General features: G+C 30.4%; 3 protein-coding genes across 4 annotated transcripts; 2 read left to right on the top strand and 1 right to left on the bottom strand.

Annotated features, from left to right (window-relative positions):
- Positions 1-6,854: 6,854 nt before the first annotated feature.
- ND-18 (NADH:ubiquinone oxidoreductase subunit 18) lies at positions 6,855-7,992 on the bottom strand. The gene is made up of 3 exons (XM_015319421.2): positions 7,788-7,992; positions 7,284-7,631; positions 6,855-7,188 (listed from the first exon to the last, which is right to left on the bottom strand). Exons 1-3 carry the CDS (start codon positions 7,847-7,849, stop codon positions 7,011-7,013), a joined length of 588 nt encoding a protein of 195 aa, XP_015174907.2. The 5' UTR covers positions 7,850-7,992; the 3' UTR covers positions 6,855-7,010.
- A 310-nt stretch (positions 7,993-8,302) lies between these two features.
- On the top strand, positions 8,303-12,409 carry LOC107065576 (uncharacterized). The gene is made up of 3 exons (XM_015319422.2): positions 8,303-8,512; positions 9,016-9,141; positions 9,502-12,409. The coding sequence occupies exons 1-3, from the start codon at positions 8,501-8,503 to the stop codon at positions 9,682-9,684; spliced, it is 321 nt and encodes a 106-aa protein (XP_015174908.1). The 5' UTR covers positions 8,303-8,500; the 3' UTR covers positions 9,685-12,409.
- Positions 12,078-22,903, top strand: LOC107065522 (peptidyl-alpha-hydroxyglycine alpha-amidating lyase 2). Of its 2 annotated transcripts, XM_089177546.1 has the most exons (8): positions 12,078-12,360; positions 12,501-12,696; positions 12,797-12,930; positions 13,823-14,021; positions 14,268-14,463; positions 14,864-15,046; positions 15,637-15,743; positions 15,903-22,903. In XM_089177546.1, exons 2-8 carry the CDS (start codon positions 12,550-12,552, stop codon positions 16,005-16,007), a joined length of 1,071 nt encoding a protein of 356 aa, XP_089033672.1. In that variant the 5' UTR covers positions 12,078-12,360; positions 12,501-12,549; the 3' UTR covers positions 16,008-22,903. The 2 variants fall into 2 exon arrangements, with proteins under 2 accessions (XP_089033672.1, XP_015174775.1); XM_015319289.2 differs by having other exon boundaries at positions 12,079-12,696.
- Positions 22,904-60,951: the final 38,048 nt, after the last annotated feature.

Raw genomic sequence — 60,951 nt, 5'->3', positions numbered from 1 at the left:
TCACAAAAATTCCTTCTTCTAATCCTAATTTTTAAAAGACACAAATAACCGCCCATAAAAAATCGCATAGACTTGAACGTTGCCAGTTGTTAGAGAGAAAAAGAGAGAAAAAAAGAGAGTTATCACGAATTCACGTCGACCTATAGTGCCTATTTAATTAGCTGACACTGAGAATAATATATATATATATATCGCCAGTGGAAGATATATGTATCGTATTAGTCACGTTTCCATTTTATTAAAAAAAAAAAAAATTTTTTTTAAATAATAATAAATAATAATAATAATAATAATAATAATAATAATAATAATAATAATAATAATAATAATAATAATAATAATAATAATAATAATAATAATAATAATAATAATAATAACAAGAAAACCATTTTTTCCATGCGTAAACGTGACGGATTGTGTATATAAGTATATATGTATATCTCAAATGAAGAAAAAGATGAAAAAATAAAAAAGAGAAATAAATAATTAAGAAGAAAGAAATAAAAACCATACTACAACAAGAAAACAGAAACAGAGAGAGAGAGAGAGATGGAAAAAAGAGAGAGAAAGAGAGAAAGAGAGAGAGTTATAAATTTTCAAATTCACAAAAGTATTAAATTGAAATGAAAAAGAATTTGTTATATTAAAAAGAATTGTTAAAAAAGAGAAATATATAATGGAGAAAAAATGAGAATGAAAAAAAAAATATAAAATGAAGCCGATTGTTAGATCGAATATTGAAAATAAGTCTAATAATGTAAATGTTTTTTGTGATTTGAATAAAATGTTATCGGTCGATAATGTTTTTCTCTCGTATAAATGTCTCGGTAGTGGTATAGGAAATGATATTATCGACGGGCACGCTTCGCGCGCAAAATGAGGGGACCGTTTAGTTCACATATACGCCGCGAGAGTGTTGGTTTTCGCGAGGCATATATAATAAAAGTTATATGTCAATTAAAAATTATATAAATATAGATACATAATACTTATGTATAAATACATATAAACATATATACATAATATATATAATAATAATAATAATAAATAATAATAATTTAATTAATAATATAAATATAGAAATATAAAAATCCAACAACGCGCACGATAGCAATTATATATAAATAAATAAATACATACATATATATAGTATGTATTAAAAGAATTTAAAAAAGAATATTAAAAAAGAAGAGTTAAGTTTTATTGCATAATTCCAAAGTAAATAAATTATTATAATATAAATAATTAAAGAAAAAAAAAACCAGAAATAATGGTGAACAAAGCAGAAAAAAAAATAATTAAAAATAAAATTGCGTACAATCATGCGTGGGATGACTATTTAGGTATCCTAGTGATCGTTTTAGAGATTCTAGATCGTAATAATAATAATAATAATAATAATAACAATAATAATAATAATAACAATAATAATAATAATAATAATAATAATAATAATAATTAATAACAATAATAATAATTTATCTAATTCGTGCGCGTTTGTATGTGTAGACGACTTATAATATTTAAAAAAAATGATGACGAACAAACGAGGCTAACAAGAAGAAAAAAGGGAAAGCAAAAAAAGAATGAAATTAAAAAAAAAATAAATAAATAAATAAAAATATGTTAAAAGAAAATAATAAACACACACAGCTGCACATACTCGTCCTCGCTGTTAATTGATTAAAATTTGAAATAAAATAATTAATGGTGTAAAAACCGTGCCGATGATTAAATTCATATGCAAATATGTATATTAATCGCAATAACGACAATCTTCGTTGTTGATTGTTATTTCACAAATGTTTATTATTATTGTCATTACTATTATTATTTAATTAGTTCATAAATAATTGACTCAATTGATTTATTCATTCATTCGAGATATGACCACTCACTCGTAGGACAAGTTAATTTAAAAAAAAAAAAAGAATGAGGATAGAAGTAAATAAAAATAATTCAATTTCAAATCGATTATTTCTGCGACCCTATCGATTATTATCTCTAATATACTCTCGCTTGAGATCGATTCTATTTCTAACGAACATATTTATTAATAATAATTATTAAAGGACAGAAAAAAGGAACGTGGCTGCAACATTTGAAAGATTTTATGTATCGTTGGAAACAAATGTTTACAAAGAAATTACGATAAAAATATGTTCATGATTTACATGTGTATGTAAGTATACGTGTATATACTTACTTACTTGTCGAGAGTTCATCGTCAGGATCGTTGTATTTCCCAAAAACTATTTTTTTGATAGTACGTGTAAAAATGGGGGAATACAATGATTTCTCAAGCGGGAGAAAGAGAAAATGAAAGACACAGAGTGAGAGAGAGAGAAAGAGAGAATGAAAGAGAGAGAGAGAGAACTATAAGATAGAAAATGAGCTTCAAACAAGTAGTAGAAAAATGTAGAATGAGAGACTGTTATCAATAGTGCATAATGTAAATTAAAGAACAAACAAAAAAAATTGATTGATAGATGACATCGAGAATTGTGTAAATGTGAAAATGTCTTGTAAGAAATATTCATATCAGTGAAGAAGAGAGGTAAAAACAATTATAAAAAAAAAAAAAATCTAAAGAAATAAACAAAACAAAAAAATAGAGAGAATGATTGTTTGTAAGAAAAACAACTATTGTTAAAGAAAATAGTAAAAAAATAGTCGACAATTTTGAACAATAGAAGAATGCGAAGAAATTTCGATACGTTGTTCGAATTTGAGCTACCGATTAAATAAAAAAAAAAATAAAAAAATTACGCGAAAACAGAAGTAACAAACAGAAGATAATAAAAAAAAAAAAAAAGGAAATAATATACAAGAAGCTTTCAAGTACTTTTTTATTATATCGTAAATCATCTCTTTTGTCGCAAATTTTATCGCGAAACAATTGTATTTGAATTTCTCGCTTCAATTGGAAATGTTGACGACGATATGATAACGATGGCTTGCTTTTTCAAAATTCGCTTGTGCATTTAAAATTAAAGATAAATAAATAAATGAATGAATGATAGAAAGTTAGAAAGAAAAAGAGAAAAAAATGTCTAACACACATTTAATAATATTATTGACAATATTAATTATCCACCACGAGATATCTAAAATAGAAATGTAAATTTAATGATCATTGTGCGGGTTGAATTATTTATCATTCTTCGTTAATTAAATAAAAAAATTAATTAATTAATTAAAAATAAAGAAGAATCAGAACGAAAGAAACGAAGAATACAAGCACACACATACAAACACGCTCATGCATACATGCATAAACATACCTATATATATATATTTGTATATATACAACGTGGTGGGCTATCAATCATTTTTTATTAAATAAAAAAACTTCTTAACTTGAATAAAAGTTTTGTAGGGGATTAAAAATATTGATTACTCTTTTTCGAAACCTTTTAGGCAAATTATTTTTGTTAAATTATAAAACTATGAGCTTAGCTTAGCTTAGCTTTTAACATTTACAACCCTTTTACACAATGATCCTAAAATCACAGGAAAAAAAGTAATTAATTATTAGAACACCTATGAACTTTTTTAACCCACCTTCTATACATAAAAAAAAAACAATATATACATGTATGTGTGTGTGTGTGTGTGTATGAAAATTTATATTACTCGTTGTTGATCGAAAATAAAGAAAAAAGATCGAAAAAAAAAATCGAAATCGTTGATCATCCCGCACAATGTGATTGTCCATTAAAAGGCCTATCGTAAATAAAAATAAAAAAATAAAAATAATAAACCATGAATAATAAGGAATCGCGATGTTAATTAATAATTTTTCATAATAATGAATTATATTGTACTTAAAATGATTTCATTTAAACGTCTCTCATCGCGCGCGAAACGTTTGTCATCACTCTCTCCCCCCCCCCTCCTCCACACACATACACACACGTATAAATAAACATTTAATAATAAAAAATTATTTATCATATGAAAAACGAAGGTCTGACTTGTTCGATCGAAGCAAGAACATTCGATGAATAAAAAATGAAATGATTTATACAATTAAATATAAAAATTCAAATGTTATTATTATTAATTATTATTAATAATATTAATATTTGAATAAGAGTTAAATTAAACAAAAAATTATTATTACTTTATTATTATTATTATTATTATTATTATTATTATTATTATTATTATTATTATTATTATTATTATTTTCTCATTCGAGCATTGAAGTTTCATTCGCACTTGTTAGCTTTCGAATAAACCTTCTTGTTTAAATGGTACGTATGTAAAAAAGAAAATGATAGAGAGTGAGAGAGAAAGAAAGAAGGTAGAGAAAGAAAAAGAAAAAAAGAAGAAGAAGAAGAAGGTACAAGCGCGAATTTAATATTTAAATAAATAAATTCATATATATATATGTACGTATGTACGTATATACATATATACGTAGGGAAAAAGTTAATATTGTTAAAATGAAATAATTGAAGAAGATAGGACATTACGGAACATAAATAAAATATATAATTAATTAAAAACAGCGAATCGATCGATACTCGTTTCAATAAAAAAAAAAAATTTAATCGACAAACAGCAACAACAAAAACGACGAAAATTGAATTTAAATATCACGTTCCTCGTTTTGTTCGAATGTGTTCGAACTATTTTAAAAAGTAAAGACATTATAATAAAAAAATAAAATAGAACGAGAACGAGAACGGGAACGAAAACGATTATACATGTATAAATATTAAATAATTTAGTACATAAAAATCTCTCGCAAAAAAAAAAAAACATTATAACAACAACAAGAATAAGAAAAAAAAAATTGTAAGTTATCGTAGTAAGTTCGAGAAATATCCGCCTTATTATAAATCATGAATATGAAAAAAAAAATCAAGGGATACTGCGAAGATGAGATGTTACGATGGTTGAAAGATTATTCACACGCGATTCCATTAAAAAAATAAAAAAAAAAAAAATAAACCCCTCCCCCCAAAAAAAAAAAAAATAAAATAAAATAATATAAAATATAAAAATAATAATGCAATTAAAGTAAAATATAAATAAAGTAAGAAAAAAAAAGTATCGCGCGTATCGTCGCTATGTAAATATATTATTACACAATGATTACAAGAAAAAAAAATAAATAATAAAAAAATAAATATAACAAACAAACAAAATGAAAAAAAAAAAAAAAGAAACAAGTTTCAAACGAGAAACGACGCGAAAGAAAAGAAATGAAAAGAATTGAGGAAAAATCTGGTGTTCGCGTTTAGCTTTATCGATATTCAACAAAAAATATTGTAAATATGTCCTAATTATATTATTATATTTTTGCTTGTGATAATCGATTAGAAATCCGAGAAAAACTAAATTTTACGGAAGAAGGGCCGTACATTACATCAAATTCGTTGCATTATATTTTTTTAATTTTTTTCTGTTTTTATTTATTCATTTCTTATAGAATCTTTTTTCCTTCTTTCTTTCTCTCTCTCTCTCTCTCTCTCTCCCACACTCTTTTTCTCTTTCTCTTTCTCTTTCGCGTGTTAAAATTACGCGCACGTTGTTTCTGCCGGATATAGCGTTTTGCTATTCTTCCGCAATCATTGTTAATTATTATATATATGTATATATATATATATGCATATATATAGTGCCGAGATAAAACTAAAGTTTGTTCTAATAACATTTTTACACTAGTAAATCTGTAAAAGAAAAAATCGGCCTGTTTATCCAATTTTGTTTGTTTTGTAAAATTTCACAATTATAAATTCTCAAGTATAGCATATAAATTTTAAATAATGAAGATTAAATTGGTCTATAAATGAAAAAAATATTTAAGAATGTATCTTTGAATAATTTAAAAAAAAAAAAAAACTAACTTTTAGAATACTATAAGAAAATTTAATATCTGCTAATTTTATTCAGCACTGTATATACATATATACAAAAATATATGTAGTGTATATATTTATACATATATTATAATATATATATATCAGGGATCGAATGCACGACCGAGTTCATCTGTGATTTAAGTGGAACTTCGATTCCCTTTTTATCAAAATCGTTTTATAAAAAGAGAGCACGTTAAATCTGAACCGATGAACCGTAGACATTTTATTTTCATTAATATTTAAATATGCCTCTCTTTCTCTCTTTCTTGTGGTATAATATCATCTTACTTATTCTTTATTTGATCTTTTTTCCTATTATTTGTTTGTTTTTATTTATATATTTTATTAACTATATTTTCTCGGCCGTGCTTCGAAAACGAGCCCTCTCGCACACATTAAAAAATATTGTAAAATTTAGCGAAAAAATATATTATATTATATTATATAAATAAATATATATATATACGAATCTTCGGTTCAGAGATAACATCACATACACATACACATATACACACATCCATACACATAAGCACACCTGACAAGTATTTGCAATATCATATGTGGCGAAGTATACATATAGTTATTTAGTATCAGATATTTTATTATATATTAGCAATAACTCAAATAACGTACTCGAGAGGAGAAAATTAAATAATAAAAAAAAAAAGAAGAAAAAACAAAAACAACAACAACAAAAACAGCAATCGATAAGAGATCAGTTAGATTTTATCATATAGGAATCTTTTTTGCTTGTTTTATCAATATTATGATATTATTATTATTATTATATATTATAAAGATATTATATATATATATATACATACACACATATATATATATAATTATTCCTAAATAATAAATATTGGAGTTTATTGCTAAATTATGCAGTAAATTTTATTACGGTTGTACAGGTTCCTTATCAGTCATTTTCTTTCCTATATATTTTATATGTTTTATTATTAATGGTAAATTTAGGAATACGTTGTATCAGTTTATTCAACCAAATCATACTATTTTTATACATAGGATTATATTATTATTTATTATTCTTATTATTCTTATTATTATTATTATAATTATTTACATATTTCAAAGACTAATTATATAGTAATTTCTATTGTTTATTACTTTACATCACTTTGTGGAGACACGGGTGCGTTTATTCCATGCAAAGTTAGATCCATATGTTCGTGGTTTTGGATCAACTTTGTTTGGCTTTTGAATATAATATTTCCAACCCATTCTTTCGCAATGCAAGATAGCAGCTTCTTTGGTAGCAAAATCAACTTTTACATTTGACAGTGGATCTCCCCTTAATAGAAATATTATTTGAATCCGATAACATTTTAACCATTGATTTAAATATGTTAAAAATCATTGAATACAATTATAATAACTATTACTTACGTTGAAGTCCATCCGATTAATGGATTTTCCCAACGCTCACGCGTTTCAAAATCTATTTGCCAGTAGTTTATGTTGTTGGTTCCAGATTGCATAGCATTCTTAGGTGGTTGATAAATACGTACCATTCGAGTCTTAATATGTTCTTCAGGTACTCCTGACACTGCACCAATGTCTTCTGTAACTGGCACAGTAATATTTTTGTCTATACTTTCTTTAGTTCCTGGTAAGTATGGATTATTCACTACGTGTGAACTCAATGCTCCCACAGAATACATTTTAGTTTTATTTTCTTTGGATCCATCTTCTTTTTTCAATTGTATGCTACTCGTTGAAAATAATTTCATAAATCTGCAAAAATGTTTAAGAATAATGTACAAAAAGAGGTTCATAAAAAAAGGATAACAATATCTTATTATCAGAGTTATGTAAAAGTATGAGGTTATGATTATTAGATCATGTCAAAAATTAATGATACAAATTAAATGTTATTTCATTTTAATTTACCGTTCGTTCCCATTGTCACTTAATCCATTCGTGCATCTTCGTAATAACGCACGATAAGCCATTTTTTGTGGGTTAGTTTAAACTATTTTTCGATCAGCGAAACAACATACGTGAATAAATACATTGATCAATCTCGAATTTAGTAAGAACTCGAACTGAAGTTAGACGCTTACGACTCATATCAGATTTTACGCGCGAAATTCAAATTTCCTTTTCGTGCTCGGTGTTACCTTAACAAGAATTATACTCATAAAAATTAATATAAAAAAAATCTATATTCGTATATTTCATTAATTGTTATTAAACCTAATTAATGTTAAGTAAAAAATATAAACGAAACGAGAAAATAAAAATAAAATTAATAAAATGTTTTTACTCGCAAAGTGTATTGAATTATTGAGATGATATTTTAAATATGAAAAGGACGATTTGTAAAATAAAAAAATAATAATAATTGACTTACTAAATGATAAAAAGATGATTAAATAAATTGGGTCCATCAGTTATACGTCATGAAATACGCATGCTCGGTATACTTTTTACTCCCACCCCTTTAACGAACTGCATCATGCAATGGATCATGCTTCTTGGGCGCAACCATTACGAAGAAATGCACTTGGTCTAAAAGTGATACATTGCCAAATCTAAGAATCTCTGTTAGTTTTAATTAATCGTGTCTCATAAACGTTCGTGCAAAAGGAAATAGAGTGAGGATGCAGGGTAAAGTAAGTCGATTGTTATCAATTTCGAGGGTTGAAATAATCGAATAGATAGTCTCGATTATTATCGAAGTATTAGTACTTTGTTCCGCGTCCTCTCGGACGTATCGATCAGAGCTTGGGAACTGTTGCTAACAGCTGTTGCTTTAATTCCATGGCACGAGATCTTTTCTACTCGACAATTACAACCCTTTTTATTATTATTTATTAGATTTTATAATAAAAATCAATTTAAAATAAATAATACAAATATGTATACATAAATGATATATGAAAAATATTAAAAGAACATATTTAACAAATATTACTTTTGCAAGCAAGATTACTTAATCTAAATATATATTTTTTCATTTGAATTATTCGTTTTTCTCTGGGTCTAATTTATTTTATTCAATTAAAATCAATCAATGACACGATTGAAGAGAATTCATCTTTTTAATAGAATTTGTATATATTTTGATTGAAATAAACATTTTTATGTTAACAGTAAACGTTTTAATGTTTAACAGGACAAAACGGCATTCTTTTTATCAGCGATATTAATTTTATGCATTGGCGTTTATTATACCAATGCGAGGCACATTATATCGAAACGAAATTACAGTGATCAGAGTGTCAGAGGATACTTGGCAGAGGTAGGCCAATTAGACGATTAAAAATATTTAAAAAATATCAATGCTGCATCAATTAAACATATTGACTTTTAACAAACGAATTAAAGAGTTTTCGTAAGATTTGTTTTAAAAATGATAGCAACCAATGTTTGTTTTTTAAAAGAGGGTATGCACCCCCTTCCTTTCTTTTTGCTTGCTTGCCAAAACTGATGCAACTAGTTTTATCTTAAATATTATTTAAGTTGATTAAATATTGATCGACAAAATAATCTTATGATGTTTAAGATAAATAACAAAATATCTAAGATTATAAATATATGAGTAGAAAATGATAAAAAAAAAAAAGAAAACAATAGTTGATAATAACGTTGGATATTATAGAGGACCTGTTGGTGGAACGAAGTATGTAAAGAAGAATTTCATAGTAAATTTCGTTGTCGGTGTCCAAGATGGTCTTATTGTCGTTCTCCTGGAAGATATTACGATGCACATTGCAGCATGACGCGCACCGGTTATATTTGGACTCAGCCGGAAACCTCGCTAACTCTGGAAATCGATAAGTAACCGGGACAACATATACATATGTATGTATTGAATATTTAGTTCTGTTTACGATATGCCAGATATCGTTTTTAATCGAATCCAATCTTCTTCTACTACTATTACCACCATCCACCTCTACCACTACTACTTTCACATGATTTTTAATCTACATTGTTATTGTACGATTCGATAAACGAATTTAATACGATTAGAATTTAACGAAATGAAATCAAATGAAATGAAATCAAATGAAACGAAGTGAAATTAAATGAAAATGAAATTTTAGAAATCTTTTGAACATTTTTATGTAGCATCATAGATAAGATGATACGATTAGTATGTTGACTAAATCTATTATAATAATTATTCAATTGATAATATTCGCACAAGTTATTCATGCGGCACCATGTTGTTATTAATCTAATAATAAGATAATATTCGTGATATTTGAATATTTTTTAATAAATTAATTCTCATTATTAATTAACGTTCGATTTAAAAGAAACAAAAAAATGTTCAAGCGTGATATTCGATCTTGTATTACACACGTATTACATACTATACACGCGTTATTGTTATTAAAAATAAGGCACATACACATGCGATTCTTCATTACTGCCATAAATTTCTAATAGAAAATGCTAACAGAAAAATTAATTTTATTCCTATGGAATAATATTAATAATAATAATAAGAATTATTATAATAATAATAATAATTATTATATTAATGTATTAATTTCATCGCAAATAATATCGAATTTTTCGAAAAAAGTAAAATATATATATAAATATCTTGCACTAAGTTTTATTTACGTCTTCCAAATTGACGACGATGTTCGTAAAAAATAAAATAAAAAAAAAAGAAGTGTTAACAAATTTATGTGCAAAATTTGATGAGCTAATCAAACGTTTCGATTGTATAAATATTTCGCATAAATTATTGAATAGTTCGATTTCTAGTATTTATTAATGCCTAACTTTATTGTAAGCCTCAAAATTATTAAACATTTTAATAAAAAATATTCATGACGTCATTTAGAATCATCTTCTTGTGTTTCAATTCAGTAATTATTTATTTTATGACATCATTCATTTGAAATAAAAATCAAAGTGAGCATTGTATTATCGATGCTAAGTATTGCACAATATTGCAAGACATAGCTGAGAAATTGAATTTATTATATTTAAATTTGACAATTAACGATCATATAAAATCTTTTGAATTCTAAATATAAAACAGATCATTTTTGATCTATCATCTATAAAATACAATTAATTTTCAAACGATTTAATATATTATTATATATAAACAAAATATATTTATATATCACTGCCACACACTTGCTATTTAATATAATATTATTATAATTAATATATATATATATAATCTCTTTGAAATGAAATGAAAATCAAAATCTTTGAAAGTTGCTTTACTTTATCACGATTTCTTAACGATTATATTATTATAGAGATAATAGATTAGAACACTAAGGATCGATTAGACCAAAACTAGATAACGTTGATAAAGGAGATGCAATTTTTGTGATACTATTCTAATAAAGTTACAAAAAAAAAAAAAAATAGAAAAAAATAAAAATCAATCAAAATTGTACTTTATCTTATGTATATCAATATCTTAAAACATGTTATAATAAAAATATCTAAATAATAAAACGAAATATTATCATTTATTGTATTACACATATATATGCAATATTACAAATTTAATTTTTCAAATTAATTCGAATAATATCGCGTTCGCATGAAAAATATTCCTTCATTAAAGAGAATGCACGATCGAAATTATCTAACTTTATCTCATTTTTATCTACCACAGTATTTTTATATACAATTTATCACAGATTATATTGCAACATATTAAGCACCAAATAAAAATACTTAAAATTCAAAAGAATATTTTTACAAATAATTAAAATAATAAAATTATATATTGAACTTTATTTAATTTTTATTTACCACAGAGTATATTTGAAATATATTTTAAATTATAACCAAAATAAATAAAAATAAAAGTAAAAGTTTTTATTTTAAATTAAAATTATCTTGTTGTATAAATTATTGAAATAAAAATGAGTTTTTTAATTTTGAAGAAAGGAATAATAAATGAAAACGCGACGTGACGTTGAAAGGATCAACGAAATGTAGTTTCCAAGATCAAGGCTAATAAGATACGAATAGTACATAGCACGTATTACGTAAGAGTGACTTTGTCAAGGTCAAGAGGATCTCGTCCAGGAAAAATACGTAGTACATAATAAACTATCTGCGCAATTTGGCCGGGATCGTGATATCAGTTTTAGATGCGCGCGCATATCGATTGGCCCACTTGTTCGAGTGGTATGATGAGCAGGTCCTGCCGCCGGATCCTGGACCAAGTGCAGTTGGTTTTAAACGATCGAAACGAGAGCACGTTTACCAGCTGCCAAACTAAAAATCACTTTAACGTTCAATTATTTTCTTTAGTTCAGTTATATTAATTCTTCTCAAAATTATAAAGTTCAATTGTGTTAACATTTTTATTAATTTTTTGCAACACGGACCTTTCAATTATTTCTTTATCTTACATTGCATATAAGTTTGTTATCGTTTCTCTCTTATTTGCAATATCTCGTTCGATAATTGTTGATAAAAGTATTGTTTGAAATAATAAAAGAAATAAACAAGGAAGAAAAGGGTAATAAGTGTTTCGATCGTTTAATCTTTAAATTTTGTTCGAATTTGTATTTATTTTGAATTTGTATTATTACGTTATATTATTTCTCATATCATTTTGCAATTTGCGCATGCGTATGCGCGAATTATTGATTTTAAAAGGAAAAGTTTGGAGTAAATCAGTCATACGTGAGAATCGAACGTCAGTTCAATGCCGAGAAAAGTCACCGGTCAAATACTTTTAGTTTTTTTAAGTTTATTTCTTTTCAATGACGTCAGCTCGGGATCATTCGATGATGGGAGTGATCTCCTAATAAAACCAGTGAGGTTAACGGAGTATTGGGATGAATATGCTTCTGTAAGTTTAACACAATTATTTTTTATTATTTCTTTTGTTAATTAATTTGTTCCCTTTTTACAAAAGTTCTTCTCATTGTAATTGTTATTCATTTTTGTAGCAAAGAGAATTGACACCGATAAAAAATGTCTTTTGGCAAGGACCGACACATCTTGGTCAGATATCTGGAGTCTCGGTGGATCCTTCAGGATATCCTGTGATCTTCCATCGTGCCGATCGAATCTGGGAATTCTCGTAGGCATTTCATTTTTTATATTTTAAATATATTCTTTTATAACATATATAAAATCTTTAATGCAAACGTTATGGCAATGAAATTAGTTTTAATACTTTTATATATAAATATATATATATATATATATATGATATATAATATATATAATATATATAATATATATAAAAAAGAGATATGATTGGTACGAAGTAAAAAAAAAGCAAAAAGAATATATGTAATAATATTAATATTATTATAAATTATATAATTATTGTAAATATAATAATATTAATATAATATATATTTATATTTTTTTTATGTATTAAATTAATAATTTAAAATAATAATATAATAATGATAAATATTTAAAATAATAACATAATGTATATATATATATTAGGATGGGTCAAAAAAATGACTTATTTTTTTTTTCAAGTGCCACGGAAAAATGGGTTGCTAGACACCTTAAAACAATTCTCACCAAATATGAGCTCTTAATTTTAATAGGAAGATCCTCCGCATCGCAGTTTTTTATTTTTTTTTCAGTCTAATAGATTAAAATTCATACCATTCATACCATTCATACCATTTATACCATTATATATATATATATATATATATATATATAATAAATATTTAAAATATATTATTATTTTATATTATATTATATTATTATTGTAAATATTTATTATTATATATATATTTACAATTAGCGTAGAAATAATGAGAGACAAAATTTCGTATGTTGAGATAGTGAGAATAAATTTTGACATATTTTTTTATATGTATAATAAGAAAAAAATGGAAGTATATGTAAATATATGTATTGATAAGTAAAAAAATGAATTATAGATAACGACTGCGTTTAGATGATGATAGTTATTTATATAAAATGTACAAATTTGATTAAAGTACCTTCACAAAAGAAAATGTTTACACGGAAAGAGACAAAGGACCGATCACTGAAGATACCGTACTAACGTTAGATCCAGGCAGTGGGAATATTTTACGTGGTTGGGGAAGAAACATGTTCTATTTGCCGCACGGTATACATGTTGATAATTTTGGAAACGTGTGGTTGACCGATATTGCTCTTCATCAGGTTTTTAAGGTAAGTTTCTTTTAATTACTCTTTGTATTCAAAACTAAAATTCGTTAAACAAATTTGCGTGCTATAGTTATTAGGATTATTTGCAAATCATTAAATTACACTAAAAAAAAAAAAGTAATTGTAACTAATTAATTATTAGAATTTAAATACCAATTGAAAACCAATAAGAATGATAAGAAAGAAATGATTTGTACGAGTTAATTCTTGCTTGTTTTTAATTTTATTTTCTATTTCGATTTCAAATAGTTTAATAGTTCTGGAAGACTGAAGTTAATACTCGGGAAACGTTTCAAGCCAGGAAATGATCTCAATCATTTTTGTCAACCAACATCTGTCGCTGTGGCCCCATTGAACGGCAATGTTTTCATCGCTGATGGATACTGTAATAACAGGATTGTTCTTTATGATTCTATGGGAAATTCAATAAGGAGCATTGATGAACGTACGTTTTTGTCTTAATGTTGTTACAAAATTCATTCATCAATAATTAACATCATCGTTTTAATTTTTTCTGTTCTACACTCTTCAATCTTTTTCTCTTTATTTTTTCTTATCCTTTTATTGTATTGTTGTCCCTTGTTTTATCAGGTCCTCAGTCCTTATTTAATTGTTTAAAAATACATTATATTCGACTAAGATATTTGTTTGTTCGTTATTAATTAAAATATGGTCTTGAAATTGTTTTTATATTAAATTATAAAAATGACTTTTTTCGAATGAGTTATTATTTTCGTAATATGTATATGATTCTATTCAATTTGATTTGTCATAGATCATTGACAAATTTTAGTCAGTCAAGATAGAATAATTAATATTAATCAAATGAATGTATATTTGTATAGATCCGCTTGTTTTAAACATACCACATTCATTAACGATATTGTCAAACGGAGATCTCTGTGTTGCTGATCGAGAAAATGGCAGAGTCATTTGTACACTTGGACTTGCTGGACTTAGAACTAAATACATTGGAAGAAAATATTCTATTCCAGTTCGTGGCCGAATTTTTGGTGTTGCTTCTTACAGTAAGTTTTTTTTATTATAATTGTTCATTATTATTATTATTATTATATATTGTTTTTAAACATAGAGTAAAGGGTCAAAAGTTTTGATTTAAAATTATTTATTTCAATATTATTCAAAGATTAAAAAACTTTTACGAGTATTTTATTTAATATAAATAATTAAAATAATTAAATATTCAAATTTTTTTTTTTAACAATTGTCATGATAAAAATTAATAAGATTTCTAGTATTTATATATATATATATATTTAATAACGAATATATAAATAATTATTATAAAATGTTATATATAAGAATATGTAATTATACGAATATATATTTAATAATGAATATATATATATATATTCATTTTTTATATATTTTTTTATATATTTTATATATTTTTATACATTTTTATATTTTATTATATTTTATATTTTATATTTATTTATTTAATATTATTTATATATATATATCTAACGAATAATAACGAATCGTTAGAAACTCTAAAAAAATTGTTGAACAAAAAAATTAATAATTTTTTCAACAAAAGTTTACTTAATAAAAAAAAAAAACAAATAATGACGTTAACAATAATTTAATCAAACAGATAATACAATTTACGCCGTGGGCACTGTGAGATGTGGGGGGACTTGTGCAATGGGCTACACGATAGATACATACTTTCTAGTCTTCAATGTGTGGCCAACCGCATTTGTAAGTTAATCATTCATCCAACATCATTATTTTTCATATTATATTACATTATTATCAAATGACAAGAGAAGAATGATAAGAACATTTTTCTCAAGTTAATTTGATTATTTTTCTTTAAACACACGTACATACAATTTTGATCATTTTCCCTTTATTCAGAATTTCCAAAATCCACATGACATCGCAATAGATCAGAGAAGTAAGTCATTGTACGTCAGTGAGATTGGTCCTAATCGAATAGAAAAGTTTGATTTGTTACCTTGAAAGGGACAAAGATAATGCGATAAAAGAAATGATTCGGAGGCTTATAAAAAATAAGCAAGTCCGGAAGAATAAAATTGACAAATTAAGAACACAAAAAAAATAGAAAAAAAAAAACTACAGAAGGAAAAAACGACGCACGTCAGTTAAAAACAATTATGAAAAAAAGATAAAAAAAAATTAAAAAAAGAAACTATAAATGCCCCCACTCCAAAAAATTCAAAAAAAAAAGGAAAACATATAAAAAAATTAAAAAAAAAATAAAAAAGAAAAAAGAGAGAGAGAGAGAGAGAGAAAGTGAAAGAGAAAATGAGAGAGAAAGGAAGAGAGAGGGAGTTGGAGAGAGAAGAAAGATAAAAAGAAAGAAAATCAAATACCAAAGAATTAAATGCCTAAAATTCATACGAAAAAATATGAAAAAAAAAAGAAAAAAAAACAGATCCGTACATAAAAATATATATATACGATATTACGTTATAATTAAAAATTATATTTAATTATATTTGTTCGGCGAGAAAAAAAATTGTAGAACGGTGATGGCAATGCATACCAAGGCCAATTAAATTGACGACAAAAATTGTCATAAAGGTAGTAAATGAGTAAGGATAAAAATTGAAAAAAAAAAAAAAATGAAAATAAATCAAAAACTATTCCGCGTGATCGTTGTAAATGATGTTAGATAATCGCCATTGCATGAGATAAACGTAAATTCTAATTATAACGTACGCGTATATAATAAGCGCATTATAAGTAAAATTAAATAAAAAAAAGTAAAAATAAAAAGAAAAACAAAAAAAAAATAAAAAAAAATAAAAGGAAAAATCTCAAAAAAAAAGAAAAAAAATTATTAAGAAAAAAAAACAGCAGAAAAGAAAAACGGAAGAAGCTAAAAATTAACATATAACAACAAAAACAACAAAACAACAACAACAACAATAATAATAATAATATTAAAAATAATAATAATAATAAAATTAATAATAAAAATAATGATAATAATATAATAATAATAATAATAATTAATAATACACGTGAGAGAGTGTGTATGTAACTTGCGACATTCGATCGTCTCTGTGGAACCTAAACTACCTCCTTCTATTTGAACTCCAATTACGTATGTACGTACATATAGATGAGAGGGTACACGAGTATGTAAATGTGTATAAATACGTACGTATGCGTGTTACATATGTGTTTGAGCATGTGTTCGTATTCGTATACGTTTGACATACGAGTTGCACACATTCTGCAGGTTAATTTACACGCGTAGACTAGTAACGTGTGTATGTAAACGTGCAGATATTCGTGTGTACTCACGTGTTACGTATACGTATTTCTGTACACACTCACATACACATGGTACACGCATCGATACAAATTTATCGTACACGTATGTATGTATTTTTGATCTCGAATGTTTTCCAAACGAGTCCTTTCCGCGAGTTCGTCTCTAATTTAATTATAACATTTGTTCTTTGCTTTTTTCCCCCTTTTTTTCTGGTATAAGTGAATGTACGCGTATGCTTACGTGTGTGTATGTGTGTTTTGTGGGATTTTTTTTGAGAAAGTTCGCACGCGCGCGTGCATGCATGAATCGTGTAAATCCTACGTGAGAATGTTTTTGTTTTTTGTGAATTGAAACATAAAAAATACTCGAGCAACGACTTGTTCTTTCTTATTGGATAAACAAATATAATTAAAAATAATAATAATTTTTTACTGATACACTGTCCGTCGTCCGGCCCGCTTCCTGCACTCCTCCAGCGCGACCCGGAACGCCGCACACCTCCCGGAACCCGAGAGATGGGCCGCGTCCGTGCGTCCTGCCTCGGCGCACAGAGAGCAGTTCAGTCTGTTCCTGCAGTCCGTCGCGTAGTGTCCGGTCTCATCGCATTTCCTGCAGCTTTTCGTTCTGTCTGGTCCTTTGCAGCTCGTCTTTGTGTGTCCAAAGCCCAGGTATTTGTAGCACTTCGTTACCGTGAGTCGTTTCCGTACGCGACATTGGACCCATCTTATCCCGATCCGCCCGCGTCCGAGCAGCCTCTCGGCTTCCCGCGATTCAAGATCGCAGACCGCCATGTACTGCTCGGCCCGGTTCGGGCCAAAGATATGGGTACCAAAGTCCCCGTCCCGTTCTGTCTTCCGTCGTAGTGCCTGTATTACGTCTTCTCTCGTCACAACGCAGTCCAGGTCTCCACTTGTGTCCGGGAGATCATGGCTTTTACGCTGCCGTCATTGCCGACAGCGTTCTGGAGCACGCGACGAAAGTCGTCTCGTCCTTCAGTGGTCGTCTGCATCTTAATGGAGGCACAGTCCGTCTCTCGTCTTTCTTACAGTCTTGACCGTCACGTTGTTCTTGGTCGGGTCTACCGTCTCTCGTATTTTCCGTACTATGTCTGAGTACGTCTTATGTTTCCTGGGCTTGACCAGTACGGTCAGTCTCGGTTACTTGGTGATCGGTCTGTGCCTTTCAAGCCGGGCGTGTCTCGTTCGTTTCGTCCGTCTTTTTCCGTTTTTTCGTCTTCGATTTCTTTTTCACTACCGTCTGCCAGGCGACGGCCGATTAAACTCGCGGGATCCTTTCCTGTGCGGACTCCGGAGTGGTCCCAAACGTCTCCCGTTTCCGTTTTGTTCGTGGTGTCTCTTATTTGTTCATCTCTGTTTCTGTCTCCGTGGTTGTGTCGTCGTCGTCGTTAGTCCGCCACCTCGAAACCGTCGTGGTACACTTGTTAAGCGTGACGTCGGCGGCTTCGAGGATCGTCTTGATGCCTGTCTTGACGGTTGTGTTCATGTTCTTTTGGATATGCGCTGCATCTGCCATCCTTGTTGCTGTCGTTTGTATGATCGTCAGCAGTTCCATCAAGTCTCATTTTTGTAGCGCTGTAACGTTCAGTCTTGGTTTTCTTTCCTGTACCGTTTTTGATTTCGCCTGTCTGTCGTCGTTGTCGGTGATAGAGGTAATAGATGCGCTACCCACGCTCGATACGCTCACCGTTCTGTCCCGATTCTGCGAGTCTAGGAAAATCTGCCCCGTTGTTTTATCTTTTTTATCCGTTTTTTGTTTCGCTTATTTCGGCGTCGAATTTTTGCACTTACTGCGGCCCTCAGAATCCTCGCCGCTGCCATGGGCTACCGGATCTTTCTTCCGGTCGGAACCCAGGGTGGATTGTCCCTGTGTAGGGTATACCACCTAAAGGTATATCTATGTTTTGTTTGTGCATATCATCGATTTTTTGTTGTTTCATGTTGCGTCGGGTTCCTCGGGGTCGCGGTTCCCGTGTCGGGGCCTTGGTGAGGCCACTGGTGTCCGCGGCGCGGCGGTTTGTGGCGGAGGCAAGGCGACGGGGAGGTTCTTGTATCCCATCCCCCAAAAATAAAATCAAATATTATTCGATGTCTGTGTATGTTAAGGGTTAACCTTTCGAGTAGAAGTAATTATTTTATTTCGAAATAATTGGTATGGGGTTTTAGGGATGAATATTGTTGTTGGGTATTTAAAAAATGTTTGAAAATAGGTTTAAATAACAATGCTAAATATGAAGAGATTAATATAAATAAATTATAACGTTACTCGATAATTTCGAGTTTTATGGGAAATGGGATCTAGTAGGGTTAAATTCTGATTGAAATATTTTCAGATAAAAATTGGAAATTAAGATGGAAAGATATTGTAGCAAGATGATTGAACAAAATTAATTGGAATTTATATTGAAAAAAATAAAGAAGAAAAATAAAAACAAATATTTGTAACTAAAATGTTTCATTTTGTTTCATGTACAAATAAAAAATGAACGATACAATTAATTTCTTGCTACATGTTCTTTCGTGTAAACTATTGTGAAATGCAAGAACGCTTGTGCTATTCGAAAGGGTAATAAAAATAATAATTAATTAGAGAGACTGTATAAAAGTTCTCATACGTTTGACTGTAAACGTTTTCGTGGCACATTGGTACTTAATTGTAATGATTTTATTAAGTTACTATAACACACATTATTACAATTATATTATAAAACAAATGGAAGAAAGAGACGAAAGCGACGAACCTGCGTTAAAGATAATCATACGAACATAACATTTATCTATAGACGTGAGAGAAGATAATTATTTGAAAATTACGATTATAAAATTAAATGGTGTTTTTAAACACGACGAAACGTTTTGATTGGATCAAAAATGGTTGGACGATTATTTATAACTCAATTATTTATATTTATTACAATATTTCTTTTTATTCTTCTGTATATAAATATTTGTATTAAAAAAAAAGGATTTTTATATTTTTTATATAAATATCGTCCTGCCACAATGAACATAATTAATAACGAACACTCGAGGTGTATCTTTTTCATCAAAAAGATTTACAAATTGATTTCTTCTATCCCCGTAAAATAAAAAAAACGAAGAACAGAAACAAGGGGAGTGAAAAATAAAAGAAGAAAATGAAAATGAAAAAGAAAATGGAAATCCAGTTAAGGAATCGTTCAAAAGAATGATCAAATATTAAGCGTTAGAAAATCCTAATGGCTAGTTACAAATCAATGAGAAAACCATAATGGTCACGATAAATCGGCTACTTTAAATCAACATTCGTCGCAACGAGATTGATCTTGAATTATGTAATAATAACATCTGAACATATGTTGTACTGTATGTATGTATGAATGTATGTAAGTATGTATGATGTATGTATGTAGGTATGTATGTATGTGTATGTGTGTATGTACGTATTTACATGGATATGTATAAACGTCATCGAAAGTTTAACAACAAACTATTAATCCTAAATTGTTTTTCGAGCACGAAACTTCGATTATCGTCGTCGATTATTCGAAAATAAAGAAGAAGAAGAAGAAGAAAGGAAAAAACAAAAATACTGAAAATGATAACAAAAAGATAAACAAAAAAACAATAAAAAAAAAGAACATTTTAAAATATATTACATTCAATATTTTTTTTTCTTATTTTTTTGATTGATTGAAACAGATCGTTTTTTTTTTAATTAGTTCGAAGAATTTCGAAACATCATATTACAAAGAAAGATTTATTTATATATATATTTTTTTTAATTTTTATCCTGAAAATAAAAATTATGCAGGTCGTGTTAAAAATATATTCGCGTATATTTAATAAAAATCGAAGTTCTCCGAACGAGCCACAAAAAATGAAGAATACAAATTCGCGCGAATAAGAACGATCGATCGTGCACGGTTAACGTTCGATGACTAAATAAAAAAAAAAAAAAAAAAAAAAAACAAAGAAAAATAAAAAGATCTCGTATTTTTCAAACACAAAGTTAAAAAATTGATCAACCGAGAGTTTATCATTCGTTTGATAAATTTCATCGATCGATCGATTACGAACAACCGTCGAATTTCAGATCGTCCTCGCGCGAATTTTATTTGAATAAAAAATGAAAAAACGCACACGTTCGACGCGCATTGGCGCGTTTATGCGAGTACAATTAAAAAAAAAAAACAGAAAAAAAAGAAAAAATAAAAAAAAATAAATAAAAAAAAGAAAAAACCCCCAAAAAAAATAAAACGAAAGTAAACAACAAATAAATTGTCTGATTCTCCTTTCGTCGTAATCAGCGACGAGAAGGATGAATAAAAGAATGAATCATTGAAGAAAGACATTAAAAAAAAGGAAAAAGAAAAATTATACGAAACAAGAATGTTGGGTTTGTTGAAAAAATATAAACAAATGAAGAAATAAACGACGCTAATGAGAAATAAAATATGAAATAATATAATAATAATAATAATAATAATAATAATAATAATAATAATAATAATAATAATAATAATAATATGAATAATATGAATCATAATAATAATGATAATAATAATAATAATAATAATAATATAATTTAATAATAATAATTACTACGAGAGATTAGAAAATATCGTCTTCCTATCGATAATACAAGAAACGAACAATGAACGGTTAACGAGGAAAGTAAAACAAACTAAAAATATATATTAAAATAATGAAACAATTAATCTTTTTTGTGATCTAAGCTAGAAAACTCGATCATCAATTTCGAAAAAAAATGCAAATCTACGCACAAATTTTCAAATATTGAACAATTTCAATCATAAATTCGAAAATGTATGTAAAACGAATTTGTTTATAAGTTGATAAAAGTTTGTCAAAGTTGAACAAATATAATTAAAAAGAAAATAAAAATATAAACAACCGCAAATACAGACAAACGATTTTGCAAAATTCGGATTTTTTGTCTATCTTAATTTGTTGTTAATAAAAAAAAAGAAACAATAATAATAATGATTGCAGATTTAAAATATTACGAGACGAGATGAACGATCGAGTTTGCTGGCAAATTAGAAGAACAAATTAAACAAATAAATGATCACGATCCTACTATTACATTGTAATAAGAAAAAAATGAAAAACAAATCAACTAAAGAAAGAAAAACCAACAAAATAATTAAATAAAATAAGATAAAAAAAAATTTATTCGCTTACAAAATTGATTCGTTCAAAGAAGTCAGCTTACTTAAAACATCGATAGATAAATAATTAAAATATAAAAAGAACAAAAATATTGACACTTTTTTTCTTTTCTTTCTCGACATCTTTTATCTTTATACTTTCAGTATAAATAAAAAAAAAAAAAAATAAGAAAAAGATAAGATAAAGAAATAGAGAAAAATATTTCAAACGATCTCAATATACTACAATGTGCCTGATCCAATTTGTTCATAAGCTGACGTCTTTTAACGAACAATAAAAAACACGAAAGAATACAAAAACACACGTAAACACAAGTTCGTTTAGATTTAAAACTTAAATCGTTAATTCAAACAAAAAATATTTCTCTTAATTCTATTTAAAACGTAAACGAAGATGATGTGTAAAAACAATGGGGGGGGGGGGAAATAAAATTAAACGTTTTCGACGATCGCGGGGCATCGTTCGTTCAACGAAATATTTGGGGATGAAAAAGAAAAATACAAAACAAAGAGATGAACTAAATAACGATAATTAACGATGATGAAGTAATGTGAAAAATTGAGAGAAATGAAATCAGAAGAAGACAAAAAGGCAGAGTTGAGAGATATAAAAAAAAAAAAAAAAAATAAATAAAAATTACGAGAAAAAGTGAAAATTGCTAAAGGAAAAATAAAACAAGGGTAAAAAAGCCGTTAAATTAATAAAAAATAATAGTAATGATAATGATTTTAAAAGACGAATCGAGGAAAAAACCAGGAAATAAAAAAGAAAAATTAATAAATATAAATAATAAATAAAAATGAAAATAAAGTAAAAGATAATTATAATGAAAAAAACAAAAAACAAAAAAAAAAAAATGCGAAAATCGCTGTGAAAAGAAGAATTCAGAGAGTTTTGGATAAAGTTAACAACAATGACGATGTTGTAACGAAAAAAGAGGGTAAAGAAAGAAAAATCAAAATATAAAAAAGGAGAAGAAGAAAAAAACTAAAAAAATAATCACAAAAAAATTTAAAAAAAGAATAAAATAAAAAATAATGATAACAATGGGCGATAAGATTCGCTGTAGAAAATGAAAAAAAAGGGTAAAAAATAAAAAAGGTAAACAAACAAAAAAAAGAAAAAAGAAGAAGAAAAAGAAGCCGAAGTCCCTAAACCGAAGGATGGCAAATAAAAAAAAACAAAAAAAAAATAAATATTATAAAAACTACATACTATACAATGGCTTTATTTTCAAACTTGTCATTGTAAATTATTTTGGATTTTAAATAATTTTGAATGTTCAGAATAGAAAACACTTTGATTTAGATATCAAACGCGAGGGATTTTTAAAATCAATTTTAAACAAATTTTCAATTCCATTTGTTCAGTCCCAGCTACTTTTTTCTAACATTTTAAATAACATTCCTAAATTTTTGATGTCATTTAAAAGATAAATAAAAAATCAAAGATTAAACAAATTGAATTTTATTAAAAAATAACAAAATAATGTAAAAAAGTATTTATTCTTAATATTATAAAATTTGTAAGAGGAAATTTATTCAATCAATTGCTACACAAAATGTGTTTTGTTATTAGTCAAACAATAATACAATTTGTATTAGATGTAAAAATGAATAATCGAAAATTTAGTGAAGCAATGAAAAAGTTAATGTTAACAATTTTCCAGTTCTTTTCTATCTCTTTTCCAATTGTATTGCACTAATAACTTTATTAATTAATAACAATTAATTTAACTTATTGTGAAACTAAATTCGATAATTCAAAATAGGACAAAACCGAAGAACGTAAGTAAATATTTCATAAAACTTATCGTTTAGTCCCTCAAAAATTGAAATATATTGTATAATAATAATATAATTATATTGTTTAACTAATAACAGAGCACATTTAATATTGCCTACAAAAATAAATTTCTTTACAAAATGAATTACTATCATTAAAACATGCAATTGTGTTTTCATTTTATCTTAAAAATCAAAATGGTTATATACTCGTGAAATATCGTAGAATATTCGTTTTCAAGATGAACAGTGGAAAATACAAAATAATATTTAAATAATAAAACAATTTAATGATATTTAAAATGATATATCACGAGTTAAGGGTCATTCTTGAAAATTTACAAATGGTGGTAGCTGAGTTTGAAGAGGGGAAACTTACAATTGAATTAATTTATTTCTTTTGACATCCAAATCGAAGTGTTTAAATTTACACAAATAAAAAAAAATTATTACAAATCTACAGTTATTCAAAATACCGAGTTAAAAAATGAAGGCATTGTATATATATATGTATATATAAAACCAAAAAAAAAAAAAAAACGAAAAAGAAATAAAACAAAACGACGCAATGGACCAACCAATGTTCGCGTCTATTCAATCTCAGGTATATGAACATGTACGGCACTAAATAATGTCTCGCGAACTTTCTGCACTCTGACACAAAATGATATCCTACATTAAAAGAAGATTGAAATTATCTATGAATTATTAAATCTCGTCATTTCGATCATGCAAGACCATAAACGCATATAAAGTACTCAGACTTCACATCTTCCTACAAAGATACTATAGAAAAGTATGTAAAAGTAACTAATTCAAGGGTAAATGATTATTATTGTATAAAAAAAAAAATGAAAAAACACAACAAATAAATCAGAAAAAAAGATTTAATAATTATTAACATAAGATTATATTGTGAATTAATGAAAAATAGAAATATCAGTCTCACAAAAATAAAAATTTTCTTCCAAGGAAATCGGCAAACTCTAAATATTATAATTAACGTCAGAGTGCACGAAAAAAAATCCTGTTTAAAACTAAGAAAATAATAAATCAAAGATAAAAATTCATCATCTCGCATAAAAGTAAATGATCCTTCAGAAAACAAAATGGTGACTGTAATAATAAGATCTAATCGTGTTTTGTCGTTGCAAACTATTACAAAAGAGATGATTATTATGATTGTACTCGTAAATCTTGCAAAATTGAAGCAACGACAAGACTCAAATAAAATGGTGACTACTACTACACTACTACTACTATTACTAACTACACCATTACTATTACTACTAATAATAAAAATGTGTTAACGATAATAATAATAATATTAATGAGGCCAAACCTGACACAATAATAATAAAAGTAATATAAATAATACAAAATATAAATATAAAACAACAATAATAATTTAGGATTCGTGAAAAAAATTGGATTAAAGGCCACTAACAATTGTGTCATTGAAATTTAGCCCTTTGGCTTGTTACTTTTTCACGAATTTCTAATTATTTGAATAGAGATGTACAAAAATATAAATAAAAGAAAGCTAAACACTTTATATCTTCATTTTAAAGATAAAAAAGAAAAAAATCATTTTTAACATAAAAAATCTCGATTTATATTTCCATATCAATGTAATTATTACTTTAATAATATTATTCTAATTATTTATACTTTTTCTACTATTATTTCACCTAATTCATCCTCTATTGTCTTCACATTTTTCTGTTTACTTCTTTTAATTCTAATTTCATATTTTGCTATCCCCCTTCCCCTTGGACCACCCTGTATCATTGACTAATGTATTTTTGTACAATATTTGGACCACGATGATTTTCTAATCTTTCATTTTTCTTTCTCGTCTTCCATTCCTCTACCCTCGGTCCAATTTTCCTAAAAATATTTGTTTCATTATTTTTCTTATCCCTAATTTTATTCTACCTTCTTATATTTTTAATAATAAATGATAGTAAATAACATTAATAATAATAAAAAGAAGAAAAAGAGAAAATGTTAATAATATTGACGATTATTATAAATAATCGCGAAATACAACACATACAGAAAAATATGATCAGACACAATACGCGTACACAAACATGAATCACTTAACATTCATATCATGACATTAAATTTGATCGCAACAAATTTATGTTATACAAAAATAAGAAGCGAGCAGCAAAAAGGAAAAAAAAAACTAATAAGAAGAAAAAATAATCGAGAGAATGTTAAACTATAAAAAGAATAAAAATAATAATAAACAGCGACGACGATGATGATGATGATGATGATGATGATGATGATGATATGATGGTATTTATAAGAAAAAAAAATATATGAAAATAAGCCAAATTTGAGAATTATTATAATAATAATTATAATATTAATAATAATATTATTAATAATATTGATAATTCTATTAATAATAATATTAATAATAATAATAATAATAATAATAATAATAATAATAATTAGATAAAATTGATATCATTTACGAACGATCATCGGAAAATTAAGATATTTGATCTTACAATTAGTCAACAATTGGAAAAGTCATATTGAATTGTAAGAAATGTAAAATTGAATGCCTTTAAATGTCTTTTTTTTTTTTTTATGTAAATATTTTTTATCGCAATGATTAAACGAAGTTAGAGATTTCAAACAAATTTTCTACACCTCCCAAAAATTCAAACCGATAAAGAAAGGAACGTGGCAACGAGTTATCAATTTTATCAAAATAGATTATGAAAAATAGAAATTCAAGAAAAAGGTGAAAATAAGAAGAGTACTGAAATGCGAATATTTAAATCATATGAGATGATGTATGCGCGTATAAATTATATATTTTCAATGTTCTTGTGTTTTAAATATTTGTCTGATATAACAAAAGAAAAAAGAAATAATAATATAATGACATAAATTAAATATATATTATAAAAACAATAATAATAATAATAAAACAAGTATATTTCATTCTCAAATATGATGAGATATTTTTACAAGAGCGAATATTTTTTCGAATGAATTTTACTTTGAAACACGTGAAATATATAAGACGCAATTAATAATATTGGAAAATTAATTGTGCATAAGTCTCTCTCTCTCTCTCTCTCTCTCTTTCTCTCTCTATCTATCTCTCTCTTTCTATTTATCTCAGTTTTTCTCTCTCTTTTTATTCATATATATTTTGAACGATGCATTTTCAAAAAGTGGTATAAAAATCGTGAAGAAGACATAAAAATGTTTTAAAAAATATATTTAAGAAAGATGGAGATTTTGTTTTATTATATAAATTCTGCATTATATTTTGTAATGTTGTCTTACATGTGTCCGCTCTTGGAAAAAATGGAAAAAATAAACATATATACATATATACATGCATATAAAAATAAATAATATTTTAACTGCATAATTGAAAAAGTCAACCATTCTTGTATTCTGCTCATTTTTCAAGGAGGACTTCTCTTCTTTTCCTCCTCGAAGGATTAACTAAATCAATAAATGGTGTTTTTTTTGTCTGCATTTGTTCTATTTAATGCCAGTTCTATTCTTTCCTTAAATTTTTATTTGTCCTTATAAAAAAAAAAAAATCCTCACACATATTTTTTACTATAAAATTTTATTTGTTATAAAATTATTTTGTAGAATATCAAAGATTTTCATTCATAGTTTGGATTAAAATTTAATTATCAAAGTAAAAATTAAAATTAGTTTGAAATAATGTCGAATAATATTAATCGATGTATATAGATCGATACTAATATATTATTTAAAAATTTTATTTTTGTTATTTTAACGAGTTTTATTTGCGAAATAACAAGCTTGAAGTTAAATTAATAATTTTAATTGACATATCAATCAATATTAGTTTTAGATTTAAAAAATTAGAGGATTATTGTACTGACAAAAAGAAAGAAGATTTTTATTAAAATTTTTATTAGAAAATTATTCAATATAATTAAGTTAATCAAGTGAGTAAAGAAAAATAAAAGTTCGAAAGTTTTCCATTTGTAGGACGCCATCTTTGTAAGGAAAATATTGGATCCATAATAATTTCGTAATCGCTTATTATTGGTCGATAATCAGTAAAGCTTGTTTTTCATTGGTCAGATTGATGGTAGGAATACACCATTTGAGAAGAAGTTATCAAATTAGTCTCCTGTTACAAGAATTCGTCGTTGGATGGCGCCAGGATCAACGTTCAATTGAGAATTTTGAATATCCCGCCCCCTACTCTCGATCTTTCTTACAAACTCGAGATCGAGTTCATTTTACATCGAAATAAATGATTATTCTAAGCTTTTTATTTACTTTTAAACAATTTATTGAATTAAAGAAAACTAAGTATGATTTTGAACAGTTAAATAATAAAATTGATTACAAAATAATTTCAAAGTAAATATAAATAAAAGTTTGATAGAAATCATAGTGTAATTATTATAAACATAAGTATTTTACAGTAAAAGCAATTTTTATGATTTTAATTTGTTGTATCTAATTTAATTTAATAATTTATTTTATCATATTTCAATGTACATATTTGATAAAATTGAAAATTTTCTAAAAGAACTTTTCATCAAAAGGACGCCATATTGATAAGAAAAATATCATAGTATTTAAATCCTTACATTATACTTATTTAAATATGTAATTAGTTTATATATAATAGTTTAATTTAATCGTAAATACTTTACATAATATTATGAATTTGATCTACTATTTTCTTTTTATATTTAATGCATCATTTAAATTAAAAATAATATTGGATTAACTTATATGAATATTAATTTTATACAAATATCACATTTTTACAATTTATATAAATGAATAATATTTAAAGATACTTTATGCTTAATAATATATAAAAAATTTTTATTTATATAAATAAATAAAGGAATAATAAATATATATATATTTTTATGAAGTATACATTAAGTATAATGATTAAATAAAAATTTGTTACATTCACATTGTAATTTATCGTAATCGTTTTTTAATAGAGACAACAAAAGACAGCAACGAAAAATTAATAGAAAAATAAAAAAATAAAAATAATAAAAATAGAAAAAGAGAATAATCGAGAATAGAAAGTTAATAAAAATCATCTTGGAAGTTGCGTACTGCGATTATGTTCGTATGTGCGGGTGTTGGCCCACGCATGGTAGAAAACCCACGCGTCTCGTTTTAAGACGCGTCAGCTGCGTAAAGAGCCTAAGGCTAGATATTACAAACACACACATATTTATACATATATATATATTTTCACATAATCTATGCGTATGTAGGGATGGAAAGAAATAAAGAAAGAAAAAGAGAGATAGATAGATAGAAGGAAGAATAGTCTTCGTATACTTCCGTAGTCTTTGTCCAGCCATGATAATTGTCCAAGTGGTTTTAACATCGACACACAATATCATTTCTCTTCTACATTGCCACACCTTCTGTTCATTCGAAATCAATCCATCTTTAACCGATTCTATCTCTATACATATATTTCTATCTCTCTTTCACTCATTCCGAATAAAATCCTACATACGTTTATTTAACGTATTAAAAAAAAAATGATTAAAGTTATGGTACAGACTCGACTAGGTGAAATATTTCATTAAACGAAAGTTTTACTTTTACATATTATACAATATGATTTGTTTAGATTTTTCTATTGTAAGATAATAATCTATACTAACTTCTAGTATGATTATTATTAAATATGATCATAAACGTAGGCGATGCTATTGGGTTTATTAGATTTTTGTTATTATTATTATTCATCGCCCACATTTCGATCTGATAATTTCCAAGTGGAATACTTCCGTTTTATTGGAAACGGATGTTTGCATTCATACCGCTAGAAAATTAATGATGACCTTGATTTATATCTATTTTTAAATTATACGCGTTATTAAATGATTTTCCGAACAACTGTTCGAAATAGTCATCTTTGGTTTTAATGCAAGCTTCTAAACGTTTGATCATAGATCTTGATTGGGTAAGTATTTTAAATTACTGTCAGTGTCAATAAATATATTAAAAAATATAATGTTTACATTTGAAACTATCAAAATGCCCATTCTATTTATTTAAATAATAAGTTTCTCTTTTTCTTTTTTTATTAATTCATACATATAAATAAATGTATGTATGTAAAATATAGTGAAATCTATGAAGTGTGAGAGCACGTAATTAATTTTTCCGTTCTAACCATGTAGAATATCATCCACGTAGGTACAAGTGCAAGCACGACAAGAACAACGACTAGGTCTGCGCTTGTTAAAAACACACACACACTTTATCGTATACAGTAATGCACTGTTAGATACATTCACATCTACGTATACACATATACAGTTAAAAAGCATGACATGGACGAGCAGCAGGGCAAGCTCGCGAGGGAAGCGTTTCATCGTATCGAGTGCACCGGAGAAACTCGAAATTGGAAAAGCGGCTGGTCCAGAAGCAAGCGAAATTAATTGAAGTCTGACGAGTAGAGGCTCGATTCAGAATGAGAGAGAAAGAAAAAGAGAAAAAGAAAGAAATAAAAAGAGAGAGAGAGAGAGAGAAAGGAAGGAAAAGGGCAAAGGCCGACACAGCATCGACGCGTGCGGACTACAGAAAACCTCAATCCAGAAGAATTGCAAGAGTTAGCACGTTCGAAGGATACCAGAAAAGGAAAAAAGAAAAATAAGGACAAATCATTCGAAGAGAATAGAGTTGAGAGGTTGGGGAAGGGGGGGGGAATGCACCACAAATTTCTTGCAATCCAATAGAAATCGAAATGGAAAAATAAGTTTGACTGTTATGAAAGAAATGTGTAAAGGTAATTAGAAAAGTAAGCTGATAAGTTTCAAAAAATTGGATAATATTTGTCTTTAAATTTAATATAAATAATTGTTATAATTATTGTAACCATGATTGGTATTGAAATAATAATAATCGACATGTAACGATATTATTGTTATTATTATTATTATTATTATTATTATTATTATTATTATTATTATCATTATTATTTTTCTACATGATTACTATGGTGTTACGAATATTGTAATAATTATAGTAATTTAATTAAACAGGTACGTAACCATATGTATATATCCATACAGATACGTTTGAAGAAGTAATCGTTTGAACGAACCGATTGGAATGGATAATAGCAGAGCACATCGATAAAATTGGCATATGCAATTCTTCATTAATATCTGCTTTTTCATCTACGAGTCTACTTATGTGTATAAGTGCATCCACACATATGCATTTAGGAATACATCAATTTGGTAAGTACGAAGGAAGGAATTAGCGGTTCTATATCTAAACGAACAAACGAACGAACGAACGAACGAACGAACGAACGAACGATCGAACGAACGAACGAAAGAACGAACGAACGAACGAACGAATGAACGAACGAACGAATGAACGAACGAACGATCGACAAATACCGATAGCCAATCCGCGAAGGATACGATAGAGGAAGTGGAGAATCGTAAGTTCGTGTGTATGTGTATATATGTGTGTAAATATATGAGCATGTATTTATAGGTAGAGAGTATATAGGTAAACGTGTAGGTAACTAGCCAGCTAGGGATGTTTCTATTCGTCGACGAACTGCATTTCCTATAATCTGCGAGCAATCACTTCGTAATTGGATACACTCTGGCATGCGTGTATATGTGTAAGTATTTCTCTTCATCGTTTCAAATCGGTCCCTTTTCCTAGACAGATGGACGCCTTCCAATGAAAATTCTTCCATTCATTTCCATCAATTATGTCTTACGATTATAAGCTCCTATTTTGTTATACCCATATTTCTGTTTTCTTTTGTACAACCTGAATTATTGTTTTTTTTTTCTTTTCTTTGATTTATTGATTTTTTTTTATTCGAGCTATTTTTAGATCAGATGATAAGCAATCTTTGGAATTTTTAATATTTAAATTCTCAAATAATTGTAATTTCTTTTTTCTTTCATTTTTTCCTTAGAATGCAAATGAGTAGGAGTCTAAGAACTTTATATCATTTTTAACATCACTTAAAGAATTTTAGCTAAATTTTCAATAACTATTCAAATATTAATAAGGGCAACATAATAATATCATTATTATTATTATTATAATTATTTAATAATAATTTCTAGAATTAGGCTAAGAATACGTTTCTTTTTTTTATAATTTTGTAGATTTTATTGTTCATAATTAATATTTCTTAATTATCTTTTTGTTGATAAAAAAGTGTGCAAGGTATATTGGTAACTAATGTTGAAACTAATGAATTTGAAAATGGAATTAGAATATATTAGTAATATACGTGAGAATCATTTGTATTATACACGATAGACTATACACACTACTATTTGTCACAGGTTGAACGTGATCTCATACTCGTCCTAAATTCCACGAATCGAATCGTTTAATCAAATGTCGAGGCTTCGTCTTGCATCTCTCTTTCGAGTTGGAATGAGTTACAAGTCGTAACACAAATGAAAACGGATTGTCGATACTTACGATAACGACTTTATTGATGGCATCGATCGTTTCTTCTTTTTTCTTTTTCTCTTTTTCTACCTTTTGTTGGATAGGAACGATGCATATTTCCTATAATTGTTGATTCCCATTTGCATGGATTAAAATGATACAAATTTCTCAAGTATATTTATACATATGTATATGCATATTGTCTTTTTTTGTTTTTCATAAAGATTAAGTTTTTAGATCTAGTGATGTTAAACAAAAAACAATATTCAAAGTTAAAATACAAATTGTTACGATTTCGTAATAATTTTATTTAAAATTTGCATGAAATACAATAAAAAATTCATTTGTAAGCAAGTTGAGAAGTTTTAAATCTGGCACAGGATTAATTTGTTTGTTTCGCTTAAATTTACTTTTATTTTTTGACATAGTTGCCAAAATATTAAACTCACTCTTATATATATATATATATTTATTTATTTATTTATTTATAATATAGAAATATAGCGATAGTTATTTTGAAAAAATTACCCCCCCCCCCCCAAAAAAAATAGTAAAATTTTTGATAATAAATCCTATTTTAAATAGAATAGAGCAATCAAAAACAATGTTTGGAATTTTTTTGATAGTTTCGAGACTTTACATTTCCCCTAGAAAAAAAACGAGCAAAAAATATTCTCAAAAAGCTTGAAATCAGTAGAATTGTTTTCCCTATTTAACACGAGAGACTATTCTCTAGGTATATGCACTGTATGCACGTATACACAGACACACATATATACATATATTTATATATATATATACAGATATATCGGAACTTTGCAAAGTTTTCCCGTGTGGCGTTTATATGCTCGAATTTATTGCACTTTCTTCCACTTCTGATGCCAACAGAAAGGGAATTGTGCGCGCATTGTGTCGAGTGTAACAACCGGAGGGCGTTAAGAGAGGTATAGTGATGTTGGGGAACTAGGGGGTTTGTTAAGGGTGGTACTGAGGGGGGATAAGGGCTGGCGGTGGTGGTGGTGGTGGTAAGGGTGTGAGAATAGAGAGAGTTGAGGGGATGAGCTTTAAAACACGCATACGTATTTACACGTAGGATGACCCTGTGAGCGTTAAGCGTGTTCACGGTCGTGCAATCGTGTGCGAGATTAAATTGCTCCTATGTACCTCGGACAGAGTTTATTCTAGTAACACAGTTTCGGTTGTTCGTTGAACGAGTTTGTTTGGGTCCATCTCGCTTTAGAATCGGCCAGTCTTCGGTAGGACCGACTGGGGTAGGGCTGTTATCGTTAGAAGTACACCGGGGGTGGATGATAGTAGGAACATCACAACAACATCCCTCACTTAAAAACTTTCTTTCTATTTTATTTTCTCTTCTTCTTCTTCTTCTTTATTTCTTTATTTTGTTTTTTTGTCGAATGATTAAAACTCGGTTGTAATTGTTGCAAAAAATTATGGTTTTATTTCGATGGCTCAATCGTATATTGGTATTTGCATGTTTATTTGTTTTTTTATTGTAAATTTTTGTTTATATGTATAATGTTCGTCGATTAGAAATTACAGGAACGATTAGATAAGATAATAAAGTTGTTGGTTGTGTGTACAGTTAAGGGATGGTAAGAGAGACGTTGTTGTTGATTGTGATGATTGGTAGAGAAAATACAGAGAGTGCAAGTGGGGTTTAAGGGGAAAATAGGAAGAGCAGAGCGTAAGGAAGGAAAAGGGCATCGTCGCAATTAAATTCCCATGTAGCTCATAGCTTTGTATAACAGCCGGCAAGCAATTATATCTCGGTGCCTCTCTAAAGTTAGCTTTGTGCCATCATCATCAAGAGTGGTGGCCGAGTATTCTGGGAATACTCGACGTTTCTCCTAGAATACACCGTGTTGGTCCAAAGCGTGGGTGGCCACTTTCCTTCGAAAAGTTTGACAAGCATACTTGCGTCTTCTCTTATTATGTCAGTTACGTTTCAGACATTACGATTAATAAATCGAATTATTTTACTAATTGTTTTTTAATCCATCAGTTCTTATATTTGTATGCGTATGCTTGAGTGAACAGGGTGATCAGTTATATTATTATTACATTAATTTAATAGATTTTGTATTATTTATAAAAACAAATATTAATACTTATTGATTAATCTTATTTTTTATTATTTAAATTTATAAAAATTAAAATAATTTTATGAATTATTGATAAAATACACGTATGCCTAGAAACATTAATTACAATCTTTCTAAGATTAGAAATTTGTCAACAAATATTTGGTTATTTTTAGTATTAATTTTTTTTTTTTACATTTTGCTATTACATTATTTTTATATTAATGTATGTTGAAAAATGGAAATTGTTTGAATTTAATATAATACGTTGATTAGATACGACTGAAATATAGTAGAAAAAAAAATATTACTTAAGTTTCGTTCTCCTAATATTTTTCGGTATGTAATCGAAGGTTATTGCTATCTTAAATCCTCGATCGAATCTTTCGATCTTCGAATATGAGTGTACTTTCGTGAGATCGTTTCGTTCAGAGTTATTTACTCGAGTCGTCTACACACAGGGCACATCATAATCGTTCGTCGTTATTTTCTCGCGTATATCGTTCGAGCAAGATGATCACCAATTTTGTTTTCTCTCTCTCTCTCTCTCTCTCTCTCTTTTTGTCTGTTTCATTGTATTTTTTTTTTTTACTTTTTTTTTATATTCTTTTATAACAAACAAGTAAGAAAGGAGAAAGGATTCTACGTTGACCTAACTAAGCTCACAACTAAGCAAACAATGAGACTACTTTCGAGTACTACAACCGAAAGTTGCAATTAACGTATCAAATTGAGTTAATGAATGTTTTCTTCATCAAATATGGAAACACTATTATGAAAGGTGAGAATAAGTGTGCTGTGATGATTCTTGTTTTATAATAGGAGGGAAAAAAAATTAAAACAAAAGAAAATTGGTTCGTTAATCTGTTAGGTTCCTAATTTCAAATTACGGAATACTTAAATTAAACGATAAAGCATCTAATCTTTTAATTCGAATATTATTACAAGTTTTAAAATGACTACAATTAATTGTTATAAACCAAAGTCTGCGTGTGTGTGTGTGTTTTTTTTTATTAACTTTACCTTAATATAAATTATAAATTGTTTCTTAGAATTACAGAAATAATGAAACATTTTTCATTTGTATCACAAAAATAAAACAATCCAATCTGAATTGATTTTGAATTGGTAAACACATATGAAAACAAGAAAAGAGTAAAAAAATTAGAAAGACAAAAGTATGAAAGAGACAAATAAACAAATAAAATAAAGAAAGTAAAGAAAGAAAGATCGTCGGAATGATCGGTGAGACATTGTGCGTTTTTTAAGGACGAGTAGATCGTACATCGTTGCGCAGGGTAGAGAAAAGCGATGGGTTAGGATGGGGTGGGATTGGGTGTGGGTGGTTGTTGGGTAGTAAGTGTAGGATAGAGGGTCTTTGGTTGGTCGAGGGGGAGAGTGGGAGGTAGGTTAAGGGTCGAAAACGGAAGTGCGGCAAGACGGTGGAGGTAACGACGAACGATGTAGGGTAGGGGTGGGCCGAACGGTTAGGAAGGAAGGCCAGCCAGGCACAGGCAGGCAGGCAGGCAGGCAGGCAGGCAAGCAGGCAGGCAGGCAGGCAGGCAAGCAGGCAGGCAGGCAGGCAGTCAGAGATGCAAGCAAGCAAAGAACCAAGCAAGCAAGCAAGCTAGCAGTAACAGGCAGAGGTAGGAAGGTTGGAAGGTAGGCAGGCAGGCAGGCAGGCTCGTCGAGGGGGTTGAAACGCAGAGAACGAAGTTGGAGAGGGTGTAGGGTGTAGTGCGAACGGTTAAAAGAGAGAAAGAGAAAAGGAGAGAGAGATGAAGAGAGAGAGAGAGAGAGAGAGAGAAAGAGAAGGTTGAAAGCGACGAAGGCCGAGAGGCAGGGGGATGAAAAGGCAAGCAAGACCACCACCACCACCTCACCTCGCCTCTTTGCTACGCCACGCCTCGCCTCACAATGCACCGGATTAGCGATTGTATTGATCCGCCCTCGCGCTAGTCCCTAGAACCCTCCTCCCTCGTCCTCCGTCCTCAACGAGTACCGTCGTCGTCCTCTTCCTCCTCCTTCTCCACCTCTTTCTCCTCTTCATCCTCATCCTCTTCTTCCTAGTCGTCGTCCTACTCCTAGTCGTCCTCTCAGAAGGAGCCACATTTTGGACCCTGCATTCTGTCCACTCTCTTGGTATCTCTCTCTCTTACTTCCTACGTCCAACCTATTCCTTTATCATTCTCTCTCTCTCTCTCTCTCTTATTTTCTTTCTTTTTTACTCACACCAATATTACCATCAGCACTATTACTACCACTACTGTAGTTCTAATACTATTACCACTACTACTACTACTACTACTGCTACTACTACTATTATTATTACTACTACTATTACTATCACTACTACTAGGAAAGACGACTACTATGCGTACGTCGATGTTTGACGAGAGAGAGAAGAGCATCTGCCGGAAGAGCTTGCGATTGTCCGTCCGAGATGTTCCAACCTACCTCTTCCAACATTCGAACTCCCTTCCATGGAAATTCTTTTATCCCCACTCTCGTCCTTCTTCTTCTTCTTCTTCTTCTTCTTCTTCTTCTTCTACTTCCTCTTCTTTTTCCTTCTCTTTTTCCTCTTTACTACCCTTACCCTCTTTTTTCCAATCAAACGTCGGACTATGCCTTTTCTTTTTTTTTTCTTTATCTCTATCTTCCTTTCTTTTTGAATTTTTGTACCCCTTTTCTTCGCTTCTTTCTCTCCAATTTTTTGTTTTGTTATTTTGATGGATTTTTTTCAAAGGGAGATTCCACCTCCTCTTCCTCCTCCTTCTTCTTCTCTTCTTTTCTTTTCCATCGCTTTTTATTTTTTCTCATTCATTTTCAAACACACAGATTCTTGATCCCTAATTGAAAGTAGAAGAAATTTTCAAGAGATCGATTTTATAGTTAGAATATGAGAGAGAGAGAGAGAGAGAGAGAGAGAAGCGTGGTATGATTATGTAATAAGAAAAAAGGATTCGAAAATGATCTAAATAACGAACGATTTATTATTAATTAATCTTTCGTTTACAGATAATCAAGTAACTTCGATCACATTGTCCTCATTTATATAATTCATCTTCTTTGTTTTCTATTATTTTTCTCTACTCTTTCTCTCTCTCTCTCTCTTTCTCTCTTACACTCATTAGTTCATAAAACCTCGCTTCGCTCACGTTCCGATAGCCGCGCTAATTTTTCTCGATTTTGCCATTCCGCAAGGAGCAACTCTTTGTTCGGAATCTACAATTTGCGGACCGCTCTTTCCTGTTTCGTTGCACAAATATTGGACCGAGTTGGATTTGGTGAAAGGGAATTCTATGAGGATGTGGGTAAGTAGATGGGTGTTTATGAGAGAGAAAGAGAGAGAGAGAGAGAGAGAGAGAGAGTGAAAGGTAGACGGAAAAAGAGCGAACATACGAATAGAAAAAATAGAAAAAGAAAAAAGAAAGAAAGAAGGAAAATAGTGGGAGAAAGAACGAGCGATTACCAGGCGTTTCACATAAATATTCTTTTTTTTTTTCTTTCCCCACCCGTTTTCCCTCCCACCTTTCCTCTCGCCCCTTTCTCTCTCTTTTTTTCATTTTTTCTTTCATTTCTTCCTTCTTTTTTTCTTCTCTTTTTTTGCTTTCGCTTTACGCTCCCGTAATGTACCTACCTTGTTTGAGAGACGCGTGGGAGGTAAAACGTTTCGAAAAAAAAAAAGAATGAACGAGAGAGAGAGAGAGAGAAAGAGAGAGTGAGTGGGAAGGGAAATACTCGTGGCACGTTATGCGAAAGCGCAAAGTTCGCGCGAAAAGATTCCCGTGTGCGATGCGTGCCAGCTTTACCCAACCAACCCTGTCAACCCCCTCGCAGCCCCTCATCACCATTCGACACAACCCTATCTCCCCATTTGTGTCTGTATCTCTCACGTTTCTCGAATATTATTAATAAATATTGGTTTTTTTCTTTCTCTCTCTCTCTTTCTCTCTCTCTTTTGATATAATATATAGGTCGTGGCCTTTGACGACTTTGACGGCAACGATTAAATTGCTTGACTATAAAAAGGCTCAAATATCCTTGATATAGCTACGTTCTCTATCTTAAAAAAAAAAAAAAAAAAATAAAAAAGTATATAAAGAAAAATAAAGTGAGCACTAAACAACATTTTCTAGGATGATTTAAAGAGAAAAAAAAATTGGTTAAATATTTTAACGATTTGAAGAAAATCCGTGAGTTTTACATGAACTGATTGCTTGTGTTGGTTAAATGCACGTTAAAAATTACATCCTGTAAAATGTGTTTTACGTATTTTTGTCAACCCCATTTTTTGTACAACTATATGTGAATATATAAAAAGAAATATCTTTATACCAATAGAGAGAATTGGTTGAAAATAAGAAGAGAGTTACTTTATGAAAGATTTCAACGATAAAACGAAAGAAATGTCCAAAGATCCTTTTTCCTAAGGGTAGGAACATTTATCGGATTCAAAGGCAGGTGTATCCAGCGTCGAGGGTGGAAGTGGAATAACCGTAGCTTCGCGAAGTTTCGTGGCCACATGAGTTCTTTCGAGACTTGGCTTTGCCAAAGAAAGGGTGGTGGGGGATCGTAGGGTTGAGTGGTGAAGGACGAGGAGCGAGGATGGGAAAGAAGAGGAGGGAAAAAGGTATTGCTGCTTGGCCTAGGCTTGGAAAGAAGAGACGGTTGCTGACACTCGTTCGTCGCGCCAAGAAATCCGAAATTCCCACGGAAATTCCTTTTTCACAGCACGTACTGCTACCGGCAGCCCATCCAACCACTATGATGCCAGTAAGTCCTTGTCGTTGTCGTCACAGCAAAAGAAGGAGAAGGAAGATGAGAACGAGGGAGAAGGTTGAGGTTGTCCTATACTAGGAGAACGACGCCAACTATGGAAGTTTGGTGCTAAGAGAAACGAGGTCGCGCGAGAAACGGAACCTGCGGAATGAGAAAATCAGCAATTCGATTCCTGATATCTTCTCAAGCTTGCCAGACTGATAGCGTTCAAGTCATTCAAGTCGAATTTTTATATTTGCATTTACTACGATAAGAGTATCGAAAAAGTCGATAATTTTAATCGTTCTAGTTTTTCTTTTCATTTCTTAATTTTTTTCTTATTCTTTTTTGATAAAAAGTTAATTGAATATTACGTCGTTGTATTGTTTGTTTCGATTGTTATTGGGTGACTTCTATGATCGATCGACTTTCGTGATATCTTAAGACTCATTTTCTCACTCCAACGAAATTTATATTCTCTTCCTCGTGAAACAGATTCCCCCCTGTCTCCCTTCTCTCTCTCTCTTTCTCTGTGGCCTACTTAAGTTTTATTCTCAAATAAAGCCTTCCATTAGTGGCACGCGAAAGTAACATTTGCAATTTGCTAACGTCCAGAAGATTGTCGGTGAAATTTCCTTAGGTCTTTAATTTTTTTTTCCTTCTTCTTTACTCTCGAAAGGAACATTGAAACAAACGTTTCCGATCTAGATAGATATATAGATAAATAGATAGATAGATAGATACATACATAGATAAATAGATAGATAGATAGATAGATAAATAGATAGATAGATAGATAGAATACAATTCGATGGGGGTCATAACGCGGATTTCTCCGGAGGTTTCTCGAATTCGCGAAGTCTTACTAAATACTGAATCAGGGCGTATTCCAGTAAGTAAGAAAGAGAGCGACTGAGAGAGAGAGAGAGAGAGAGAGAGAGAGAGAGAGATAGACAGTTAGATAGAAAGTCAAGAACACTCAAGGGATTCTTGGAACGTCGTGAAAGACGGAAGATTCGCGTGGCCATTTTGCAGGAGAGATACTATGGCAGTATGATTGCCAATGGGGTTTGAGAGAGCAAGCTCGTGGGCGGTTGGAAGGGTCGTGCTGAGCTCGAGCTCGTTCGAGGTAGGACAACTCAGTCAGTGGCTGTGTGTTAGGGAAGGGGGATTGTGTGTGCAAGCAAGGGCTAGGAAGTAGCAGAAGAAGGGTTCCTTGTCGTCCTCGTCAATGTACTTAGAAGGAGAGGTGAAGAGACTTGTGTCAGGGTGGTGTGTTCATAGGACGCCCATGGGACTGACACTCTGTACTTTCCTACCTTCCTGATGCTACCGCATGACTTCGTGTCTCGTTTAGTCAACGTCGAAAACCACTAACTTATTATCTCTTACTTTCTTTTTTTCTTCTTTTTTATACTTCGAGCTCTATTTCTTCATTATTTCCATTTTTGTTTCTTCTTCATTTCTTTCGTCAAATGCAAAGGAAAGAAAAAGAGAGAGAGAGATAGAGAGAGAGAGAGAGAGAGAGAGAAAGGGAGGGAAAAAGGGATTTCGAAACGTAGTGGCGCCATCGTTCTGGCCTCGAAAAGTTTTTGCTGCTTCTGGCCAGAGAACCTGCTGATAAGTTGGCCTCGTTTATCATCTTCCGTGGTGGCTGGCTCGCTGGTTGGTATTAACGAGACACCGCACCACTCGACCCGCAGAATCCACTGGATTCGCATCGTGGGAGATGCTCCAAATATTTTCCTCAAATTTATGTATGTACACTGAGTCGTGGTAGTGTGTAGATATCTTGCCCCCAGGAGTAACAACATCACCGCCAGTATTTTTTTCTCTTTTTTACCGAAGAGTCCTCTTCACATTAAATGTTTATGATTTCGAAGATATCTACACATTTACTTGTTGCAATTCGATATATTATTATTATTATTATTATTATTGTTATTATAGGTAAAAAAAGAATGATCTTTTCATAATTTGTATTAAAGTATTCAAGTATTAAAAGATAAACCGGAGGACATTTGGCATATCATAAATCTTGATAAATTTAAACTGATAAGAAACGATATGATAAAGTCCGAATTAGAATCCTAGGAGAAATGTAATAGCAGGTATTGTACGTAATAATAAAAATGAAAACGTCTCATCCGTTCGTGAGTAAGTTTTAACTCTTAATGGGATAGTAAGGGAGGTCAGGTTCTCTCTTATCAATTTATAGTTAGCCACGTCTCGCGAGCCATTAATGGCTGTGAGGCGAGACAGCCACTGTCCCTGGGCCATTTCGCTTCGCTTTACTACCGTCTGGATCTGGTTTATGGTCGCAAAACTAAACTCTGTATTAATTCCATGAAAACACACCTAAAATCCTCCCATAAACTCCCTGGCTACCTAGCTCGCTTGAATTCCACTCGTGCGCTGCCGGTCTTGGAATTTCGAAAGATCGAAGCTCGAAGTTAACGAGCAGACGACGACGACGACGACGACTACGACGAATGTTGGAGAGAACCTGTGATGTCGTAACAACGTCAATTTAACATGAACGAAAAGAAAAGAAAATTAAAAAAAAAATAGAACAAGTAATAATGAAATAATGAAAGAATAAAAGAAAAACGATAGGAATAAGTATTTATCTTACTGTAGAAATTAAAGGGGACAAGCTCGGGTTGATTATCAAAGGAATCTCGAAATATTTTTGTTGAGGAACCTGATGGGATTGGTTAGAAGTTGGTGCTTGCCGTTGACGTTATGCCGTAAACGTCGACCGTAAACGTCGTCTAATTGCTCTCGAAAAGTTCGGTAACGGCGCGTTCTTGGCGTCGTCGACGACGTCATCGTCGTCGTCTGGAGAGTTTGCGTTCCGTTGGGTAGGTTGTTTGGTAGGTAGATAGAAAGATAGATAGATAGAAGAAGAACAAGAACAACAAGAAGGAAAACATGACCAAAAAAATCCTGTTGATTGCACTTCGAGAAAGAGAAAGACGAGATAATGGAGTACGAACATATATATATATCATAATATTATCATTTATATTACATATGATATATGTAATAAAATCTATATCATAATCACGTATATATTCATATATACATATATGTTATATAAAGGAGAAAATGGAAGGAGCGTTTAACTGCTGAAACCTCCGATAATTCTGAACGCGGAGTCGAACAATTTCGGTGAAACGAATTCGTGATCCTCTCGGTCTCTCCTCGGCACACCCCCAACTAGATTCCGTGGGTGGTGATAGTATTAGTGTTAGTGGTGATAGTGGTGGCGATGGTGGTGGTGGTTGGCTCGGTACCACTGTCGGTGCCGATGGAATTACGTCCTACCCCATAGCTCTTGGAGAAAGGTCGTATAGGCGCGCGGACGCACGCACATCGGCTACCCACCCTTGTTCACTAGACTCAGTTGTGCTCGCGCGCACATCTCCTACGTGCACGAGAAGATCCAACAACGGGAGGAAGGAAGAGAAAGACAGAGAGAAAGAGAGAGAAAGAGAGAGAGAGAGAGAAGAAGGTGGTAGAAGGGAGACTCTAGGAGGGTGGTGGATTCGCACATGTAGGAAAAGCGCACGTGCGCGGTTCGCACGGCGCCCACAAGTATACGTGTACGTAAATGTGTATGTGTTTGTGTATTCGTATCATCAACAACGAACGATAGTAGCGATGGCGTGCGTGCTTGTCAGACGGACGATGAGAAAGAGCTGCTGCATTCGTGGTATCCGTGCAAGCTCGAAGGGCAGTAGTTGAGGGAGGATGGCTCGGTGGTGGTGCTGTTGGTGGTGGTGGTAGTTGTGATGGTAGTGGTGGTAGGTCGGACGAGACCGGCTGGACGAAAGGGAAGGAGGAGAGGTGGAGGGTGTACAAGTCGCTCGGGGTGAGTCCAAGAGACAGATAGAAAGAGAGAGAGAGATAGATAGAGAGGGAGAGAAGAAGAAGAAGGATAGAAGGATAGTAGAGAGAGAGAAAGACAGAGAGAGATAGAGAGGGTGCAGGTTTACGACTTTGGTGTGTGCTAGTCTGGCCGAAGGGGGTGGAAGGTCGTATAAGCGGGTGGGCCACCCAGGGTGGCGGCGGCGGATGGCGGGACCACGGTACCGAGGTGGATGAGGAGGAAGAGGAGAAGGTGGAAGGAGGGAGAGTGGATAGCCTGGAGGCGGCTAGACTTCCGAAACAGTAAAACCGCGTCAGTGTGTGCGTTCCTCGTAACCACCATCCTACCACGGCCCATCCTACTGTATACCCTCCGTCGACCCTCCCTACTACCACCCTTCTTCCTCCTTTTCGTCGTCGTCGTCGTCGTAGTCGTCGTCGTCGTAGTCGTCGTCGTCGTCGTCGTCGTCGTCATCCTCCTCCTCCTCCTCCTCCTCTTCTTCTTCTTCCTCTTTCTCCTCTGCACACCGTACCTGCAGCAGCAACCCTATAAACCCTGCTCGTCCGTTGGCGCTAGCTCGTTCACTCGAGCGATGTATCCAGACGTAAGCGAAGGTCGTAATTTCGCGAATGTCTGCGTGCTACGCGCACTCTCCTATCTTTCTCTCTCTTTCTCTGTCCTTCCTAAAGCTCTCGAAGCGTCGTCGTTCTTGTAACCTACGACGGACGTGCGCACGAAGCTTTCCACATCTCTCTCTCTTCTTCTCTCTCACTCTTTCTATCTATGTATCTGTGCGAACGCGCTTACGCTTTTGCGAGGATGCACACGTACTCATGAAAGAGAAGAAGAAGAAGAAGCTAGAGGATGAAGAAGAGGTGGAATAAGGGTAGGAGGAGGAAGAGGAGGGTAAAACAGTGAATTCGGAGTTACGTTAAGAGAGTACGTGTCCGGGTGATATCCCCGATGACGGTACTTGATCAATCGATAGAGAATGAGAAAGAGAAAGAGAGGGATAGTCAAGAAGAAACTATCCTTGTTTCTCTTTTTAGTACACATTCGCTAGCAACGTATGGTTAGCAACGTACATAAAAGACTTATTCTTCTTCTTCTTTTTTTTTTTCTTCTTCTCTTTCATCCCTTGTCGACTGAACGTCCACGCAATTTTTTCTTTCCTTCTTTCTTTTTTTTTCTTTTTTTTTCTCTCTTCTCAAAGTGAGATTCGTTGTTTCAGTGGCGTCTCAAAGACTCGGGTCCTCCCACTATTCGGTTTTTCTTTACGACCTTCACGTTTCCCGTTTTATATCTCCCTTTCTCACAAATCCATCCAAGGGAAAAAGTATTACCCATACTTCTATCTTTTGATTTTTCGACATTTCAAAGTAAGAAATATTTCTGCGATATTTCTTGTTGTTTTCTTAACTTTAACCCTTTCAGCTTGTAAACACCGTCACCATCGATGTGACCAACAATAATGAATGAAATTATAATAATAAAAAATGACGATAGATCAAATTTATTTTTCTCAAATAAAAAACAGAACACCTAACACAAACACAACGTTGGACTAAATTTTTATTTTGTTTAAATATGACGTCATAAATAAAAGTCCATTCAGCTTTCTACAATGGATAGGTTTAAACATAGACATCATGAGGACCTAACTGAAAGTTTTATCCTTTTTGATCATCGTATCTATTTTTCTTTGTTTTTTTTTTGGTTTTTTCTTTTTGGTTCTAGTCTACCTTTCACTTTTTACTTTTTTTTTTTAGTACACAAAACATACTCTCTCTCTCTCTCTCTCTCTCTCTCTCTCTCTCTCTCTCATTCCATCTCACACAAACACATACGATTTTATAGTATATATCGTTCGATGAAAAAGGGACCAAACAGAGGAGAATGAGGAGAGTGCAGGGGGAGGGAGTGGTGGACTACTAGAGTCACAGAAGGGTGAAAAAGGGGGTGTAAAAGGGAGTTGGGGTAGTCGGCAGGTTCGCGATATTTCGCATATCAATAGCGGATGGCAGGGAACGGGCCGGTTCATTTGAATTTCAAAACCTTAAATACAAGGCTGTAGGTATAAGATAAAACAGGCGATATACGCTTTTAATAAAGCTCGAAGCTTTCTAGTGTGACCACGGTTCGCGCAAGTATTCCAAGTCCGAGCCTGCTACCTGGTTGCCTGTTTTCCTGCCACCCAACCAACCCGCGACCGGGCTCTTTTAGCTGGACGTAATCAGACCGACGTCCTCTACCTTGACGGTTGACAATAAAAAATTACTTCTACGTACGTTCTTCTATTCTCTTCCCTTGATATTTTGCTACCATGCGCTAAACTTTTACTTTATCTTCGTTTCTGTAACTGCATATACGTAGATGTATTTTTATGCATACGTGTGTTTGTTTATGCGTGATTGTATATACTATGTACAAATATTATATACAAGATAAACAATATTTAGAAATATTAATACGTTGATTGGTTGATAAGTTTTCAATCGAACACAGAAATCATTTATTTCGTTCAATTTTGTTGTAATTAAAAAAAAAAAAGAGTAAAGTATTTTATTTTTGTTGAAGTTTAAGAACAATGTTTTCAACCCATACTCGTATAAAATCATTCTGCTTTTTTGAACGTTCGTTTCATAATTATCTTGCATTTTTTAATTATTTTAAATTAGAATAATTAAATGAGTGATAAAAATCGGTAAATAAGTTGTTTTTCTTTTTAATTTCATTCGATTGACGGAGATATAAATTTATTTATTAAAAAAATCGAGCAATCCAATAATTAAATTTTTCCACGTAATTAAAATAATAATTCGAATTTACTATACGCAAACACAAACGCGTTACCTTAATCCTCTCATTACGAAATACGTTATCTCTTGAACCGCTTAAAAATGAAATGCACTTGTTTACTGTGTTCCCTTATACCATACCTTGCTTTTTCTACTTTTCCGTTTGTCATTTCCACGCATATATGTAATACACATTCTTACATGCATTTTATACATGTATATATTAATGTAATAAATTGTTCTCTTTTTTATGTAGATTACAAACGACCTCGTCTAAACAGCAAATGTTGTATACCTTTTTTTCCTTTCTTATGTACAAAGGAAAATAATCTGTAAGAACGATCCGATAAGACCTTTTCTTTTCTTAAATATATCATTCTAAGCATTGTTCTTTAAAAAAATAAAATTAAAAAAAGAAAAAAAGGGACACATTAAAAAACATATCAACAACAATTTTTGCAAATTAGGTATCAACGTTATTTCTTTGTACATAAAAATAAAATACTGTTTATTACTGACGAATATTTACGAATTTCGCAAAATATAGTAAACAACTGAATGATTCCAAATAAAAGAACTTAAATATTAAGTAAATAATTAAAATTTAAATATTAATAAAAAAACTAACTATTAACTTTAATAGTTAATATCATCACCGAATGAATAACATAAATTCCTATTTCATTTGGTAAATAAATTTATCAGATAAATGACTCAACAAATAAAACATTTATTAAAACCAAATATTATATTAAATAAATGAATAAATATTATATAAAAAAAAAATTATGAAAATATGTACGTTATGACGTTTAACCTTTAACATATGAAAACTTTTCTATCCGATCGTAAACGTTGAGAAAAGCAGGACGATCTACATTATAAAACTGACCTATCTCTGTGAGACGATAACTCTTTCTCTTTTTCTCTCTCTACCTGTTTTTCTCGCACACAGATATAAACACAGACACATACATAGATACAATTTCAAGCCCTCTTTCTCTGTCGGTCAAGCCGCGGAAAGTGGAAACCAGAATAAAAGCCTGGAAAGCTTTCATCCTCCAATCATCTCGCGCTAGCGTCGTTCTACGGGTCTCATCGTTCCACCATACCATATTACACCATAGCATAGTATGGCATAGCACAGCATAGCATAGCATAACATCGTTCTTCATTCCACTTGACTCAAAAACTTTTTAATCTGCTTTTCATTATGCTCGTTGAAAGAATCATGCTCGTTCTTCTTTTCTAACCCGTTCGCACAATTTTTCAACGTGTTCGTTCGTTTATGCTCGTACACCTAACATAAAGAAAAAAGAGAAGGAAAGAAAGAAAGAAAAATCGTCTTTGGATCCTAGTCAGAGTTTACGGCCCGTATCTTTACACGTTTACGTGTAGGTACGTGCTTGTGAGTACGTGGCACGGCATTAACGACAACACACAAAAAGAAACAGAGCGAGAGAAAGAGAGAGAGAAAGAGAGATAGGATAAAATGGTAAATAGAGAAGGATAGAAACAGAAAGAGGGTAGTAAATTGAAACGCGTGTGAGTGAGTTAGAATGGCCACGGATATGTGTCGGTGAGAAACGTTGCTTTGGTGAGAAACGCGTATACCACTGAGTTAGTGAGTGAGTGAGTGAGAGAGGAAGAGAGAGATAGGGTGGGTGTACAATAGAGAGGGTGAGTGCGTCTAGACTGGGGAGAGACCGCGTCGCTACCCTGGCCCGGTATCGTGGGGGTGTTCGCTAGGGGGAAAGGAGTGAGGAAGGGACTAGAGAAAGAGAGGGTGGTTCTGTTTAACGGCGGACTATCAAGGGATGGGAATTTACCTGACGATCCCTCTCGCTACTTCACGTTTCAGCATTCCTTTATCACCCTCTCTCTCTCTCTCTCTCTCTCCCTCTCTCTTTCTCTCTCTCTCTCTGTTGTTTATCCCTCGTTTCTAACTGCAGCAAGCGGTGCAGTGTTAACTGCCTCGTTGTCTGCATCCCCTTTCTGCTCTTGCTATTGGGCCGATAGTAAGTGTCCTGGAAAGAAGCATTTTCGAATTTGGTTATATTCTGGAATAAAGATTTTTTTTATTTTTTTTTTTTTATGTAAAGATTATGGATATTAAATGTAATATTAAAGAATGTGTTGAGAATCAATATTAGATTTTGATTTGATATTATTATTTAAAATGAATTATTATATATTACTGTTGTAATTTATTGATCGTTTCGATGTTTTATTATTGGTAATCGATTGAATTGATTCATTTTTTAGTTGGTAGTCTCGATTAATCTTTTTTTTTATGATTTCTTTTATGATTGTTATTGTTAACAAAGTACATATTGGATTTGTAAATATTAGAAGTAATATTGAAATTTTTAATATTTTATATTTAATTAAATATTAGTAGTCTTTGGTTTTATTGAAAATTTATGTATTATTTATTTGCCAATTTGAAAATTATTTTTTTAAATTTACTTTTCGTCTATTATTTGATACGAATTGGTGCTCTCATTTTTATTAAATAAATTAGTAGAATGTAGGTTGTAGTTATTTTTTACTTTTATATTTGAATAAACTCGAATACTTTCGATATTATTTATTAGGCAATTAGTTAATATTATATGCAATAATGTATAACCAATACGAACAATTATTTTCTAAAAATCTCGAAAAATATTTTTCTTCTTTATATTTTTTCACATTCGACAATACCATTTAATTCGAACTAATTTAACAAAACGATGATGATCGGTACGAAATTCGTGATTAAAACAGCGTAACGAGAGTTGTGAGTGGCGATTCATGTTTTTCAGCGGGAAAATTAAAAAAGATATTACCTTCAGTATGTATTCGTATATATCGTTGAGTAAAAGAGAAAGAGAGAGAGAGAGAGAAAGAGTGAGAGAATGAGAGAGCAAGGTAAGGGGATGAGTAAGGTAAAGTACATTGGATGCTTTAACATCTCGTTTATTATTTTATCGTTTTCGAGTTGAAAATATTGATTGATTTCAAAAAACAAATCATAAGAATCTTTTTCATAAATTTTAATACAGTTAATTCTCAACTATCTTTTGATAAGAGTTGCTTAGATAATGTTTGAAAAATTTAGAAAAATTGTATATTAAAAATATAAATTAATATTATTTATTAATTTCATATGTAAATAAATATAAAAAAAGATTTGCAAATACCATGAAAGTTTTTGCTACATTACAAAAAAAAAATATAGTGATACGTATATTATAAATATACATATAATTATATGTATCTTATAATATAAATATAATTAATAATATATATTATTTTTAATAATATTTATTAATTTTAATTTAATTTAATTTATTAAATTTAATTTAAATTTATTAATTTTTTATAAAATTTTTTATATTATATAAATATAAATATAATTATATATTATTAATATATATATATATGTAATTAATTAATTATATATATTAATACATAAAATAAATTATTATATTATCTATAAATTTGAATAAATTTCTTGAAGTAAACAAATATAGGAAAAAAATATACAAATACCTAGAAAATTGTTAATAATTTGGAACAAAAAAATATTGCCACACATATCTTATAAATATAAATTAATATTATCTACTAATTTGAATAAATTTCATTATAGATAAACAAATATAAAAAAGATATACAAATACTTGGAAAATTGTTACCAATTTTGACAAAATAAATATTGCTATATAATATTAAAGATAATAAATTAATATTATTAATAAATTTTGAACGAATTTTCTTTGACAAAAACAAATATTAAAAATGATATAGAACTACATAAATATCACTTGTCCATGTATTACACACACTTACGTAAAGGTGCGTAAAGGTGCGTTAGCTTGTGTTTTGCAGTCGAATAGAAAGAAAGGAAAAGAAAGAAAGAGAAAGATAGATAGAAAGAGAGAAAGATAGTTTAACGTTGGAGAGAAGTGGCGTGGGGCAGGTCCGGAGCGACGGTCGATACCACCGTCTGTGAACGCCTTCTCCGCAGACTTCCACTACTTCCCTTCCGTTACGCCACCTAGGTCCGGGTCCGGTTGGCGTCATCAGCCTCCCTCTTCTTCTTCTTCTTCTTCTTCTTCTTCTTCTTCTTCCTCATCCTTATCCTCATCCTTATCCTTATCCTTCTCATCCTCTTCTCATCCTCCTTCTCTTCTTATTTACCCTCTTACTCCATAGACGTCTTAAACAGGAGACTCCGAAGAAGAGTCTCATACACTACCACTAACAACACCGACACCACCGTCCAATGCGTAATCCAAGGATTTCTGCATCAGGATTTATGGTCTTGTTTGCTTTTCGGACGACCAACTCTTACCCCACCATCCATCCCCCTTTCTACTTCCCTATTTTTAACCTACCCTTACATCTTCTCTTCTCTTCTCAGCTCTTCTCGGCTGTTTTCTCTGCTTTTCTCGATCAGTCACGTGATCTCGTGATCTCTTAAAACCACATCATACTTCTTCTCCTTCTTCTTCTTCTTCTTCTTTTTCTTTTTCTTCTTTACTTTTTTTTTCTTCCTCTTCTTCATCTTCTTCTTATTTCGTTCTACTAGTTTCTACTCTCTTAGAACTTTCTTTAAGTCTAGCTCTTCTTTAAGCAACACAACTCTCTCTCTTTCTCTCTTACTCAGTTTTCTTTTTCAGTTTTTCACTGCCGTTAAAGAGCATCGCTTTGTCTTCACTGGTCTTCTTTTTTTTCTTTTTGGTTTTATTTTTTTTTTTTTTCGATTTTTTTTCTTGTCACTTTTTTTCTATTCTTTTTTTATCGTATTCGATCGGTATAATTCTCTTTTAACCAGGAATGATTTTTTTTCTTGTGTTTTCTTTCTCTTTTTACAATCGTTCGATCAATGGGATTTGTGTGTGTGGAAATTATTTTTATTATTTTCTTGAAAATTCATAAATTGTTTTTATTTTTTTATTCTTGAAGAAATATGATAGAAAAGGGTTGATCAGTAAATTGTTAATAAGTATATAGAATCTTTATCGATTTACTCGAGTTCTCCGACTTTAACTTTCCAAGAAGAAGACCTTGAAATGCAACTACTATCTGAATAGAATAACTATTTTTTTTCTTATCTATCAAATTTAGAATCTAAAAATAACAAACGTGTAAAGTGCATTACACATATTCATTCTAATAAGAAATATTATTTTTCTTTTTTAAGAGATAAAATGTTCAATAAAAAGAAAAAGAAATAGATGACTCAACATAATTTTTTGTTAAATAATTAAATTTTCTAACTTAAACAAAATTTGTTTTTGTAATTATTATGAAACAACAACTTGATGTAAAATAGATAAAAGACAATATTATTGTTATGAAAAGATGACGAAAATAAATGAATGAGAGAGAAATAGAGAGAAAGAGAGGATCGGAGGTTTCCGCAAGGGGTTGATTGTGGTACAAGAGTAGATTACACAATTATCTTATGAACGTGCACATACAAGTGCTTAAGTTACTTCGTCTAGATTCTAGAAGAAGATAGTTTCAACAGTATACATGTAAAACTTTGTATCATCTACCAATCACTATCATCCTTTCTTTTCCTCATTAGATTAATACATTTACATATACTTTTTCTAAGAGAAAGAAAATTCTTCTAGCTTGTCTCTTCTTTCACGATTTCAGCTTAATAATATAACATACATTTAATAATGTAATATAATTTAAATAATATAATATATAAATTTAAAAAATATTTAATTTCATAATACCTACACACTTTTAAAGTTGACAAACATTATGTATCCATTTATTAACATTTTTTCTTATTTTTCTTCATTACACGGATTATTTACACATTTTGACAAAAATGTTTTCTAATATTATAATATTTTGCATTAAATGCAATATTTAATTTTACAAAGCAACAAATATTCTTCTAGCTCGTCCCTTATCAATCTATACTCAATAATATAACATAAATTTAATAATGTAACATAATTTAAATAATATAATACATAAATTGAAAAAATATTTAATTTCATTATACCTACATACTTTTAAAGTTGACAAACATTATGTATCCATTTATTAATATTTTTTCTTATTTTTCTTCATTACACGGATTATTACACATTTTGACAAAAATGTTTTCTAATATCATAATATTTTGCATTAAATGCAATATTTAATTTTACAAAGCAACAAATATTCTTCTAACTCGTTCCTTCTCAATCTAAACTCAATAATATAACATAAATTTAATAATGTAACATAATTTAAATAATATAATAAATAAATTGAAAAAATATTTAATTTCATATTTAAATGAAATATACCTAAACATTTTCATAATTAACAAACATAATGTATCTATTAATTAATATTTTTTCTTATTTTTCTTCATTACACGGATTCTTATACATTTTGATGAACAAAAATGTTTTCTAATATCATAATATTTATACACGCAATATCTAATATTACAAAGCAACAAATACAGATTACTAAAACATAAAAAGAAATATTTAAAGTAGTATACACTTCAACGCAAACACTTATATAGCTATTGTCACGTGTAAGTTGAATAGGAACAACTTCTTCTGGTATTTTCTAGCACAGTAAGATCCTTCTCCTCGATCGTAGAAAATTATTTCTCATGAATATTTCATTCGCATAACTTCGTGTATACTTGCATAAATACATACATATACACACATACACAGATATACAACATATACTTTACTTTCTCCTTTCTCTCTCAGTTAAAGTAAAGTAAAGTAAAGTAAGAAAAGTAAATTCCGATCGATTCCATCCTCGATTCGAATTATGCAAGCCACGTAGCTTTCTCTTTCTATGATGAACACACGCATGTATTACGCATTTGTCATATGCATTATTCGCGAGGGGTAGAATTCACGCAACAACGAACGATGAAAGTTCCTACTACTATTACGCTCAACATGCTGTTTATTCGAAGAAATGGGATCGATGAATACGAAAGAGAAATGGGAAGAAAGAGAAAAAGAAAACTTTTTCTTTTCTCTATTTCTTTTTTTATGTTTTTTTTTTTTTATTTTCCCCTTTTCTTCTTCTTCTACTTCTTCTTTTTCTTCTATTTTTATTTCCATCCCTTTCTCCGTATCGTAATAAAATAGCTTTTATTATTAATCGAGAACTAAGTCCGATTTCAGTCAGCCCTTTTGCAAAAAGGACACGTTTCCTTCGTTCAAACCAAAGTGAGCTGAGTTTCGTTCTCACGTAAGGCGACATTACTTGCAAAACTGTCTTCTGATTTATTCAGTTACACCAATTGAACGATAGGAACGATAGGAACGATAAAAACTTCTTACGTATCTCTCTTTTTTCTTTGAGATTATGGAAAATAAATCTTTTGCGTTATTTTCTACTATTTTGTTCATTAATATTATTATTCGAGAAATATGGATGCTTCTAATAAAGAAATAAAAATATTCTTATTGCATTAATAATTTTCAATATTCAATTTCATACTTAATATTAATAAAATAATTAAATATATTCACAAATATATTTCTCTTTCATATATTTTAATTATTATCTCCAAAATAGTAAATAAGACAGAAAGAGTATTATTATTATTATAATAATCATTATTAATATTAAGTGTAGACATTAATTCAGTGTCCTAATATTAAATTTGTTCATATAGTTTGATGTTAATAATCGCACGACATTTTATAACATTTAAATACCAGAACTTACAGTTTAGAAAAATTTGACTACTACTCGAAACAATTAATAAAAAAATTGCAAAACTCGCATATTTGTTTTAAAAAGACAGTGTATTACTTTTTACACCTAATATATAAAATATATGTGTACTTCAAAAATAAAAAATACAATAAATATTCCGATTTATATTCGATTGTTTTTTTTCTGGTAATTCCGATTTGTAAGATACACCACGTTTAGGTTCAACAGTTGAAAAAGATAAGAGCAAAATAAATTAGAAAAATGTTCTCATATCGAAGGAAGGATCTGTTCTTAAGATGGCCGATAGATCACGTGGACATATAAATCGTTGTGATTCTAGTCTGAAAATATACTTGTCGAACGATAAATCGTAACGTAGACTTTCTGATGTCTGACATGTAACCATTTCGTTCTATAGGAATCGAGTCGCGTGTACCTGTGAGTAACCTATTCTCTCTTTCTCTCTCTCTATCTCTCTCTCTCTCTGATTTTTTCTTTTTTTTGTAAGAATACTCTTAAAGGATAGATAGAACAAGAAAAAGAAGAAGAAAATGAAGAAGGGGTGGTTACAGTTAAGTAGACGAAATCCCCCATTGGTTTCATTCGATCTAATGTTGATAGAGTTTTCTTCTTAAAAAAAACAAAACAAAATAAAATAAAAAAAAATAAAAAAAAAAACTCAGAAATAGATAGAAAAAGAGAAAATATAAATTGCAATTGGAGGAAGACTATAATTGTCTTTAATATCACAGACTTTCTGTCAGGTTTAATCCTAAATGATTCCATTGAAGATATTTTTGAACAGTCACTAATAGCAACAGGAAGCAACCATAAAATAAATTAACATCTTTTTTTTGAATTACTATAAGATTTTTCTTTCAAAATACTTTTATTAAATCGGTCATGTTTCAGTTATCTTTGTTTTCATTCTATTTTTTTTTTTTTTTTAATTTAGTTTATGAATTCTATCACACACAATTAAAGAACGTTGAAAATATAATAACAACTGCATCACAAATGTATCTTTTCTTTAATTATATTTGTAGAAATAAGTACGCTCAACTGAACACGTTCCGTCTTCCTTCATTTCCTTTCTTTTTCTTTATTTCTTATAAAACTGGAAGAATCGTAACGGAAACGGAATAGGAGCGCGCGTACCTGTGCTTGTCTGCGCACCTGAACTCGTCCAGCCGGAACAATCGAACTCGAGACGATAATGAGAACGACCACGCCAAGAGTTCATTGACCTTTTCCTTTTCGATAGCTATTTCTTCCTTCTTTCTCTCTCTTGACTTATTTTTCGTTTTATTTTTTTAGGTTTATCCCTTTTACTAGTCGGTAGTATCCTAACTCGACGAATAAAAGACAAGACCATATCCTATCGTTGGAAAGATAAAGAAGATTTCTTGTTCCACGTTCCTCGTTCCTTTTCCAAAAAGGACACAACTTACAGGACCAAAAGCATCGTTTATTCTTCCCCTCTCTACTATTCTACGTACTCATACAGATATATATATATATATATATATATATATAGTATGTATACTTACGTACATACACGTAACCAACTTGGTCTCGCATGCGTCTGACGTTATCCAGTGACGTACCCAAAAAAAGGGTTCAAATGTATTTTTTTATAAAAAATACATTTTTAAATCCTCCCTAAATATAATACCTCAATTTTATTTAATCATAAAAATCTTTGATTTAGAGATTATTATAATGAAATTATATTGAATATTTTGAAATGTGTATTTGTTTGCAAATTTTAATAAATATATTATAATTAAATACATCATTAGATATGTTTCTTTAAAAATTCAATCCCACTTTTCCCTGTTTAAATACGCGTGAATGTTCTTTAAAAATACTTAAATTTTTCTTTAATAATTAATATCTAATAATTATAATTAAATTTGAAATCGTTAATACGTATAGAAGAATTAAACTTAATTCTTATTTTGAAAAACAATATCGTTGAGATTTGACTCTACCAAAAATGTCGACTCCTTTTTACATCCCTGCGAATATTTTCTCTCTTTCTGTCGTACCAAAGAGAGAGAGAGAGAGAGAGAGAGAAAGAGAGAGAGAGTTCAGTACTCCGTTCTACGAAATACGAAGGTTAGATCCTAGCCACTACTTCTATGACCTGGCACTACGGAACACATAGAAGAAAAGAAGAAAGAGAAGGAAGAAGGAAAGAAAGAAAGAAAGATAGAAAGCTGTTGGTACCTTGCTTTCACACATACAATCTCTCCTTCTCTCTCTCTCTCTCTCTCTTTTCCCTTCTCCCTTTCTCTTCCCCGTTTTAGCCTTCCACTTCCGACGACCGCACTACCAAGCAGCTTTGAGCTTCCAGCTTTTTGCGGAGTTCAACCACCTCGTGTTGGAACGACGCACGCAGAGGCCTCGTCGGTTCTCACGCAACCCTGCCGAAACGGGTACCTAACGTGGTGGCCCTATGTCTCGTTTCACTACGACCTTCTCTCTCTCTGCGTATTCCTCCGCACCCCTTTTCTCTTTTTTCCTTCCTTTCCTCACAAACCTCGCCCTAGCATTCTCATTTCTCTCACTTTTTCTTCTTTTCTTTATTTTTGAAGTGAAAACTTCTTTAGAATGAGAGTGATTTGAAAAAAAAAAAAGAAATGAAACATGGCGCGGCGTAACGTTGTGGCGAGCGGTGGCAAAACGGAAGTAAGAAGAAAAAAGAGACAAACATATAGGATTGAGCCTGCGAGAGAATGAGACACAATATAGCTATACAGTTTTTCCTATTCTCGGTTTCCTCCTTATGCGTTGCTTCGTAGTCTCCACTTCTGGCTACTAAGCTTTGTATATGTGTGTATTTGTGTGCGACTGCATACTATGAAGAGTGGATTCATATATAATATCGATAATAAACTTGTATAGTGATTAATCAAAGAACTACCTTGAAAACAAAAGTTAGTTCTTCGACTGGCCGCACTAGTGTTCGTATTTTTCTCATAAGCAAAACTATTTCATGAAAACTATAAAAAAATCTCCAGCATCAGGATAATTTACAATCCTTTTTTACTGGATGATACTGGTTATATGATATCAAATCTTCTCAGCGTAAGTTTGAATCGACGCAACTGCGATGTAAAGTTGTTGCTATTTTTTGATTTTTTGATTTTAATATAACAACAATATAGAATGTTTTTTGTAGAATGATAGGTCATTCGCATCTTTTACCTAACATGTTCGTCATCCAGCGCGATTCGGTTGAGTTTTTCGCCAGGACCAAATCCGAGAGTCGGCGAGTCGTAACGGAAACAAGCGGTAAGCAGGAATATAAGATGTAACTAAAATATTATGATTATATTATGATATTATTATCTTCTATTTGTCTCAAAGAATAAAGCATAAGGTTATCTTCTATTTGTCGCAAATAATTTTATTTCGAAATTGGGAATATGTCAAGTTTTTCGGCTAAAGGACTACTTGGGATTTTACTGCAGTTCTCCCAAATCCTTTATTAAGTCGAGAAGCATATTTTTTTGAGATAGACCAATTACTTTTGTATCCTAAGAATGTCCATTTATATTATAATATAATATTTATATATGTAATATAAATAATATAAAATAAATCTTTAATCATCTTAAGAATTATATCGTTCTAGGCATTCATAAAAATTATCTAAAATTATTAATCACATTGTCCGACCCATCAACTGGACAATCTGCAAACTACTAATTAAACACCCACTATTTGAACTGTTACTTTCATCTTAGCAGATTCTAATCTCTTTTTACGTATCCCTAAAACATGTGCAATGAACTTCAAGATTCTTAGAGCAGTGTGTAACACGCGAATGTAATTTACACTACTTTCCCACGAAATTAAAGGAAGATTCTAGATAAACACGGTAGACGATTTTACCCTTCTCTTCTATCTCTTTTTTTTTATTTGAAATATTTAATGTATTAACGTATCATTACCTTTTTATCAAAGGAACTTAACGATTGCGGTCAAGAGAGCAAACATATTTACGAAGGGATAATTCGCTAACAAATTAACCCTTATCTTTTGCATTACTTTTTTATATTTTTCATTTTCTTTTCCTTTCATTCATCATATCACGAATAACTTCTTCTGTGTTGTAAGGATTACAATCGATTTATATATTTTTCTTAGCAGGGGTGTTGTTTTTTGTTTTTGTTCAGATTGACAGGTCGTAATAAAGGGGATGATATTATTTGATTATTTATAGATAGTATTGTCTGCGAGATTTCTTTCAGTAAGGGTTGGTTTTATCAATTTCAAATTAAGTACAAACTTTGTGGTAATTTGATTTATTTTTAGAAGGATGATTCAATGGGGATGATTATATCAATTAAGGGTGTTGGGATCACACAGGGTTTCTTAGTTAGGGTGATTTCGGGTAAGAATGTTTCAATAGAGTAACTACATCAAATTGGGGTGATTTAACCCTAAGCTGTCTTAGTAAAGGATCATCTTTTGGGGATAAATATTTCCTCTTCTTTATCGTGCTTTATACATCCATAAAAAATGATCATAAACACAAACACAAGAGTAATCCCAAAAATTTTGTATAATTAAAATAATAAAGCTATTTTAATTAAAATATTATCATCGATAATTTCTTCAATAACCTTGAACAAAATAAAAAATTGTTTCCATAACCCGATATACCCTTAAAGATACTCTATCTTTACGAGTATCCTAGGATCCTAGTATATATATATATATAAATAATAAATTACTAAAATGTTTATAATAACATAACGTAACACGTAATAATTAATTTTCTTATCTGTCTGATAAAAAAAGTAAAAACGTTTGTAGAAAGTGGGCAATGAGAAAGAATAAGGGAAGCCAACATGTGGATGCATATGGAGTTGCAATAGGGGAGAGCCTGCGCGCGGTGCAACGTCGTATGCACACGTGCGTCGCTTTACAGGAGGGGGTGAGAGAGTAAGAGTAAGAGATAGAGATAGAGAGAGAGAGAGAGAGAGAGAGAGAGAATAGGTCGGTGTGGGGTTGGTTGAAGGGGCGAGAGTAAACAGAATTTGCATGGAAACACTGTGCCAGTGGGTCGCGTCGACCGTGGGTATTTAACGCTCTTCTCTTCCTCTCTCACCCCTTGTTTTGTTTTCTCCTACCACCACTCCTCGAATGTTCGTATAGCCACGAGGAAAACTGCTCTTTTTAAACAGTCGCATAATTCTTCTACAGTCGACGTGGTAAACGCATTACGAGCATTATGTACGTAAACGTGCACCGTTCACCGGGATGAATGGGACCCTCGCTTCCTAGCTCTCCTCTCTTTCTCTCTCTCTCTCTCTCTTTCTTTCTCTCATTCTATCTCTTTTTTTCTCTCTCTCTTAAACATTTTCGAGAGCCACGTTGTTTATGTTTAACAGACTCTACTGACTAAACTTTACGTTTGTTAACTAAGGTTTTGTGTTCGTTTGTTCTTCCTTCTACTCGATACTTAACTTTAAGATGCTTGACTTGTTGGTTATTTGAGTTTTAAGTTTCAAGGTCATACTCGTTGTACACGATATTTGTATGCTTTTTGCAAATTTTAGAGTAAAATTTTAAAGTAAGTTATTATTTTTTATTCATATATATTAATTATTTAAATTTTTATTAAATATACAATGTAACTCGATTCTATGATAGTTGATAATATAAGAGAATGTAATGTAAATAAATATTTGTGTCAACTGATATAAAATATATTGTGATATAAGTGAATTTAGTTAAAAGGGGGTGACTTGATTGAAAGGAAAATTGCATTGCAGTTTTAATTATCGATAAATTTAATATCCCTTCGGTATTTATTTATCGTTTATTTTCTTTTCTACGAGCAACACATTTTTTTTTGTCTTTTCTTTTTGCATTGTTCTTCTCAGAAATATTTCTTGTTTCATCGTCATTCATCGACAGGATCAAATTCTTTTGTTAATTAATAGAAGCAGTAGTAGTAATAGTAATAATAATAATAATAATAATAATAATAATAATAATAATAATAATAATAATTTATACTTTTAGAAATTTTAGACGTTACAATTGCCAATACGCATTCCTTGTTTTTTCAAATCATTTAAAAATCAAAGTATCTTTAATCTTTCTACAATAACTCATTTTGATAAGAAAGAATCAAAAACTAATACAAAATGAGTGGAAATAAAAAAAACAGGAAACAAATAAAAAAAGAAAACCAATCATCAATTCTGAGTATATTTTTTTCTTACCATGATTTTTTTAAATAAAACTATTGAAAGATATTTTGTTCTTATGATAATTATTATTAAAAAATAAAGATTAAAAGATATGACTTCGTCATGTCAAAATGGAGGACCCCAATTAGACCTTTATATAACGTGTCTCATTATAAATACCAGCCCTGATGATGATAATAATAATAATAATAATAATAATAGTAGCAGCACAATGGTAATAGTAGAACGTAAATTTTGAAAGAGAAGTGTAAGGGAAAAATTACAACGCGCCTAATAACCTTGTCACTCGTAGTAGTCGGTGTACGCTACTTACTTGCGTACCACCGAGATGAAAGTTGCAAGTTTGAAAGCTACTTTGAATACGGGTTTTGAGAGAAGGGGAATGACATCGGTAGGACGATAAGGAGCAAGGAGGAGGGGGTTGAGTTTGAGAAGAAGGATCGAGGGGTTTGGGACAGGAGTACAAGACTAAGGTATGGTTGCGGGGGAAGAGGTGGTAGAAGGAAAGGGAGAGAAGGGGTTTAACGAAGTTCTTAACGAGGCTACCCATTTCGTCGACTTAACTAAATCGATAACTACTTGGCTGCGTAGTACTTTTCAACTGTCAGTCCTAACGCATTAAGAAAAATGTCATGATTTTTGATCCAGAGTTAAGTGCAATTTCTTGATCAATTTATTTTTTTTTTTTTCTTACAAGCTTATCTATCGATCTTCATTGATAACGATCGAGGAAAAATCT

This window comes from Polistes dominula, unplaced genomic scaffold (genome assembly GCF_049000335.1).
Source record: "Polistes dominula isolate Pdom_NZ unplaced genomic scaffold, Pdom_raw_medaka contig_24, whole genome shotgun sequence".
Lineage (NCBI taxonomy): Eukaryota > Metazoa > Arthropoda > Insecta > Hymenoptera > Vespidae > Polistes > Polistes dominula.
The sequence above is the reverse complement of the archived record's forward strand: the minus strand, read 5'-3'. Positions and strand labels throughout refer to the sequence as shown.

What these genes read in the sequence shown, in the direction of transcription:
- ND-18 (XM_015319421.2), bottom strand. Translation starts at nt 7,849, where the DNA reads ATGGCTTATCGTGCGTTATTACGAAGATGCACGAATGGATTAAGTGAC. An exon ending in AGTGACAATGGGAACGAACG is followed by an intron (nt 7,632 to 7,787) that starts GTAAATTAAAAT and finishes ACATTTTTGCAG; the next exon opens with ATTTATGAAATTATTTTCAA. An exon ending in TTAATCGGATGGACTTCAAC is followed by an intron (nt 7,189 to 7,283) that starts GTAAGTAATAGT and finishes ATTTCTATTAAG; the next exon opens with GGGAGATCCACTGTCAAATG.
- LOC107065576 (XM_015319422.2), top strand. An exon ending in TCAGAGGATACTTGGCAGAG is followed by an intron (nt 9,142 to 9,501) that starts GTAGGCCAATTA and finishes TGGATATTATAG; the next exon opens with AGGACCTGTTGGTGGAACGA.
- LOC107065522 (XM_089177546.1), top strand. Translation starts at nt 12,550, where the DNA reads ATGCCGAGAAAAGTCACCGGTCAAATACTTTTAGTTTTTTTAAGTTTA. An exon ending in TTTTGGTGTTGCTTCTTACA is followed by an intron (nt 15,047 to 15,636) that starts GTAAGTTTTTTT and finishes TTAATCAAACAG; the next exon opens with ATAATACAATTTACGCCGTG. An exon ending in ATGTGTGGCCAACCGCATTT is followed by an intron (nt 15,744 to 15,902) that starts GTAAGTTAATCA and finishes CCCTTTATTCAG; the next exon opens with AATTTCCAAAATCCACATGA.